The following is a 60,948-nucleotide window of genomic DNA, read 5'->3' as shown; positions in this document are numbered from 1 at the left end:
CCAAAATCAAATGACCAATCTCAATCATGATTGTTAATCATGTAAACGTTAACTAATATGAAATTTTAAGCGTATTATCTCTGCTTAGGGACGACTTTTAAATCAATTTTTGACTGTCATAGTATTTTTAGAAATCTGTTAGAAAATCTAGTGACAATCAGATAGTTCTCAATTTTTTCCATCGGATTTCATCTGATGTTAGACTGCGATTATACATCAGGTTTTCACCATGGCGAATTTGTAAATAATTCACACATTTAAATCGACTTTTAGAATGTAGCGAAATTACCGTCGCGAATTCAAATGTCGACAGCAAGATAGCTTAAATTCCCATTTCACCGATAGTTTTCTTTTTTGACATCATCTATTTCCATGTGTATGTAGTACGCTATATGCAAAATACTGAACAGTTGGTTTTGCCATTCTGCTGTTATTCTGGGTTAACAACGGAAACCGTAAGCTGTTGCTGTTAACCGCTTTCGTTCGGTTTTTGCAATTAATCTGATGCGCAACGCAAGCATCCAAAAGAATTATAGATATAACAGTTTAGTTCAATGCGGTAACACTATTATAGTTATCATTTTTTTTAAAGATCAAAAACAACTGTAATACACAAACGTAACTGTAATATAAGTATAGAAAAGAAGACGCATTGGTGACAGGTGTACAAACTTAAATAAATTTTATTTCATATTTAAAGAAATAAAGTTGGGTCAAACCAATGGTTTGTATTGTAGCACTTTTCCCTTCAACAAGTGAAAATTCTGCTTTTAAATACAGTCTATGTATACTTATCACACTATTAAAATTATTTTCATTCATATACAAAACTATTTCTAGGATTGCATATATTTAGGATGACGCATATATGCAGTCTTTGAAATAAAGCAAAAATTAATATAAAAAGGGGTTAACACAATGCTCGATTTTAAGGGTTAATTGTGTGAGGTAAGAAAAATAATTATATTTTTTAATTTCATGGAATTTACCGTTAGCTTTTTGCGTTTATAAAAATTTGGAAAAGCTTGCGGTTTCGGAAATATAAGGTGTCAAAAATTCAATTTTTACGAATTTCAAGAAGTGATAACTTGAGAGGGGGTGGAGATGGAAAAAAATTTTCTTCTAACAAAATGAACTTTTTGTTAATATCTAAAAGCTCCTAAAATTTCAAGCTTCTTAAGTCTGGGGTCTAGAAGAAAAACGACATCAAAAATTTGGAAAAAAGGGACTTTAGATAACGGTAAATTTGAACGGCCATTTTGTTTTTCTAAAGTTTAACTATAGCATACCGCGCAAGGGGAAGCAAGCCACTGCCTTTCTGCGTTTGCAAAATTTCAAAAGTGCTTATGGTTTCATTACAACAAATATTTAAAAAAGGCCATTTTTAGCGTTTTGGGGGGATATAACTTCTAGAGGGGGGGAGATAGGTAAAAATTTTGTTCTACGGAAATAAGTTTCTAGTGAAGATCTATTACGTATTAAATTTCAGCTTTCTATCTTCAAAGGTGTAGAAGTTTTGTAAACAAAAAAAGTGTCCACGGACGGACGGACGGACGGACGGACAGAGTGAAACTAATAAGCACTTTTTTCAAAAAAATTTTTGGAAAAGTGCTAAAAACGAAAAAAAAATTTTTAATTCTTGTGAATTATTGTATATTTTGGATTAAGTCTAGAGAAAATATTTTTCTTTGTGTTTTTTTTTTAAATGACATTTAAAATGATTATAAATAACAATTTAATGGCAAAATCTTTTAAAGACTAAAATTTATTTAGTGAATTTTTAATTTTAAATTATTTGACATTTCGGTTTTAATAATGAAAATCATTTTGTTTATTGAATTTTCATGTTCCAAATTTTGTTTTTGTAAATTTTCTTAAGTTTTTACAGTCCCTTTTTATAAATTATTTTCTTTCAAAATCATTTTAGATTATGTGGTATTTTTGGTATAGTTAATAATAATATTTAAGTCTATAAACAGTAATTTTAAATTGTTTTTTAAATAGCGCGTAACTTGTAAAAATATTTTATGAAATTTTAATATGATGATTAAAATACAATGTCGACTTATAGAAGAATTAGATGGAACCTATTAAACAATTAGTGGAACTACTGATATTTATGATACATACCTACCTCATGTATACATAAATACATATGTATATGTATATAAAATTTGGTTAAACAAATGGATGAGGCAAGAAAATTAATACAGTAACTGAAATGTTTGAAATTGCTGTCATCTAAAGTCAAGCTGTAAAGAAAATTTTTAAAAAGAATTCCACCAGATAAAACATAGCAAAAAGTGAGATATTAATTGGATTCATATTTTTATTTCATTTATACATATTTTATTTTAGGCTAACACTGTAATAATAAGATTTTAATTTTAGGAAAAAAACATACGAATTCAATGCTAATATACATAACATATGCACCTACATATGGTACTCGTATAATAAAAGAAGTAATTTTCTAAATAATATGATATAAAATCTCGATGGTATTTACTCACCTTCAAAATGATGTAGACTTGAACGTAAAGTCATTTTATAAAATTATATGTTTTTATTCCCATTTGCTTATATATACATATATATATGTATGTATGCTCTTGTTGAATCAGACACAAAATTCAAATCCACACAACGTCACATGTTGAACTTTCAATATTCCATGCGTAATTAAAATAATAGTTAATTTTTAATTGTTCAACTGTACACGGATTTCAATCTGTATACGATTGAAGTTATAATCTATATAAATAAAAGTACATGTTACATACGGATGCATAAAGAGATAAACTATGATGATACGAGAAATGAGCGTCCTTTAATGCATTTATTTGAATTTGTATTTTAATTGTGAACACTTTAAGTATCATAAATAATTTTCGAATTGTTTGACACCAAAATTTCCATTCATTTTTATAAATTTTTATTATTGTTTGTCATTATTTTATGGGAGACTCGCTGTTCATATGCACATAGTTACACATTTGCATATAACTATAATAGAGAAAATATTCAAATAACAAAATATGAAAATTGAAATTGTAATTTTTTTTTTATAATTTTTTTAATTAGAAAGAGTACGAGAAAGTATTAAATAAAATTACAAGATAGGTATGCACATACTCATAAAATAGCTATAGGAGAACGAATTTCAACGTTCAAAACTTATCATGGTAATTTATTCGTGGGTTTCAGTAAACACTATATATTTAAATACTTCACGCAATAACTGTTCCATTTTTAAATTAGGGTAGAACTTCAATATACACCTGCCAATATAGTTGGGAATTATGAATGTTTTAACAAAATTACAAATTCATATTTTTTCATATTAAAAATAACATTTCTGTTTCATTTTTTGAGCTCATATATGAATATGAAACTCATTCAAGTCACTCGAATATTTCGGAAAGGAAAAATTTGTGCGTTAGATCCAATGTTTGCCCATTGATCTGAATTTTAAATTAAGCGCAAATTCCTCTTATCTTTCTTTCGTAAAATATTTGGAATTCATTTTTGTTATCCTTTATGATTTTTGTATTTTAAAATAATAACAAAAATATTGAAATTTTAAATGCTACTTTAATTATTTTCCAATTATATTGTAATGTGTTTTCCAAAGAAACAAAAAAAAAATTCTAATCAAAAATTCTAATGAACTGAAAATTATTTCGATTCTGTGGTTTCCGTTCTCCTATACTCACTATAATTTTCCGTGTATAAAAATTTTTCTATTTTCATATTGCATATTTTTCTCTAATACTTACATATTTTGTTTATTTATTAAATACCGTGCATTGCTTCTCAATATACTATAATATTTAAGGTTATTATTTCCCTGCATATTTTAGTCTAAATAGTAAATATGTCCCTGCATAGTAATTAGTAATTTTCAATAAAATATTTTTTTTGTTTCATTTTATTTCTAAAGGATATTTAAAACAAAATAATTCCAATAGTTAGATTTCCTTTTTTTTCTCTCTATATACATGAAAAATATTTGTTTGCATATTTTAAGGATAAAAGGACAATAATGTGTGCACATATCTAGGAATTTTGTAATTTTAATTTTATTAAAAAAAAATAACAAAATAAAATTTCGCTTTATATTGTTTACTTTGTTTTATACTGAGGTTTAATTTGAGGTGAAAATTGCTTATTAAGTACGAGTATAATTAAGGTGTGTGTGTGTGTTTAATATAATAATATATTTTGTAATTTTTATTCTGAATAAAATAGCGAAAATATAAAATATAAATACACATAAAGGTATCCAGGATATACAATAAAACGAAATTTTTGGTCAATTTTGTTAATTAGTAATTGTTGTGTGGTATTTTAAAATTTTCAAGTCCCTTATATAATTTTGTACCATAATGTAATCAGTTTTTTAGTTATTTATTTTACTATTTTTTGGTTTTTTATCATTATTATTATGTTTATAATATTTAATGTAATTTCATATTTTGGTTATTTTATTTAAATAGCAATTAGAATAAGACCCAAAGGTGATCATTTAATTATATTGGAAATTTTGTTTTTATTTTTATTTATGGTATAAATCGAATTATAAAAATTATTGTTTTCTAAAAGGATACAATTTTCTATAACAATTATATTATATTTATAATATTATAATTGTACGTATACATAAAAATATTTAAAACAAAAAAAAAATTTAACAAGATTAACAAAATTATTACATTAAATTTTGTTAATCTAAAATTTTCAAATATTGGGAAAATCTTGTATCCTTTTTTTACCAATTTTATTTTAGAGCCTAATAAGCTGAATGAAAATATTAAAAAAGTTTAAACTAGTAAATATCAATCTGGTACATACGGAAATTGATTCCGGATAGTATCTGAACTATGTAAAATTTCAATTGTTATAAAATTTGCTATAAATAAAAATTGGTCAAGTCTCTCTTTAAATTGCACGTTTCTGTGAAATATATAATTAAATCAAAAGAGCTAAGCTGTAAAAAGTGATAAAAACCCATTTAAACACTATTTTGTAAAAAAGTTTTTGAACCTATGGTTTGAAAACAATAATTTGTAATTTTTTAATATTAAATTTTAAAAATAATAACAACTATAATATTTGTAGCTCATAATATGAAAATTAATATCAGTTTCAATCTCATTAAAATACTGATTATATTTTGTATTGTAGTCGAGTATTTATATAATATAGAAAGATTGTGGAAAAATGGTTAATATAAATATAATTTTATTACGCACAAAAAGTTATTTAAATTTGGCTAAAGGTACTTGTAAATCACAAATACTAAATACCAATTACGTTTACCTAGTTAATTTTTAAAAATAATTAAATTAACAATAATCTTATGAATAAATAAATTGAAGAACAAAACTGAAAGTAAGAAATAACATTTTCCTTAGAATACCATGGTTTTTTAATTAAATATTTTAAAACTTCATGTGGAATGTTATTCTATCACTTCTAATTCAGCTAGAAAACGCATTCAAAGCTTTATATAAGATTTTAAGTACCTATAAAGTTTTCGAATTCTAAATTATTTTCATTTCTAGTTAAAATTTATTTTACAGTTTTGTATTTTTGATTACCAAAACTTTTGAAAAAACAAAGCTAAAACTTTTCTTTTATACTTTATTCTCATAGTAAACTTAATATATATACATATATAAAAAATTGTAGAAAAGAAAAATAACATTTTTTTTCATTACTGTCTTTCATATCAGCCAGAGTTATATAAAAATATCCTTATTTACAATTCCTTTTTAAATACATCCTTTAACTATATAAACTTAATCCTAATGTCCTTTCATCTGCTCTTAAATTTTATGACATGATATGAAGAAAAAGAAAATAACAAAAAATGAAAAAATCATATCATGTCATATTTTTATTTACAACTTTTACATTACTGTATTATATGTATATAATATGTATAAATATTATACTCATATTTTATCTATTATGTATGTATATATTTGTATATATTGTACGTGTTTACAGAATAAGTCATTTAAATTAGTATTCATAAATTTCAAAATTGTGACTTTGTCCATAAAACATTTCACAAATAAAATGTTAGCATAAATACATATATATATATATATATATATATATATATATATATATATATATATATATATATATATATATATATATATATGTACATACATATGTATATACTAGTGTCCATATATGTACAATATTTTTCTGATATTTAATGTATGAAAAATGAACATTCTGAATAACAATAACATCACCATATTTTATAATAATAAAAAGGACCATAGAGAAAATTTTCTATATGGAACCATAAATCCTATGATATAGGGTAACCTATAATAATAAAAAAAAAATAAATAAAATCTTAAATATTACAATAGCATATATGAGTTGTCTCCTATTTATTTATGGGCCCTATAGAAACCCATATAAAAGAATAATAAAAATAACAAAAAAAAACTAAAATATTATTATTCCTTCATGTCATACATATAAAATAACTACTTATCTACACCCTATACTTGCATGTAAAAAGAAATAGATTGCTTGTACTTCTCTCTTCCTCTCTCTGTTTCTCTCTCTCAATATGACAGTCAGTTGTCATTTCTTTTACTGTTCCTGTTGATATATACACAAAAAATTTTTTATTTATTTCAGATTTTCTTCAGTATTGAAATGATCTCGCAATGCACAAAATGTTTACTTAAAAAAATTCTTGAAAAAGAAACAGAAAAAACTAGAATGAAAAAAAAAGAAAGAAAGAGAAGAACAATATTATTATTTCTTTTCTCTTCTTTCTCTTTCTTTCTTCTATACATCTTTAATAAAATGAAAAATCAAATGACATTTTCCTTGACATTTTCTGCATTTTCATTTCCTGTGCTTGACATTAATGTCATAAATTTCTTTTTTGATTTTCCTTTATTTTTTTTTTATTTTTATTATTATTATTATTATTATTATTTATTCTTCTTATTTTTATTTGCTTGTGAAAGGATATTTTATGTAATAATATAATAATATTTTCGCCATTTTCATACTTCCGGAATTTTAAAATTTTTACAAAATTTTATATATAGTATTTTTTATGCATATAAACATGTGTGTGTGAAAGTATATAAAAATTTTGTATTAATAAACATGAATTTATTATTTTTGCATGTATATTTGTTTGTATATAGGCATATGGATTTAAATTTTATATAAATAAAATAAAAGAAATAAATTTTATATGTATATAGGACAATAAATTGTTAATGTTCATGTGAATGTGAAAAGATGTACAGAAAACATATACATACGTATATATAAAAAAGGACTTTAATTTTAGGCAACAAGAATGATTCAAATTAGATTTCTTTTTTTTTATATTTGCTAGAATTTTAAATTTTTTGAGTTATAAAGTTTTGAATTATTCAGTTCTTATTAAAAATAAATCAAGAGCAAATTAATATGGTTTGTAACCAAGCACATTTCGCGTTAATAATTTTATAAATTGAAGATATTGATCTTCGTTATTATTAACAAAACTCACATCATTCTCTTACCGTAATATTTGATCATGTAGCATACTTTTAGCAAAAATTATAAAAGCATTAGCAAAAAAATGAATCTAAGAATTTGAATAATTATTTTATAATATTTAGAATGAGATAATTTGAGTAAAAAATTTAAGATTAAAATGAAAAAAAAATTCTATTTTTAAGAAGTTAATTGAGAAAGTATGGTGAACTTAAACATTAAGGTCTAACAATTAATAAAAGTTTTAAAATTGACAGAACCTATTTAGTTTAATAAAAACTGAACTAAATATGTTTGTGTTGTTTACATTTACATAAAAGTCCTAAAAGAATTAAAAAAAATTAAACAAACATAATTGAAATTTTTTTTCGATTACAAAAATTTTCGAAATAATAAAAAATTTTATATTCTAAGAAGAATAACAAAAGAAAAATTTACAATTTACTTCTACATGTACATAAACATAACGTATATTACAAATATAAATCTACAAATGTTTTACAATATTGCTTTAATTTAAATATTAAGGATATACTGAATACACATAGTATATTAATGTCATGAAATGTATTGAAAACTTTAGCCTATTCTTTAAATGTTCCTAATTTCGTTTTTTTTTGTATTTCTTAGTCCATTTGATTTTACATATTATAAAAAGCAATATGACGTAACTATGAACTTAAAATTATGCAAACATTTGATTTGATATTCTGACATAGTATATATACATAAAAATCCTATATATTCTGACATATGTGTATACATTGTATATTTTATACATATATGCCAAACATATTCACGTAATAATGTTTAAAACTTATAAATTATTCAATCAATAATATTCAATCAAACACAATATATTTTACATAAAAATATTTATGTTTTAGGTCTTATTGAAGTGTTTGAACCTAAAAGTATGCAATACCAATGAACATTCTAGTCTATTTATAAGATGTATTATATGAAAAGTATCTACCGAAAGATGGAACCATATCAGGAAGCATATGAAATCTTTCTCGTGTATCTGAATATTATACCAAAATTTCTTACGTTTAAACTTAAAATTGCTTTAATTTTTAATGAAATTTTATTTTTTTTATAATTTAATTTTTTTAATTTTACAATCACTTTAGTAATTAAATAATTTATTTTTGGTCAATGTGCATAATACGTACAATATAAGATTTAAAGCAATTTCTAAATTCATTCTGAAAAAAAAATCATTCTTAAAATCTTCCATTTTTTGATGATTAATCTTTTTAAGGAATTTCTTAAATAAAAACGAAGTGAAATCAAGTAATCAATTTATCATAATAAAAAAGAAGGTCCTTTTAATCCTTTTATATTTTATTCTATTATTTATAAATTTTCTTACTTACAATTTGTTTTATTCTTACATTTTTTTTTTTACCCTCATAAATATAATCTACCATCATAATAACTATAATCAATTTTCATAACACCAGAGTGTTAGATGGCATCCATCAGTGTTATTTTTGGGGTCCGGCTTTTGTTTTGTGCTTTTGTTTTTTTAAATTTATAAGTGTGTTGTTATAAGTGATATGATTGATGACCTAATGTCAAGTCCTTGAACATTCATTTTATGAATGTGTTCAACCCTCAGAATGCCATGATATTTTATTTATACGTGTAAGTAATGTGTTTTTTTTTCTTATCGTTTTTTTTTACAATTTTTATTGTTGTAATCATGATTTTATCCTTATAATTTTTTTTCTCTTCTAACCTTCTTATTATATTTTCATTCCTATTTCATATAGGTTAAAATTTTTCATTTTTTGAATATGTGTATGTACACATATAGAAATCATTTTTCTTAGTCGAAATTGCTCAAGAAAATCATCATTATTTTCAAATGTATTTTTCGATCTTAAAAGAAATTTTTATAAAAATTTTTTGTTTTTTTTTTTCATATGTAATAATATTTTTTTGCCCATTGAACATGAATTAATCTTTAATATACCAGGAGACTACTCTTCCTGTTGGTTGAAATAACTAACTCACATGATTGCTAAGCTCTTTGGAATACGGTGTTCAAGTATTTCTTTTAAATCAATTCGTACTTCGTAGCGTTATACCTGTGGCGACTAAGTTTTTCTGAAACAAACTTTATTCAGGAAATCGATATTCACATGAAACGTGTGTAAAGAACAAAATGGTTTTTGCCTGCAAAAAGAACAAAATTTCACAAATTTTCTCAATTTAATTTTATCAAAAAAGTTTTCTCACCCCTGAACAACTTGTTTTCTCTCATTGAGCATTTGAATATGAGCATTTCGTAATTCACCTTTTTTTCACAAAATAGTTGCTCAAACCTCTCGTTCTGCATCCGACTCTTTCGAAAATAACCCTGTTCATGAATATTAATAAATATTAATTGTTTTTCATTTTCACTTCTCATTTATTTTAACATGCTTTCTAGTCTAATTACTTTAACAGCAACTTTCAAATGACTTTAATATTTCTCTATTATTACAAATGTAAGAGACCAAACCAAAGTAATCGTTATTATAATTTTAAATTTTACTTATATGACTAAATTTAAAATTAAAATCAAATGTTAATGCAAACACAAATAAAATGACAGATAACAAAATACACATAACAACAAAATTAAGTTGTTTAGCGAGCATTTCAGTATTGTCATTCTCTATAAAAATATTTGACAAAAATTTAAAAATGCTTTCACAGCATGTTTATGCTACTAAATATTTATGATCACAGCACATTGAATAAATTTTGCCACCCACTCACCTTATTTGTACATAATGATCTGTTTGGTTTTGTCATTATTATTTATATTATGTGCCTATATGAGGTTTAAAATGCTAACAATTATTTGAATACAAAATGTTTTAACAAAATACACGTAAGGTACACTATATCCATACATATGTACGTTAGGTGCATACATAAATAGTTTACATAATATTATTATCAAACATGATCAATATATGTATGAATGAATTTGATAGTTGTATGCGGGTGCGTGTATGAAAATTTTGTAGGTAAAGAACCAAAACACCAAATACCAAATCTAATTTTTATTGTTTTAGGAAATTTAAGATTTGTTACTTATATTATTTATTTATAAACGTTTTAACATTAAATGTGCATACAAAATAGCAATTTTGTGACAGGCTGTTATTGATGCCCAAATTATATTATGTACATATTTGAATTTAGTAGGCGTGTAAGGTCATTACGACATTTATTTTCATATTTAACTGTAAAATTATCGCAATACCCAAACGAGTATCAACAAGTTCATTGTGAATTTCAACGAAATCGTTTCGAATTTGTCTCGAGTCTTAACAAGCTTGTTTCGAGTCTCACGAGTCTGTTTTGCGGAGCAGAGAGGACAAATGAGATGCAATATCATACAATACTAAAATATTTTGGTTAAATTACTAGTGAAATTTTATTTTATAGTAATGTGGAACGAGCGCTCTCTAAGGAGGAGGAAGTAGTGCTTAAACATAAGATTTTACGTAAGAAGAACGCCAAGCATCATTGAGACATAAAATTAAGAATTCAGTGATTATTTAGAAAACTGTCACTTTCGTACAATAAAATCTATGTGATACACAATTATTAGAGAGCCCTAAAATTGTTAGGCAATATTTCCTTTTTTTTAAATAATTTTTCAGTTATTTCGATTTAATTTCAAACCACTGAAAAACAAAACACAAAATAGCTAATACAAAATCTATGTAGATCTATTTAATGTTATTTAAGCATTTTAAAGCGATTTAATAGTCTGAACGCGCTCCAAAAGAATTTTTATTGTATAGATATTAGATTATGTATGTAATCAGTATTATAACCATTTGAACGTATGCATGTTACTATATTATACTTATGCGCATTTACACTAGCAATATGTCAATACATGTACAAATAAATATTTTATTATGTTTTGATATTATTGCTTTGTTTTTTTCATTTGAATTTATTGAAAAGAATTTTATGAATCAAATGGTGATTTGTGGTGACAGGTTTATGATCAAAAATGTCGAAATGTGATTATTGCTCAATGAACTATCGGAATTGTCAACTTTAGTTTTATATATTTGTGTATTATGTGAATTAGTATACCGTTCATGGATGTATGGTTTAGTTACAGTTGTACACGTTCATGTACATATTATGTATTTGGACATAGTTACATTTATATACAGTTTTATATTACATATAACACAGTATCCATGCATATCTCCACATTTATGTACATATTTGTTTTCCGACCGTGTTGCTATACAATAAGAGAAGTACTGCCATTGCATCAAATTTCTTATGTGAAGCTTAAAACGGAAATATATTTGGCGGGGAAACATAAACAACCTATTTTTCGGAGATCTCGTTCTGTACTTCTGTTGGTTTTTCTGAAAACTCCTGTATCTCAAACTTCTCTGAGTCAAGACTTCTTCAAGTTTCTCCAAGATTTTCTTGAATTTTTATATGTGTAGACTCCTTTTGACAATATTAGCGGTCATAATTTGTTCACATTAATTTTTTTTTCGAATTTTAATACTTTGAGTTTTTTATTCCCTGTATGTCTACTCTTGGATGCGCTAGTTTGTTATCCATTTAAAGTAGCCTATAAAAACACAAAAAAAATCGAAAACAATGTGGGTATTTAGAAAAAAAATTACGAGTTACAATGAAGTAAAAATAAAGAAAATAAAAATATAAAACAATAAAAATAAATTTTTATTTTTTATAGTGGTATATTTAATGGGCATTTTATTTTGGATCAGGGTCATTTAAAATTTATATTTTGTTTCATTTATTTTGGTTTTCATATAATTTCACTTAAATGTCTATATATAGAGAGTAGCATTAAACTTGTACATAGAAAGCGTTATTATAGTAACCTTTTTCATTATGTTTATTATTGCTTTCTCTCTCTATACATATAGGAAATTTCATGAAAATTAGTTGAATTGAGGAGGGTAGAGTACACATTGTTGTAATATGGATTTGTAAGAAGAAGAATAACACAAAAAAAAAAAAAAACAAAAATTTTCTAACCACTATTACCGGGGATGTTTTCTCAATATTTTTAAGCGATAAATATTTTTTAATGTCTTTTTTATTTTTTGTTTTTGTTTTTTATTTCAATTTTTCCCGTTAATTTATGTTTCCAAATGGTAGTTTATTACAATATTTTCTTGTACAATTTATTGTTCTTTATTGCCATTTTCAGCTTTTAAGTTAATTGTTAAATTTATGAGGTTTTTTAGCATTTACATTCACAAACATACATATTAATAATTATATATACCCAAGTTTAAGTTACTTAATACGTACATAATACGTTCATCGATTGAATAAACTGGCGTACCTAAATAAATTTTTCTATTATTGTAAAATATTCTTACAAACATACAAACCTATCTACATACTGACTACATAAAAAATTGCTTAAGAGTGTAAATTTATAATTCAATAAAATTTATTACAAGTTAATTAGAAATTTAATTTTTATAATACTTTACTAAAACATATTTATTATTTGTAATAAATTATGAAGGAAACAATATTGCAGTTATAATTAAAATAAAAATGATGAAATTTTCCTCAAATATTTTAAGTTATTAAATACATACATATATATATTCTCCCTGCGAGCAGGAACCTGTGGATGGTCTACTGCCCGATATCGGGTATAATGGGTAAGGTTACGCAGATTATTTAGTCGTTGTTAGGCAGTTATTATACCATTAAAGCAGTTATTATGCCATTTACTATAGACGACGGAAATTTAGTTTCCATCCGTTTTCCTTGAACAATTATTTAGCCCTTCCTACTTATTTGCTATGCTGCAATTTGTTGGTGGCCTATGTACAGTGCTAGGGAATTACAAAAGATTCTATAGTTCGACGTGAGAAGGATCTAAGGACGTCGGTTCTCTACGGGAAAAAAATTTCAATGTAGTCGCAAAATTAAAGAGGAATAGAAACAAATTGCAAAAATTATTAGTTTAAAAAATACCTTTTAATAGTTATTAGTTTTATTAGTGATCCAGCTATATGAATTAAGTTAATTCTAATAAACAATAAATTCAATTAAATAAAATTGATCAAAGCAAAACTTGCTTTGCATATTTTTATTAAATTTTTTCAATTACATAATTTTAAATTTTATTATGCATATAAAGTACACAATTATTTTTTGATTATAAAATTCACTAAAACATTTTTATATAATCAAAACAATATACTCGTATACATAGAGAGCAATAAAAACAAATGGTTTTTTAAAATCTTTTTATTAATTAATTTCTTTTAATTAAAATTACAAACAAGCTATCAATGAAACAATAAAAAGATAATAAAACGATCGCATTAAAATTTAAAAAACAATTTGAAAATCAATGGTTTATTAAAAAGTAATAAAATCATATCAGTGATTTTCAAGCCTTGAATTAACAATTAATTTGTCATTATTTATTTTACTCGTTTTCTTTATATATTCCTAATCGTTTCAATTAAATATTCCGAATTTGTTTTGTTTCTTTCCCATAAATTTATTATTATTTAAATGTTTATTTTTAAAATATACACATATGCACATAATTATTCGTATTTGTATAAGTAATAAAAATAAATTTTATTTTAATTCAATCAAAAACTGATTATAATTTAAAATCAAAATTTCATTGATTTCGAAAGCAATAACATTCAAAAAATATAAAAAATGTAAAATATATATACGAATTCAAATTGAATGGAAAATATAAATATCAAATATAAATTAATTTAATAATATATTTAATGATTTTTTAATGTTGCTGTTGTTATCGAAATAACAATGATAATGATAATTTCAAATGATTATTGTTATATAAAAATGATTTCATCTATCAACTATAAGAAAAATTCGTAAGATCTCTTAATCCCAGTTTGGCGTAGTACTTAATTAGCATCACAAAAAAAAATTAAAAAAAGTCATTTTAAGTTTCACGTCCGTCGTCGGTTTATCCATCCGCCCTTTCGTCCGTCTGTCCGTGTATCCGCGGAAATTTTGTACACAAATAGATCTCTAATAAAACGTAATTTCTGTGGAAGAAAATGTTTACCTATCTTCTCTCTCTAAAAGTTATAGTCTTTCAAAAATTCTAAAAATGCCGTTGAAAATAAATGTTACGTACCTCTCTTTCTCTTTTCTTTTTTCAAATTTTTTATATCGTTTCTCTTTTATACGGTTCTTAAGTTTATCTTTCTCGCTATCATGTAGACATACTTCTATAAAGAATAATTAATTAGGGAAAATTATGACCGAAAATGAACAGCAAAACACATATTTAATTTCTGCTGCACTATTTTGAGAAAATTCAATTATAAAAGGCGAGTAAAATCGAGCATGCCATGCAATATTTTTATTTCTTTTATAAATATAAAATAAGGTATTAAAATAAATGATCATTAAAAGTTAAAAAAAAAATATTTCTGTTGTTCAATTCACGTTTTTTTTTATTGACTTCATTTATAGATAATCACTTAAACGTTTCTTTGTTTTTTGTTTTATTTTTACTGTCAAAATTATTCAAATACCCGAATATGTTCATATTGAAAATTACTTTGAAAGATTAAGAGGGCATAAAAAATAAAGTGAAATTCCACTTTAAAGTTTCTACACACTGGCCATTTTATAGACAAAAGATAAAATTTAAAAAAAGGAAATTAAATAAAAAAGTAAGTAATAAAAATATCAAATTAAAATTCACCTTAAATAAAAATGTTTTTATTCTTGTTGTTTTATATTAATTGAGTATAATATTTATGGTGCTCCCATATTATATGGGTATAATTACACTCAAACATATACAACGAATGTAGATTGAATTATGCATTTAAAGATTAAATTACAGCTATTTTTGATTATAAAACAATCATCAAAGAGATGACAATTAAAATAAAAATAAAAAAATAAAACTATTATAAAATTCAAGCGTAAATTTTAAAAGGAAATCATAAAAATCAAATAAAATTTCAAAATATGAATAGAAATTTGAAAAAGAAATAAAAAACAAACAAAAAAGAAAAATTATTGTACACATCGGCCATATTATTGTCATCGAAAAATGTTATTTACGTACACACAGGTACAAATACCAATATGTAAGTCAACACATTTTAATAATGACGCTATAAAATTTTTGACACAGTACTCATTTTGACTAATTTATTTGACATGAAAAACAAAAATCTCAACAAACACAAAACAGTATATTTAATAAAATTTCTATAAAAAAAAAAAAAAAAAACAAAATTTTCATATGTATTTCACTTACAAATGTTTGTTTTCTACTTGCGCCATCATTTTATCACCTTTCAATAAATTTAAACAAAAAATATTATAACGCACACCCAACAAACAACTGCTGAAAAAGCAATAAAAATTATGTCAAAATATTTATGAGAAATAAAAAAAATAGTGTTATTTTTGCTTGTGCTCGTTATATTATTTCATTTTGTACTCTTAAGTCATGGCTGTAATTTTAAATACAAAATGTCAAACCACCCATTATAAGTTCTTAAAAAAAGAAAAATTTCATTTTGTAAAATATATTTTTTTATTTTTTTTTTTTCGTAATGCTTTAATCATACATAATAAATATCGTACTGCCATCCATTTTGATGGTACGAGTACTACTTTGATGACAAGTCATGAATTTTCAATAAAAATTCTTATCTTTTGTTTATTTTATGAGACGCGATATGAAACGAAAATTGGACAACACGATTTGAATACGCAAAAAAGAATTTTGTTAAAAAGAAAAAAAATCAAAGTAATAAACAAAATTTTGATGAATTTAAAAAAAAAATTAAATTTGAATAAAATAAAAAATCACTTTTTTATAGTCTAAGAAATAGAGTAAATTTTTTAAATGATCTCAGATGTTGAGATAGTGCCCCATTTCATAAAGTAACGGAAGTTTTTATTAACAGAATTCCGTTTTTAGGAAAGTTCAAACTCATTAAGTACAAATAACGATCAATCACCTTCGATACATTTGTTTTATGCCGGCGACAAAAGAAATATTAATCTTTAAACACAAACTTAAACACTCTTACTTAATTTAATATTTAATCAAAATTTAATAGAACTGTTCAGCAAAAAAATAAAATCATTTCCGGTTATGGTTACACAGTTTTGACATTTTGTATTGAGTTGTAAATATTTGCCTATAAAACTAAACAGCGTTACTGCAAGAAAAATAATAAATAATTGTTACTCACAAAACAAAAAACGGTAACATAATTGTATTAAAAACATAAATTTAAATTGATAGCTAATTTTTAAAATTTATGTAAGTATAAATTCTACATCACCTCCAGCAATATCATTATAAAATCAGCTATTCACTATAACTTGAGCAAATCGTAAAAAAAAAAAAACAAAATAAGATAACCTGAGTTACACGCGTTGAATTTATCGCTACCATATTTCGCTAACTACTGTTTAAGTGCATGTAAAGTTTTATTCTATATGTTTGCTTTTTATATTTTTTACGTGCGCGTAAACTATAAATGTGATTAAAATACCTTACACTATACAAATTGAATATGAGTACGTGTATTTTTTTTATCTGATATTTTAGTTGTAATAAATAATTGGTTTTGAATGATTCTTTTTTTTTAATTCGCTTTTTTTTTAATGCCTGCCTATGTTATGTTGAATCTATATGACCTATAACGTCTTAAATCTTTTGTTTAAAAGAAATATTTGTATAATAACCATTTTTCTATTTTAATTAAATTTATTGTAGTGTATAACAAATTTGACATGAAGTTTATAATTGATTCTATATAAAATATTGAATACTTAATTCATCAAAAATATGTAAAAAGAAATTTTAAAAATGTCACTAATTTTTATAGTGTTAATATAAAATTTCAATTAAATACAATTATAAATTAACTTTTAAATTATATAATTGAAAATATATTAAATATCCATTAAATATAATTAAAATTACCTGTAATTTTAATATTTTTTTCAAATTTTAAAATCTTTAACTTTATACAATAAAACAACTGAAATATTAGAGCTTAATTTAATAATTTAGCCAAATTACTACATTAATTTCAAATACTCAGACAACACTAATTTCAAATAACATGAAATATTTACTTTAAACAAATGAGAACTTTAGCAATTTAGCAAACTGTAGTATTACATAATATAAATATGCAGTAAAAAACTACAAAATTTGTAACGTATACTTCTCATTGAAGTTCTTACCGTTTTTAAAATATCTAAAGTCGTCGGACTTTAGTAACGGAAATTTTCTAAACGCGATAAATGGATCCTGCATCAATTACATGTGACGTATATACATACGTATTACCATATTATTTTACGTATATACACATTAAAATTTAAATTATTTCATTATTGCCTGCGTACTTGTGATAAATCAGACCTACAAATAAATAACCATATTAATGACAGACACATGTATAAATAAAATTTAAGAATAGCTTAATATTTTACTGTAAAATCCTCATAAAGTGTGTAATATGTTTACATTTAAATATTTATATACTTATGAAGATAAATAAAAAAAAAATTGATGTGCTTAAGGAATTCCAAATGAAGTCATTTTTACCACCCAAAAATTTATTAGAAAAAAAAATAATTGACATAAAATGCTTTTTTAAAATCTTATTTTTAATTTTTATTTAACGACAGCTGTCATTTTATGTTTTGTCATTGTTATTGAATGAATGATTTGTGTAATACTTATGGCATGTCAAAAGGGGTTAATGAATGAATAAATGAATGGAATTTTAATATTTAACATGAAAACAGAAAAGTATGGAAATATAAAATTTTAATTAATTATTTTTATTTGCAACTTTTCTATATTTAAGAAAAAAATAATTGAAGAAAAATGAATTTTTAAAAAAAATTTTTTTTTTTTTGCAATATTCAAATTATTTTACATTATTATTTTACAGGAAATGTCAAACTAATCGATTCGGTGTGAAATGAAAATAAAAGTTTTTTTTTGATCTTCTGAATAATAAATTTTTTACTATAAAAATGCACATTGTGTCGTACGAGCGAATTTTTTTGCATGTCGGAAGAATCCGAAAAAATTACATGTGTTGTTTCCGAATTTTTTTACACTTTTTAATTTATTTATGAAACTTTGACGGTGCTTACACTACTTTCAATACCTGAAAACACTACGTTATATTTCGATTTCATGAATGATTTACACAGATTTAATTCTAAGTTTCATTCTCCTTATTTCTTTGCAGTTCCTTTTTATATGGAGTTAGTTATGCGAATCCTGTCAGATCCTGGGTAATTATAACAATAAATTTTAAGTTTTTATTTTTAAAATAACAATTTTACCTTACGTAATAATTTGATAAGAAATTTTAATAGGAGACAACAACTACATCCGGTTCTATCAATTACCCAAGGGCATATCATCTATTTTATAAATGACGATTTTACGCTAAAACACTTAATATAATTAGGTCATTTGGGTAAACAAAACAATATCAAAATGCTTCTACGAGTATCTTAAACATCAAAAAATTAGGTCTCTTTTTTAACTTTATCTCTACCGGAATGAATTTTAAGTAGTTTTAATACTTTATATTCAATTTTTTACATTATCTTATTATGTAATGTTCTATTGTATTTGAATTATCTTGCTTATTCTTCCTGTAAAATTTTCAAAATCATCATATTATATCTGAACCAAATAATCAAAAAAACATCAGAGTTTAGCTCTTTATTTTTTAAGTGTAAATTTAAAAGAAACAAAAAATATAAAAGAAATTTTCGCTTTATGAAACTCTCAATAACTTAATGATGATAGGGCGTTTAATCCTTTCCTTTTGAATTTCTATTATTATGTATGTATAATGTTAATGTAGACATGTGTAATAATAACCTGAGAAAAAAAGGAAGTTCTTATCTTAATATCCTTATTATATTTTAAGAACGAAATTGACAGGGATTTTAGATGTTGTATACAGCTAAAGTTTTATTGAACAAAAGAAGGAAAAAACAAATTTTATCATCAACATTGATTTTTTTTTTTTTTTGTTTTTTCAGAACTTCCTACCTCTTAACTAATTCTATTTTCTTATGTTCTCCTTTTTTTTACAGATTTATACTTTTAGAGAAATCACTACACTATTGTACTATTTCTAATGGGAAGTAAAGAACACAACAACTTAAGATGGAACACAAAAAAATGACTACATCATCAGGACATCATGAGAATCTTTAATGAAAGCTGAATAGAACACAACACTACAGAGAACAAGAAACTAGTTTAAAATGGTTGTTGAATGTAGTACTTAGTACTTTTGTGTTCCAAAGAAGAACTATAGAAAAACATTTTTCCCTCCCATTTACTTTAATTATGTATGAAATGATTTTACTTGTAAAAGATCAACTGGATTTAAATATGTTAAAAACATCGTGGAAATCAAAATGTGAAGGATAGTCAAAAATTTTATTCTCATAAAATATTATTATAATTTTGAAAAATTCAGTGTGATGGTTCAAAGCATAAGGTAAAAAATCTAATATTAGCCAATATTTATTTTCAGTCAACAAACAAAATAAGAATACAAGGAAAAAGTAATACATCTTGCTACAGTAAATTGTTCAGATCAGTTTTGATTACTTAAATGCGCTCACCAGAAAAGAAATAGTTACTTGGAAATAAATATGATGGATGCTAGCCTCCTCCTGTACCTTATTATTGCCTATATTTCTTGGAAAATTAATTTTTATGTATATATGTAGCAGGATAAGTGTCTGTTGGATGGTGCTTTGACATTTTGCCTCAATCGCCCATGGCAAATTTGAGAGTGCGATATCTGATTTTCAACAAAAAACCCAAGGATTTTAGAGAAATGCTGCAAAAGTGTGTGGTTAATTATAAATTCCAGTAAGAGCACCTTGGTTGCCTTCACAAGACGTAGGAACAGGGAGCGATTACCGAATGCCATTCTATTTGATGAGCGAACTGTGTACTGGAGGGAGGTTAAGTATTTGAAAGTAAGTATTCGATACTTTTAATTTATAATACCCTATTGTATATAATGAGAAAATGTTCAGCTTTCGATTAAAATTCAGTAGAAAAAATGAAAAACATTTAAAAGAGAATATACTTTAATTAAAAATATACTTTAATCGCAATTATAAGGAAATCAGAAAACACATAAATTATTATTAGTTAGGCTTTTTATTAAATTTCGATAGCAGTAATTAAGTGAACTTGTCACGTGGCTTCTACCATTAAGACAAACTGGGTTTCTTATGAAAAATCCAAAGAAAAATGTATTGCAATAGATATAGTTAGATATAGGTAGATATAGATTATAGTAGATTACAATAGATATAGTTAGATATAGGTGTTGAACATTTGATACATTTTTTTCGAATAATTAATTTTTCTTCTTTGCTTTTTTAGTTGTCTGTCTCGGGGAGATTAAAAGATTTAACATACAAATCTCTTTGAAGTCGACAATCGGACAACTATTGTGGCTTTATCAAACAATATTGAATATGTACTTGGTGATATTTCGGTCGAAATGTACGAATAAGTGGTTCACATTTGGATTTTGCTTGCAATATAGTCGTGACGTGGTCAACATTTTGAGTAACAGTACATATCAAAGAAATATTTGATTTATCGATTTGAATAAAAATTACATACAAGTTTACCATTTTTCTTGGCATGGTTATTCAGCCTTTGGCTTTTAAATTTATACATATTCATGCACATGTGTATATGTATTAGTTTCTTCAAACTTCCAGACCCCTCTCCTTTAATTTTAACTTCTTCTCAATTTTATTAAGGTTTCTTTTTTCGTTCTTATCCCCTTTTTTTTTTGTTTTTGTACATTATTGGCAACAATGTCATGATGGTAAAAAGGAACACAACCTATAATATTTGCAAAAACAAAATTGATTTGAGCATATGATAACATTAAATTCTGATACTATGTGCTTTGGGTAATAGTGGGCGGAAAATCATTAAATTTTTTTAACAAAATAAAATTCGATGAAGGAAAATGAAAGTTTAAAAAAAATATTATGTATATGAATTGTAAAACCTTGTCGGTTTCGTGTTATTACAGTTATTATTATTATCAGGACCAAAATATAAGCATAAGTATACAAGAAACATTGCATGATATCATATTTAACACGACATTATATTGAAAAACATGTTAACTTCCTGTTTCCCTTTTCAAAGTAAATAAATTTTTTTATATACGTACATGCATATAAGCATATATGTGGGAATCAATAAACTATGTGTGTTGCAAAATATTGTTATCACTTTTGTTGCTTTATAATTAGCTCGAAAGTATATCTATTTGTAGCACATGCAAAACGTTTGAATTAAACACCAAAAAAAATCAAAATTACATGAAAAGGTGTTATTAATATACCACAGCGATTTGGTTTCTAGCATATCAATAAAAAAATTATATGTTATTTTATAACATAATGTATAATTAACCAGAAAATCATATAATTTTAAATTTTACCACACTTATACACAATAAGGACACATTAACAAAATTTGTATTTTTAACGTTATTTTAGTATTTTTAACGTTAATTTTATTTTTAACGTTATTGTAGGAATGGTATATTAAAAAAGCTATTGGGAACTAGAAACTTCATTCGTAAAATTAAAATGCAGGTATAATACAATTATAACTCCATGAAATTGAACATTTGGTGCCATTTGTTATTTTTTCTAGTTCATATAACACCGAAATCCAATATCCTGAATTCTTCATTGACATTGTTCCAGAAAAAACCTTCCTTCTACTCTTTTCCAATTTTTGCAAAGATTCAAAAATTATTGTGAGAGTTGACAAAGACAAATGATGTTGATCTGCTCGAAGACATGAAACTTGTTTCAAGAAATCAACTTTGATATTTACTTAAAATCTTGGGGTAATTACAACTGCGATCAGTCTAAAAGTAGAAAAAAAGTCACTTTATTATTATTATTATAATTTTTTTATTGTTAATTTATTGAAATTGTATTTTTAATTATAATTAATACATATTACATTAAAAAACGTGTTGCATAATATTATAATAATGTTTTATTAATGCAATACAGATAATACACAGTGTAATACTGCGTATATTCTATAAAGCAATCTATAGTGTGTTATTTGAAACATGTAGCTTGGCTTTAATCGTTACTAAAACGTTTTAAATTGTATACATAAATTAAAAATGTTGCAAAGTTAAAAAACGAGAATAGGAAAAGTTGGCTGTGTTAACTCTGTGATACTAGTACGAATGAATGATGTTAACTGTGATATACTTTAAACAAATCGTAATATGATACACTTTTAAAGGATTATGGCGGATACCATAAGACATAATGAAATCTCAATGATTCTATCAAAAGCCATTTGTGAAAGTTGCGTAAATTTAACTGATTTATCATTTTTTGAGTAATCGCTGAGTGCCCATGAATTGATGAACGGACACGGCAAAATCGACTCAAAATTCGATTTTATTGCTGAGGTAGAATATATGTATATCCGCACACTTTAGACATGCCCGTACCATCTTAGCGTTACAAACGAAAAACTTTATTTATAATACCCTGCGAGCCTAAATTCGTGCTAGTACAGAAATTATATTTCAAAGATTAATGAGATTAAAAATTACTACTTTTAGTAAAAAGTTTAAACTTTGGATCAAACATACGGAATAAACAATAACCTTTAGCTTACAGTAAATCTCTTTAAAATATTATGATTTAATAAAAAAAAATTTTTAACCTATAAATTTTATTTATTTTTGTGCTTGCTTTTACTTTTTATAGACCTAGTAATTTTATTAACTAAATTCTTTACATACATTATAATGGTAATTTACTAGAACTATTAAAGCATTCCCCTCCTTTTCTCATTTGGTTCTTATATAAAATAATTATACTCATTAAAAATTCTCGTCCAAACAAAGAACATTCTTACATTGGGATTTGTGTGTTTGTAAAGTACACCTAGTTCTGTTTTTATTTCAATATTTTTCTAACAAAAATTCAGCTAGGGTTGTGTACAAGCTTTCGCTTAGTACTTTGTAATAGTTTATTTATTGTAGTATTCATGTTGTAGGATCGTTCGTATTGTAATTTTTAGAATTAATTTTTTAGTTTAACGTAAATTGTGGTACATACCCAAATCAAAAATTGCTATATTCCAAATTGAAATTTTCAAATAACAACTCCTAATTATAGATGATTTCTGTGATCTACGACTTCTTCCTGTAAAATATTCAATAAAAGTGAAATAAATAGATTGTATGTTCGTATCCGTATTTTTCTTGCTGCTACAACTCTTTCCAAGTAACAAATTTGTAAGCAGTTCGAGAAACTTGCGAGAATAGTCAAATTTAATATGAATTTTGCGAATATCAATTAATCATATAGCTGTACAATAACCTTAAACAAACGCTTAAATAATAAGAAGTAATATGTATATAATAAATAGGTACTAGGTGTACCAATTTTCAAAACCTGACATATTAAATATTAAAAAACATGTGCTTTTTTTATGCAAGTGTTATCTTCGCTATTATAACAATGCAAAGTAAAAAAAACTTTGATTTCGAACAATCAGAATATTTTTGCAATTTTAAATTTAGTTGACATACACTCGTTCATAGTTAAAGACATTTTGTCATAAATTTTTATTCTTACATTTATCACTAATATTTTTATAATGTGGGATACATTTTTTTATATACTTGGCATTTGTACATTTGTGCATTACTTATATAGCCAATTATGGTCGCCGATTTTAATTTGTCTTTCACATCTTAAAGATCTGCTATTGCCAATGCTCAAAAAATCTTTGACAGAAAAGTATGGGAATTGGGCGGGTAAGTTTTTAACTTTCTTATTTTATTTTAGAGTTTGTAATTAATTCTCAAAAAAAAAAATTTATAAAGATTTTCAAATGCGTAAAAAAAACTTTCAATAAAATCCAAAGCACTTAAAATGTCAAAATTCTGAAGTAATAAGGCATAAACAAACAATTATCAAAAATAAAATAATTAATTTGCTTATTACAATGCTTACATGTAAAAACAACTGGAGAAAAAGTAAAAACTGTAAACAAAAAGCATAAAATGCAATTTAACATAAGTTGAGCTTTGCGAATTCAATACAATAAATGACAACATCATGCATGACAATAAGAGAATAGCACGCGACACATTTTTAACATCTTTTCTAAAAAGGTTATCATTTTATTGAACTTTCACAAAATACACATATTGAGAAAAAGTTCAATATTTTAGTTAAACTATTGAAAAACTAAATATTGTAGAAATTGTAAATAATAATATTTAATTTTTTTTTGCAGTTGTCACTGGATCTACTGATGGAATGGGCAAATCTTATGCTAAACATTTGGCTTTAAAAGGATTTAATATAGTATTGATATCCAGAAGTGAAGAAAAGCTGAAAGCAGTCAAAAAAGAAATAGGTATTCTTTATTTATTCAACTTGATTTATATTTTTAAAGTATAAGCAGTTGTAGCATACCCCATGCTAAAAATAATTTTTATTGAAATTTAAGCATATGAACTGAGTTATTATTCAAAAATTTTATTGATTTTAAGTTAAATTTTAGTGATAAAAAAGTAATAATGTAGTAGTGACCGATAAACCTGTCATGATTTTGACTAAGACTTCTCGAAACTTACTAAACATGTACCCCGATTTACACAGAGGAGCGTAAACAAAGGGAATGTAATCATAAGGAAGTGTGGAGTAGTCAAAGTTCGGTGGTTGTTATTTTGGAGTACCTATTAGGTATGGAATAAACATTTCTGCTTACATGCGTTCTTCCCCAAATTCATGTTTGTTTAGGAAAAAAAATTGTACTATCTTTGCATAACTGAGCCATTCTCAACCAGTTCAGAAATATATATAACTTTTACTTACACGTGTGTTGTTTTATCATACCATCAAGCTTTCAAGTTCTGTGTTACATCTTAGAAGTCTATTTAAGATCAAATCAATTAAAATAAATTTAATAAATTATAATTCGATTATATAAAATTGCTGTATTAGTTAAAAACATGTACGAAAGTATCTAATTCTCGTTTTTTTTATATTTAAACTGGTTTTTATGTGCACACATACACGAACATTTTGTGTATTGCAATGCACAAAAGAATGTTGACGTAAGGGGAAGTTAACAAGTTTTTCTATTCATAATGTTATTTTATTTTATGTACATGTATATTTTATACCGCATGCATTGCAATACAAATGCACATAAATGTTATTAATTAAAAAATTGATTATAAATTATGAGTATAAGGGTCGGCTGCAGGAATATGTGCAATAGTTTCGTGCAAAAGACAATAAATCAACCAATTTAAGAATGTTCGAAAGTAAAGTTTCGGTATTGAATTATTTTTATTTTAGAAATAAACATATAATCTGCTTTGAATAGTTTCGTGAACAAAATTAGTAAACTTTTTTTTAAAACTACAGCAGTTGCATTAAACTAGCACGGTCTCTGTACATATTACTAAAACAAGTTTTGCTTTAAATTCAATTAAAAAAAAAAATCAACAATTATTTTATTTACGAAGAAAACAAGGTCATCCACCTTGACCAACAAAGTAATAGTGTCTAAAATTCATACTTTGCGTGCTTTTATATACATATGTATATTTATGTATGCACATATAAGCCTATAACATATAGGGTGCTTTTCATTATTTATATTGAACTTCATGATTTTTTAAAAGTGCGATTATAATGTTATTCGTTTTTCATTATGAAGAAGAACGATCATGGGGCAACTGAAAAATATACGGAACATAGTAGTGTTTAATAGTAAGAAAATAATTTTTAAACCACTATGCAAAACATTTAATTTTTGTTTTCAGAAAGTGAAGCTGGAGTAGAAGTAAGGTATATAGTTGCTGATTTTACTCAAAATTTTGAAATTTATGATAAAATAGCAAAACAACTTGAAGATATACCAGTTGGAATTTTAGGTATAACAGTTTTTAAAACCTTCACAATATATGTCCAGAATTTTAAAATAAAAAATTTCAAATAAATTCATAAACTAATTTTCAACTTCGAATATTTTTAGCAAATAATGTTGGATTGTCTCGAAGTACACCCGGTTCATTTGATGAACATTCAGAAAAATTGATATGGGACATGATTCTAGTTAATGTGACGGCAACAATGCTTATGACAAAAATTGTATTACCTGGAATGAAACAGCGTGGGAAAGGTGCTATAGTTAATATCAGTTCATTGTCCGTTTTTGCACCTCTTATACATAATGCAGGAGTTTATGCTGCGTGCAAGGTACCGTAAATTAAAATTTTTTTTTCTTTTCTTAACATGATTAATAAAAATATTTCAATTTTCAAGAAATGTGTATCATCTGTGACGAAAGTATTACAATGGGAATTAATGGAGTATAAAAATATTGATGTTCAATTAATTGAACCCTCTTTTGTTGACACAAATATGGTTAGTTTTTCACAAGATATCAAAAATCATTCATTAACATGTAGTTCTGATGAATGGGCTAAGAGTGTCATTGATTTATTAGGCAGAACTAATACAACAAAAGGACATTTTAAACATGCTCTAACGTCGTTCATTTTCTCTCCTATGCCTGAAACTCTTCGAATGTTATTAATTTATTGGCATGCCCAGTCATTTGACTATAAAAAATCTTAGAAAAGTAATTTTTATGTAAAAGATAATTTTTTTTTGTTAAACAAAGTGCGAAATATAAATGATATATTGTTGGTAAGGATATTGCGGAAGTTTGTTTTTAAAATTAAGAGATCGACTTTTGGGAATTTAAATTTTTGAGAACAAGATTTTCTAGCTATTTTGATTGTATTCGAACGTTTTTATAATAATAAAAGTGAAAGCAGACCAAAAAGAAAGGAATTTGAGTACATTTTAGACGTAATGTAGGTAACGTACATTTTCTTGTTCGAACCTGTAATACCAATCTTTTAACTTCTCATCTGCGCACGTGTTGTGAATACGAAATTTAAATATAATTTGAATATTCTTATTTCATTGTTAAGTTTTTTGATGCGTGTAACATTACCCACTTCAAAGAGTATTTAATAAATTGTTTAAATTGTATAAGAAATATTAAATATTTACTCAGCTGTATTAGTTTCCACAATTACACGCATAACTTTAATTCATTAATATTTATTCTAAATTCTATACTCGTAATGAAAACAGTGCAAAATTAAATAAAACTTTAATTTCAAGGCATTCATTGAAAACATTTTTTAAAATTGAGCTCAGTTAAAAAAGATTCGTACAAAGTAAAGCACATTTTATTCAATATTTTTATTTTTAAATATTTCTAATAGAATATTAATGTGTGTTATTTTAAAAACAAAAAAAAAACAAGTAATTAGAAATTAGAAGTTCTAGCATAATGTGGAGTATATTTTTTTGCATACTTGGCATCTACACATTTGTAAGATATTTATACAGTCAACTAAGGTCGCCTATATTAATACTATTTTCATATTTGAGAGATTTGTTATTACCAATTGCAAAGAAATCTTTAACAGAAAAATATGGAAATTGGGCAGGTAAGTTAACATGCTTGTGATTTAAGGAAAAAAAAATAAATTATTAATAAAAAATACAAAATTCGCGTTAACATTGATTAAATATTGTTTTTTTTTTTTAGTTATTACTGGATCAACTGATGGAATGGGCAAATCTTATGCTAAACATTTGGCTTTAAAAGGATTTAATATAGTGCTCATATCGAGAAGTGAAGAAAAATTGAAAGCAGTTCAAAATGAAATTGGTAATAGTAATATTTTATGTTTAAAACAAAAGATTATTTTAGAAAATACAATTGTATACATTAGCTATTTATAAAGGTTAAGCTATTGCGAATGGATTGACAATTCTGGTTTTGCATATGAACATGCTCCTCAAAATTTCTTTTTTCCTGAATTTTCATCTATCAGGTAGTTTCTGACAAATTTTGGGATTGAATTCATAAAAAACTTCCGGAAATAATAATTAGGTATCTAGCGAAATTGGATTGTCGTTTTTTATGACTTTTTACAATGCATGAATAGAGAATACAACGGAAATCAAAGCATACTTCTTTTCAGTAAAATTATTTATATATTAGCTAAATTATTATCTTCGTCGGAAAATTGGGTAGTAGTTGCTCATAGAAATTCCGTTACAAGTTCCATTACAAGCTTTATGATAAGCTATAAAAATTCAATAAAAGTTAATACCATTTTATGAAATCTATTATCACCAATTACGAACTTGCATTGCTTTACTTGTGTAGTTTTGTTGAAACTGGTTTTTAATTGTACATTCTTTGATGGAATGCTAAGCATTATAGATGAAATTTTATACAAGTGGAAAATAATAAATTACTTTTTTGAGAAATGAATCAAAACATATTCTGCTTTGTATATTCTCTAAGAACTTGTTAGTGGAGCAAGATTTTAAGTTTTGTTCCAAATCTTCAGCTTTGGAGAAATTGATGTTGTTCATTTTACTTGATTTAAATTTTTGTTTTACAAATAAATGAAGCAAAATTAATGTTATAAATTTAAAATTAAAAACAAGGTTATGACTTTGACCTGTAGAATAAGTACTTTACTAAAACTTTAAGATTAATTTTTAGTATATGGAACTAGAAAAAAACTTATAAATTCGTTGCATTACAGAGTAAATGATATATCATCTCTTATTTTCAGAAAGTGAAGCTGGAGTAGAAGTAAGATATATAGTTGCCGATTTTACTCAAAATTTTGAAATTTATGATAAAATAGCAAAACAACTTGAAGATATACCAGTTGGAATTTTAGGTATAACAGTTTTTAAAACCTTCACAATATATGTTCAGAATTTTAAAATAAAAAACTTCAAATAAATTTATAAACTAATTTTGAACTTCGAATATTTTTAGCAAATAATGTTGGATTGTCTCGAAGTATACCCGGTTCATTTGATGAGCATTCAGAAAAATTGATATGGGATATGATTTTAGTTAATATAACCGCAACAATGCTAATGACAAAAATTGTATTACCTGGAATGAAACAGCGTGGAAAAGGTGCTATAGTTAATATCAGCTCTATATGTGTTTTAGTACCTCTTATACATAATGCAGGAGTTTATGCTGCATGCAAGGTATCTGAAATCAATTATTGAATTTAATGAACAATACGATTTAATGAAAATATTTTTTAGAAATGTGTATCATCTATGACGAAAATATTACAATGGGAATTAATGGATTATAAAAATATTGATGTTCAATTAATTGAACCTTGTTTTGTTGATACAAATATGATTAATTTTTCACAAGATATCAAAAATCATTCTGTTACATGCAGTTCTGATGAATGGGCTAAAAATGTTATTGCTTTACTGGGTAGAACTAATACAACAAATGGACATTTTAAACATGCTCTTGTGGCATTCATTATGTCATCGATACCTGAGACTCTTAGAACATTATTAATTTATAGGCATGCTCAGTCATTTGATTATAAAAAATCTTAGAATTATAATTTTTAATTTTTAGAAAATAAATTTCTGAAAAAATGTTTAGAATACATATTAAATTTGGTAAATAAAGGATGTGTTGTGAAGGGGTATTCTATTTAAAAAATGATTTGCTATAAGAAAAAATGATTTGAAATAGTGTTCTAGGTTTTTCAGTTAATACAAAGACGGTTAAAACGATTCTTATATATAAATATATTCCATATTTAAAAAAATTATAACTTTAAAAGAGATTCGACTGCCGAACTTCTCTGTCTAACACATATAAACCTTTTATATACTAATCAAATTAAGAAAAATATGGAATTTCTGTTGATGTTGAAAATCGGCGACTTCTCGAGAGGGAATTTCGTAACGGTTTCGTTCAGTAACAATGTTAATAAGTGAAAGTAGGTGCCAACTATTTTATTCAAATCTTAAAATATTATAAATAAAAATAATAATTATTTCGTTATCTGTTTTCGTTAATTACAGACATAAGTGTAACGTACAAGAATCTTATTCTAAAAATATATTTAAATATTGAAATAATTTTATTTTATAAAGAATATAATGAATTTTTGACATCAATACGTAGCACGCAATGTATTTTATATATCATAATACATATATACTGAAATATATGTAATTTAATAATTGAGTATCTTTCATAATGTACGAACATATGTATAAGCCTTCCTAAAATCATATACAACCAAATAATAATCAAATTTCCTTAGAGTCTTAGACAATCATTTTATTAAATTATTAACGCCTGATGAACCAATTAAAGTATTCCAATATTATAAATTCATTAATATTGTATCCTATTACCAATACAATACTGAATGTATACCACATAATAGGTAAGCACACAATAAATTCATTAATAATATATTATATCTACGTATATAGGTAAATTTACTTATAGTATAGTATAAAGAGGAAAAATTTATCTACTCATAATATGCAATTTATACGTAATTTAATATGTAAGTATATTACCAAGAAATATCATAGTAAATAAATAATAAATTTTTGCAAAAAAAGTTAATTTTACTGAAAATTCTCTTAACATATTTACATACATACATATGCTTGTACATGCTCTAACAATTTATTTGATCCTATTTACCATATAACGTAAAAGAAAAGAAACCAAATTAATATTACACACAAAATTCTATTAAGAAATCTCATATATCGAACGAAATCTCTACCGCCCAGTTATAAATGCCATTATCCTGAAAAATATTAAAATTACTATTAAATATACATTCATATATATGGCAAAAGAAGGATGGAAACAGTCTAATGAAACCCTATTTACATTTATGTATACATATATATTATACATATATATATATATATATATATATATATATATATATAATCTCCCCGAAAAAAGCAAAATGAAAATTATTTGTTACAAAAAAAAAATTAAATAATAAAAAACATAAAAATGAGAATATAAGAACAAGAAATGAAAAAGGATATCGTCCTTAAGCATTTCACAAAATATAGAGCATAAGAAATGTGTATGATCTTTGTATATTCACACACACATTATATGTTGTTGTAAGTCCAAAAATATGTTCAAAATAAGCGTATATACTGTGTATGTGAATAAAACATTCTGAAAACAAGCATATTTTACCTAGGTTAATAGGTACTATATGGTTAATTTATGTGTTTTTATATTTTGCGTTTTATATACACAAAATATATATAACATAGATATATTTATATATATATATATGCTTTGAAAATATTATAATATTTACATTCCATTTAAGGGTTAATACATCGTTGCGCACCGCGGCTATCTACGATCGAAGAAATAACATAGGCGACGTCTCTCTGGCAAATGAAAATAGCAAGCTTCATACGCTTTGGTTGATAGCTACAGCAAGCTAATCACTTCGCTTAATTAACAGGACATCAATCGAAAGCGAGGCATGGACTCAAATGGAAAATGCGATTCAGAGGATTTGTTGATTCCTTATGCTTCCACCAGGAATGAACATAAGGGATCGGCCATTTCGTAAGTGAACCACTATATTACAAACAAATAGTAGTATAATTTGAAAAATTAACTATAAAATATATCGTAAATCACTCTATAAAGTGTTAAGCACTTTTAATCCGGTAAATGGCTCTTGTTTTTATATAAGATATAAACTAAAAATTCTCAATATTTAAGTTTAATATCATATATTATGGCTATATAAGATTTTTTTGCTCCATGACACGGTTTTGATCTAAAAAAGCATCACATTTCGAAATGTTTAGGTGTTCGGAACGTCATATACCACATAATGCAACCAAATCTTGTGTATAATTTTGTTGGACTTCTATACAGTAATACATAATATGTACCTACAAATTATCATATACTTATGTATGCATATGTGAGCACACCACAAAAATAAAATAAAAATTTGATACTCTTAATAAGTATACATATTTATATTATTATGAACATATTTTTGGACTTAACTACATAACTATGTATGCATATTCTTTTTTAGCTCTATGCTACTATAATAGTACTCGTATATATTATAACCTCAAACCTTTAAAGGATAATAATTTAACATTCTTTACCATCTTGGCCTTAAGTCCAATTGAAATTTATATTTTTTTTTATATGGCAAAATATTTATAAACGTAAATATGTTTGGGTGTATATTATATAAGCTTAATATTTATTTACCGTTTTTTTTTAATATAACATGGGTACCCACTTACATAGGTAGGTATTGTGTTGTATTCTTATACACAGGAAAAGAAGAGTAAAGAGAAAAAATGTATAGACAATAAAAGTAAAATAAAAATAAATTTAAGAGATTTTTAATTTAAGATTTTAGAGTATAATGTGCATTTTATTTTTGTTTTAACACACAAAAAAGAGCTTACTTGCTTTATTACTTAACTAGAGATTAGAAATATGAATTTGCGGAATTCATTAAAAATTTGATTTTTCATAAATTTATTTGGTTTGCCAGTTTCGCTTTTCAGAAATGCTAAAAAGAGTTTTATATTAAGATCAAATTTTATTTATTTTAAGAAAAGTTCCTCTGTGGACATGTATCTTATATATTCTTATATGTACTCTGCACTGAATCTATCATATATGTAAAGTAAGCATTTGTAGCACCAGAAAACAACGGCTCCATTAAAAAATTTAAAAAACGCTAAAGGAGGCGAGGCACTTTTTGGTAAAGCACCGTGTATGGTGCCGAACAAGTCAGAATCGGGTCTGTATAATTCGGATAGTTTAAGATACGAGTACTCTTCAAATATAATTTCATGCAGCAATATTTCTATGTGCTCACATACATACGTTTAAGACCTTTAAACTCACTATAGTTCTTATAATTATGTTTTTGTAAAGAATTAACTTTTCTAATTCTTATATAACAAATGTATTTAGAAAAATAAAAATTAAACAAGAGAACAAACATTATAATTTCTTTACCGTAAGAGTTTCTAAGGAAACTAAAAACATTTAGTATTTCTAAAATATCTTATACATTACAAGTGTATGATAAGGAAGGAAGTAAAGGAAATCCTTATAGTTCTTATCTTTTGGTTTTCTTATTTTCATATTTCTTCAATATTTTCTTATGCTTCTTTTCATTTTTCTTTTTTTTTGTACCTTTTTCCGAATCATATAAAACGAAGATAAAATATAGAGTCCTTTAACTATAAAGTTAATAACATACTGAAAGGATAATAAAATAGAATATTTGAAACCTTCTTAAAAATAGTTTTTGAATAGTTTTTACTTTTTACGTTTTTTTTAGTTTTCCTTCATGGTATTCAAATATATATAGAGAATAAACAGAAAAAACCAGACTGGTATCATTATTATATGAAATGTTATGTTTATACTCTTTTGCTCTTGCTACTGTTTGTAGTTAGTCTTGTGGAACTTTGTCCAATATCTTCATTAAGCTCCAAAAATATAAATATCTGAATGATTAGGTTTCGATTTGACCCATTCTATTTTCACACAAAAATATTATTTGTCACTAATGACGACCAAACTCATGTCATTAGTGTCAATCATAAATTTATTTAATTTTCGAAGGTTTTCAGCAATCCAATCTTATTTGTTGCGATTGCACTGTAAAAGTTCCCAAAATATTATTATTAAATGTTTACAAATAATTTAATTGTAATCTACATGTAAATAAAGTACCCGTGCCACTGCTTTCCACATTGTTTAGTCACGAAAGCAGGTTATGGAAAATGACGCAATATTGTTTCTGTTCATCATCATTTTCACCTGTCTATCGTTCGTCTAGGCACTTTTATAAATTCTTTATTAAAAATTGCTATAAAAAGGTTCAAAGCAAAACAGAGTTTTACAAATTAGCACATTTCTCCTTCACTACCAAATAAAGCAATTTTAGATTAGTTAGATTTAAACCTTTTTAAGTTTTAACCAATTCTTTAAGGTTATGAAATAGTTTATAGTTTCGAGATAAAAACTAAATTTAATACAGAATTTGAATGAGGGCTAAAGGGGTGAGATGAAAAATTATGCTACGTTAAAATAATATTTCATAGCTGAGATACTTTTAAAGTCTGTCCGCTAACGTTGAAAAATTTAGGTAGATACACGAAATTTCAACATTAAAAGAAGTTTTTCAAATGAAATATTTTTTTCAAATTTTCCGAATAAGTGTTAAAACATAATATACTTACATACATACAAAATTATTTACACAATTTTATTTTAAATTTAATATGACAAAGCTCATGTGTTTCAAGTGACATTATTCACAAACACAAACAGTTGCAGTGAATTTATAATAGTTTTTTGTTTTGACAATGAAAACAGAACTTTTCTAGCAGATATTTGTTATAACAGGCAGAAAAAGGGAAATATATTGTAAACCATTTCAAAAAATAAATGGAACGCATGCTTTGGTATAACGTCGACGGCTGCAATGGAGATCTTAAACTTGCCTCCAATGTATTCCGATATTACGGACTCGGTTGTGCAGAGCACCACTAGTCTTGGTGATCAGGAATGTGGTGGACTAGCAGAACATCCCGCCGTGAGGTAGACCAAATTTGGCCTACTCTGTTATGTCTTTCGACAAAAACTTCAAGGTGGTATTTTCCTGTAAGAATGCCTGGGTAAAAGAAAGGTCAGGAAGGGGGAGATCGAATGACATGTAGACGGACCCAAAACTGAAGATGAGGTTGGATCAGGCGCCTTTGGGTTTAGACCCAGGTTTTGCTTTGAACCTTTGTATACGTTAAATTATTCGTAGGGGATACAAAACCATTTATATATTCACGAATAGTCAAGCGACGAGTCGGACAGTCTACTCTTACCAAATCAATGAACGAATTATTTGTAAGTGTAAAATTCGGCCTTACCGAACATATTCTATTTTAGTTGCCATTTATTTGACTTGACATCATTAGATTGCTTTAAAAAGATTATAGTCGTTTCGTTATTGCATACAGTTTTTTTTCAAGTTTTAATTAACGATAACCTTTACAATTTTACATTTCATTTTTAATGAGTTACATCAGATTTTGTTTTCATAACCGTACTTTTTTACTTACTACAAGTAGAATGTATTATAAATTTTCTATTCCCTTTTTAACACAAATAATTAATGATCTAAGTATGGGAATGTCATAGAAGTATATTCAGTTTCAGCACCTTGAATTCTTAGTCAAAGTAACCATGCTTGTCCGTTAGGTAAGATTTCTTAACGGTAACTCGAAAATCAGTTCAATCAAGCTCACCAAATTCTTACAAATGATTTATAGTATTAAATGCCAGATATCAATTTAAATTCGATACGAACTACCAATGATTTTAAATAACTGTAAACAAACTTTTGCCGCATTCAAAGGGGTTTCACAATAAAGTTCATAATTTTTATAAAAATTGATTAATACTGTACGAGCTCTTTGGATAACATGACTAACAAATACGACTATAACAATTCTCTTGCCACTTCAAGAAGCACTTATTCACACGTGTGTCGGAGAGTTGACAAGGTCAACTATTTCTATAATTGTTTTAACTTTAAAATAATACTTAAAGTTTAATAAATAAAATTTCATGCAAAATTATGACTTTTTAAAAAAAAAACAAAATTTAATTAATCGATTTGATTTTTTTTCTTCTCTCTGTACTTTTTATAGTTTTAAAGAAAATTAGTTTCATCGAATCAAATAGTCAAGATAAACATGAAATAAAAGAAGAAACGTGATATTTTTCAATGAAGAAAACTAGTAAATATTTGGAAGGATAATAAAAAGAATTGAAATTTTCTCAAATCTCCACATAAAGAAGTGAAAAACAAATAAACAAATAAAGAGCATATATTAAAGTGAACAGACATTACAAGTCCTAAAGGGAAATTTATTATTCAGTATAATAACTAAACTAAGGAAATAACAAAAAGGATAATAAACGTAAGTTACAAAAAAAATTATATAAGTCTGAAAGTTATTGTCAAAAAGGAAGCTATTAATACCATTTGTGGTGGTCATTTAGTAAAGATTTGTTGTATATAACATTTTTCCATATATATATCTAATACAAGTACAAATGAACAAGTGTGTATGTGTGTAGATAAAAAAATTTCTAAAATAAAAGACATATTTTTTTTTGTATTTTATTTCTATTTGTAACAATTGGTACTTTTTAAGGGCGATAATGTCCGATGAAAATACCAAAAATATTGTTATTTGTGAGTAATTTAATTTGATTAAAAGAAGATATAAGTCAATAAATTTTCGTACATGGTTTTATATGCTGACGATAAATATATTTTTAATCTGAAAGAAAATTCAATAGAATAAAAAAAAAAATTTTAATTTTTATTTTTAAAATATGAAAAGTTTTAATAGTAAAATTAAAAATATTTTTGCAATAACAGATTAAGAATATATTTGCAGGAATGTTGAGATGACTTTATCATTTAATTTTTGAAAGGCCATTTTTATTTTGCTTAAGCAGATTTCCTGCTGAATCATGTATAACAGTAAGATTTGATTTAAGCTGAAATAAGATAGATAGCTGAGAAATTTCTTCCTTCTGCTACCTTAGAAAAATTTGAAACACTTGGAATTTGCTGTTTAGGAGAAAACTTTTACTTAAAATCTAAAAAAGAACAGATGTTTTTTTTGTTTGAATTAAAGAAATAAGAATATCAGATTCTTATGCTTGTGTTATTCCGAATTTTTTAAGTAAAGCATGTGTAATACTGCCCGCGGATATCACAATATCGTCAAGCGAGCTCAAAGTCTCTTCAATCTCAACTATCTCTGCCTAAACGACATTCGGCAAGCGGAAGAAGAGTTTAACATGCAATCGCTCGAAGTAAACTCCCGTGTAAAAATGGATGGACTCGCCCCGATATTAATACTAAATATTGTCATAAACCAATAAAAATAACTACATATTTATGGTTGAACATGCTATAATAATGTTTTTATAGCATGTTCAACCATAAATATGTAGTTATTTTTATTGGTTTATGACAATATTTAGCATTAATTATGGCGTTATAACGGATTAGGTTTCTTTTCACCATATATTGTAATCAATTAAAAGTTTAAGTAAATAAATTAAATTTGTAACGATACCATACCATATTTGAAGTTATTGTTTTGGTATAGTTTAACTACAACTTCAGTGTATTATACTCGTAATGTGACATTTATATAATTTTTCATTAAATTGTTTATTTTACTTATTATTTATTTGTTATATAATTTTTTGCCTGTCAACTATATTTATTTGTTTTATAATTTCTTATAATTTCAGTCCTACAAAATCAATTCACTTTATTCGATTAAACAATCAAATTGGAAATTTTACCTAGTAATTTTATGATTATCTATTTTAGTTATTAAACAAATGTTTTAAGGATAATATGATAAAATTATTTTCTATTTGTAAATTTATTATTATTTGGATTACATCTGTTAAATGTGATTCTGGATATCAAATTCTATTAGATATTGAAAGACGTCAAACAAATTTATATACACAAGAACATAGTCATTTTTTTACAGAATATTTTAAAGAAATTAATTTACTGCAAGTATTTAATTTGGAACGTGAAAATTATATCAAAATAGGAAATTTTTATGCAGTTGATTTTATAAGAGAACTTTTACCAAAAGTTTTTCCCGATATGGATTTTCCAGTATTACGAAAATCATTAAAATTAACACATGAAGAAAAAATATTTGATCACACAGAGAGATTTGCATGGAATGGTAAAATATTTAATATGAGACCAGGACAATGTAATTGTACAGAAACCTTCACAAATCGTCAAAAAATATTAAAAAAAGCTGAAACATTTGATAAAAGAATGGGCTCTATTGTTATTGCTAATGAATTATCAATTATTAATGAATATTTAATTGGTATACCAAGGATACCATTTCAAAATCCTAGTGCAAATTTTGTTGTTAATATATCAGAAGAATATCAAGTTGAAAATTATGAACTTTTAAAGAAAATATTTTTAAAATTATGGAATCTTTATGGTATTTTACGCTTAGTTATTATATTCAATGGAGGAAACAATAAAGTATATCTATATTCATATATACATATACATAAATATTATTTAGGTCAGAAAAGTTTATTCAAGTTTCTCTTTCAGAAAGTTGTCTATTCAGATCCTTTATCATTAAATGAGAATGGAAATTATGGAAAAATTATTTTTGAAGATTTCGGAAACAATTCACAAAGTTTTAAAATTACTAATCCAAAATATCCGATCACTTTTAATGGATATCCTTTGAAAGTTTTCTTCTTCGAAAGATATCCTTCGGCAATGTATTGGAATACATATTATCCTATGGCATTTTTAAAATCATATCAAAGCGATGCTAAGGAATATTCAACTTGTAAGTATCTTATAACATAGGTATACTTGTATATATACAGAGTGTAAGTGATTTTTTAATTTATTGCATCATAATAGAGTGATTTTACTTGGATTTTAATTGCAAAACAAAACATTTGTGACGTTGAAAGAAAATTTTGTAAAATTTTGAGTTATGGGAGGAGGGAAGATAGGAGGTGCTTCATTACACCTCCTCCTTTAAGAACGTTCAGCTTTGGATTTGGACGAATCTGAGGCGGTTTTTGTCAAATAACCATTATTTCGTATTATAGAACGTTCTCCAATATTGTTTTATTAGATAAAAATTTTTTTTTAAAAATTTATGTAATATTTCCGAACATTCTTTGAACATGAATCTTAAAAAATATATGTAATTATTAGGTTTTGCCAAGGGTAAATAAGATGTAAATAAAATGTTGTTGTATCGCTATTAGACACCCTGTAAATTCATATTGAATAAATATTTAAAGGATATAAGTAATTTGATTTTATTACAATAAAGATTGTTCCGGATTACATTTATATGAACTACAAAACCATAAGGTTGAATATTTTCTTCAAGGATATACGGATGTTGTGCAGTATACCTACTTAAATTTTTGAATTAATTTTCTTTTTATATGTTTATTTTATATTTCTTTCTCTTTTCTTTTTTTTTTTCATTATTCAGTCTTTGGTGGTTTTGATGGTATTGTTATGGGAAATATTGCAAAACTTTTAAATTTTACAATCATAACAAAATATCCTACGGCCAATGAAAATAATACAAAATATGGTGTATTGGCTAAAAATGGTACAATATTAGGATCTGCTGGCCATGTAATGTATTCAAGAGTTACAATTGGTGGTAATGGTCATTTTATACAAAGTTATAGAACAATTGCAATAACATTTTTAAATCCAATTTATTATGATTTAATTTGTATAATAACACCGAAAGCAAAACCATTACCAAAATATATGGCAGTTATAAATTGTTTTAGTGCAATATCATGGACAACTATTTGTACATCTTACATTGTTTTCGGAATATTATGGTATATTTGTAAAAATATTAATTATAAAATATTATTAGATGAAAACAATTTATTTAAGGATAAAATTATTATTCAAAATAATCAAAGAAATAAATTAATTTTTAATATTATTGATATGTGGCTGCTATTAACAAGTTATTCAATTAATATTCAGAAATCAAAAGGATTTGAAAGGTTTCTTTTAGTTGGTTGTATGCTATCCAGTATATTATTCAATAGTACATTTCAAGGATATTTATCAAAATCTTTTTTTAAAATTACATACGAAAAGGATATAAAAACATTAAAAGAATTAAATAATGCAAATCTTAAAATTGCAATTCCATCAGAAGCTTTCGGTGATTTATTTGGTAATAAAAATTCATTGAAAGGACTTTTAGCAGAACTGGATAAAAAAGTTATTATTAAGGATGATGAGCAACGATATGATGCAATGAATTATAGGAATGTGGCATTTGTTGAAAGAAAAAGTGATTTTGATGTTATAAAGGTGGGTATATTTATTTGTTTTTATTGTATATCTTAGACTTTTTTCAATTTAGAAATTACAAATTTTAGAAAGCTTTTTTAAACACATACCACTTTTGTTTCAGGAAGAATTTGAATATCCGAATGGTACAACATTTTTAAATTTGGTTGATGAATGTCCTCGAATTACCTTTTTATCATTTATTGTTCGACGTGGCTGGGCATATGAAGAGAAATTCAACCGAATTTTGGGACTCATAGACTCCGGTGGTAAATTGATTACAATTTACCAAATCATTGAATCAAATATTAAAAACATCTTACATATTAAAAACTTTTCACAGGTTTTCGTAACAAATGGTTTAGTTGGTCTAAACGTGCTATATTGTTAAAATGGCGTCTTAAAAATCTTAAAATAATGGTTGCAAATTATCGTGAAAAATCTTTTACTGTAGATGATATCAAAATTGCAATTTTAGTGCATATAATTGGAAATATTATATCTTTAATAGTTTTTATTTTGGAAAATGCATTTAATTTGCTTATAAAATTTAACATAATTAAGCGGAAAAATTAAATATTTTTTTAAAAGATATTAAATAAACTTAATTTTGTGTGAAAAATTTATATTAATTTTTCAGTGATATGTATTTAAAGGATAACAATTCTAATACGAAAATAGAAAATGCCACAATATTACCAAAAATAAATATGTAGTAAGCCATTTGAATGTCATAATAACAAAATGGTTTCCTATATGATACAAAATGTGATCTGTTAATTTCTTTTAATTTAATTTTGTAATATTTTGCTTCTTTTATCCATTTTAACCATATTGATCTTAATCCACTTGAGTTAATGAGACCAAGCATACGATTGAATTTTTCTGTTAATGACCATCCCTTTCGGACAATATATGTTAATGAAAATGATCTTGGACATTCTGGTATTAAATGTAATCGAAATGTTCCATCTGGCCGTTCATATTTGTGCTATAATATTGAGAATTAATTTAAAAATTAATATTTTTTTTTTATAATTGATTGAGCATACATATATACTAAATATTACCTTATGAATTTCAAATAAGGTTTTTCTATCTAAGTAACAAATTCTACCTTCATCAATTGCTTGTCTAAATTGAGTAGCATTACGTTTTAAAATCATTTTATGTTGAAAACGATGATATGAACTTGTAGATAAATCAGAATGATCAGAGAATATTATACCAATTGATGGTGATAAAAATGCAATTCTTAATCCTGTTCTATCTAATTCATCCAATGTCATTATATCTTTACGATAAATTATTGTTTTATATGATTTAACTAAAAATCCTTGAAAAACACCATTTAATATTATTGCCAGTGATAAACAACCCATTAAAAAATATTTTTCAAGATATGATCCAATTTTTGGTCCTTTAATTGGACAATTAAACATTAATAACCACATATTAAATATTAATGGCCAATTTGATAATTCACTTGGTGATTTCTTATTATAATTTTTTGAAAATTTTCGAAAATAAATCCATAAAATACCAAAAATAAAATTCATTAGTATTATAAAAGCCCATGTCTGTGGTTGAAAACATGTAAAAACTGCCATGGACTGTGGTATAATATCGGCTTTTGGTGCAATAACACAAAATTTATCTGTTAATAATCCAGTCAAATATTCAATTTCATTTGTATTATAATCCATTATAAAATGTGTATTCATTGTAATATCAGCTTCAGAATACATAACACGTCCAATTGTACCAATAAAACTTTGATTTTTTAATTTATATCCAAAATCATAAACAGATTTTATAATATAAGTAACATTTAGAATATCCGATAATGTTGTATATAGGATTCCATCAAAATCTCCTGCACCTTAAAAATTACATACATGCATATATTAAAAACACAAAAAGTAGTGTACAATTTTATGTTTTATACACATACCAAAATCAGCTCCTCTTCCATTATAATTTTTTAAATAATGTTCTGGGTATTCATTTTCTAAAAGTTCAATTCTTTTAACAGAGGATATTCTAATAGGTATGGCATTGAATGTTTTTGGATAATTTTTTAAAAATATTTCACATAACTTTGAAGTATTTGATTTATTCATACTAATATTAGTGAAGTGCAGCTTATTTGCCACTTCAAATGGCGTATAATAATAAATTTTCTGAAAATAAAGACATTAACAATATATTAGAATGGAGTTAGGGTGATTTCCATATATTTACTTACCCTTATATTTCCATGAATCATAATTAATATTACGGCTCTAAGAATACCAGCACGAATCCATAATTTTTCAAAAAGTTTTTTAGTAAAAAGATTATTTTCAAAATCTTTCAGTAGATTATTTGTTATTAAAATTATATAATAACCATCAGAATGTTTAAATGGTTGCCTTAAAATTCCTTTTAAATAATTCAAAATAATATCAAAATTCTCCACAATAATAAAAATTCCAATATTTCTTTTTAGTATATTAAGATTTTTTATATTATGCGAAAGTCTATTATTTCTTTTATTTTTCATAAATTTTTTCCCGATTAAGCTTTTATTTATAAATGAATTTCCATTCCAATCATAATAATCAGAAAACTGTTCGATTTCTTCTTGAAAATTCATTCTATAATTATTCATTAAAATTGAAAATTGCTTGTAGCTAAAAATCCATTTTGTTATTGAATCTATTATTCGCGAATTTAGACTACTTGGTAATCTTGTTGAATTTTCATAAATTCTTACAATTTGAATATAATTTAAATTATTGAAATAACATGGATACAAAATTTTATGAAGATCTTTTGTAATTGTCATTGGCAAGGAATTTAAAAAGTTAGATTTCGTTGGCATAATAAAAACGCAGATTAAAATTATTAAAAAAATCATAATTAAGAATTGCGAATCATTTTACTTTCCACTTAAAGACAAAATAAATTCCGTGACTATAATTTTTTAGTGCAATGAGTTTGTTAATCAATTATTTGTTTAATGTTTCAATAGTTTATATTTACTTAACTTTTCTTTATTGTTTAATTATTTATTTTAGTATTAATTGGTCGAAATATTAATGAGAATAATAATGAAAACAATAGGTTATACCTTTCAAATATACTTAAAAAATGATTGCGTTGTATTAGAGGGCACTTAACACTATAAATTAGCGTAAAAGCTAATTTTTAAATAATTAATGCACGTAACTACTCCGCTAATTTTTCATGATAGGGTGGTGTATAGCTACATATATAAACTAACAAAACTATTATATTGTACAAATATTTTAGAAATATATGTATTGTTAAAGATTTAAATAATTACACTAATTTCATATAAACGTTAATTTCAAGTAATTTTATTTATATGTTCCCATTCTTATATTTGATTCAATGCAAATTGTAGCATCCTCTAATTATTAATTCAACAATTTTTCTTTAAATATATCAACATATTTAATTAATATTTCAGAACAAATTTATATAGTATAATTAATAAGTTTTTCAAAGAAATTGCAACAAAAATTAATAAAATACTTGTATTTCAGAATAAACTTAATATTATGCTAATTTAAAATACATTTACTTTAATATTATAATTTCTACTTAATTAAAATTATCTGTAAAACTCTCTAAACTATATTGTGTGTACATGTTATATCAATTCTAATGGCAAACCATCTTTAACATTATAATTATCTTTTATACACACAGGAAGTTTTTCTTCATATTATTAAATTATTGTTAATAATAAACACAAATAATAAAATAAAAGTAATTATAATTATAATTTTTCCTTATTTAAATTCAATACTAGTTTGATATCGAGTATGAAAGCGATGTAATCATTTCAATTTAATCTTAAATTCAAATGGGGACCCAATCTAATGTGTGGACAGAATGCTGAAGGAAATATCATGAAATTTAATAACATATTAGTAAAATATATAGGGATAAAATGATTATATGTGTACATATTATATAATATTTTACCAGATTCTATATTACTAGATCTTAACCAGTCACCAGTCGATTTAAATTAAAAATATTTTAAGTTAAATTATAGTAATAGTAAATTTTCGAACATTTTTAACATAATGTTATTAATTTTAGACCTCATACCTGTACAGAAAAGATAAAATAGAAATTATAAATATAAATTTTACAACATATAAGATTTAATAAAAAATCCAACCTTGTATTTAAATAGTAAGTTAATTTTCTTTTCAATAAAAAAACGAAACACTGAATTCTATTTTGGATGCCGCTAAATAATTATAACTGTCATATCATGAATTGTGAATTGCATTATTATGCAATTTTATAATTTTTTACGCTCTTAATTTTTTCCTTTTGCAAACATTTAAATAAATTTTATTCTACCTTTCTCCTTTTTCATAGTACCTATTAGGTAATTATTTTTATTGAGTTTTTTTCCCTACATCTTAAAATTTTTTATTCTAGAGGTATCTATGCATTAATGCTTGTATGTGAGTATAGCTATTTACATAATTGTAATACATATTTAAAGTCTAATGTGTTGCTGTTTCACTTAACATTTTCTAATTATAATGTTGCTTTTACAATCTTTTAATTTCTAGATGTTAGGTATATGTATGTAGTTTAACATATTTTTCGTGCCAGAGTAGTAACAATATCATAATCTTCTATTCAAATACTGGATACATACTTTACAAAAATTGTTGATATATGTATTTTTATAATGGAAATTCCCTCTGGCCTACAAAAATATGTTTAGAAGGCTGCTTATGTGTAGAAGGCTCTTGATTTATGAAGACTCTTGAAGAAGCTTATTTATACGAATTTGACTGCGCTGACCGATTGCGAGTTCTTCATTCTTTTTCATTTCATTTTATTTTTTTTTTTAATTTATTTGATGTTGCATCCTATTGGTTTCTTTAAAGTTGTGGAAGTTTTTGTCTTATTTTTAAATGAAAAATATTTGACTTAAAATTGAACCAACTCTGGTACACTTAGACTGACAATATAATAATGGAGCTGCCAGCATTAATGATTTTAACTCATCATATTCACAATATTAACAGTACTATATTTGCAGCGCCACTAGTGGACGGCCCAAATGAAATGCAAACAGCACTGTGATTCAATATAACTTTTTAGAAAAGTAAAAGGAACATTAACACGACTTTTTATTAACTCAACATATTAAAGTAAAACGAACATTAACACAAAATATTATTAACTCAAATAATTTCATTAAAATTAAAACTTAAATATTATTTAATACCCTTAATCCATATCTGATATCTTTATATTACAATTACTATGTAAATATACCTTAAGGCTATGCGAATATTCAAATTAAAAATCAATTTTAATGCAATTTCCAAGTTATTTCCCCCATTATCAATTTTAAGTTAAGTATCATAACCTAATATTATGTTTAGCTTTATATGTGGCATATCAAATCAACTTGTCTCATCACATGTCATCATGCAAAAATATAAAAAAGGGAATAATAAACATTTATTAAAAATATGCTGAAACCAGATAATTTTCTTCATAATCGTTTGTTTCTTATGCTTTCATTCAGTAAAGAATTATACTTGTAGTAAGCAACATGTATGAGCCTGGAAATTTTATATTCATACATATGTATAACGTATATAAGTTTTTTTAACTTTATTCTTATACGGTCGATTAACTTATCTAGAAGTTATTTTTATTTTTTATTTTTAAATAAAACAATTATTGCGGCTTTTCTTGTTTATACTTACAAGTTTGATATGAACATTTTATAAAAAATTATTGGCTTTACACGCACTAGATATACTACTAGTCAATTATGTACAATCGGGCACATATAACAATTGCTTATGTATGAACATCAACAATATACGAGTACAATATATAAAAATATCTTCTTGTACAGTTCAGGCAGATGGTTTAAATTTTTTCAAGTGAAAACATAACATAAATTTTATAAAAACAAGTAAAAACGTTTCAGTCGGTATAAACCGATTGAATTATACCCTGCACCTTTCGTTATTGTGTAGCAATTACTCGAACCTGTGAGATCATTCTATAGAAACTTCACGGACATGTCTGACCTATGATTGGACATCCGACTGCCAAGTTTCATCAATCTGACCTTATAATTTTTCAAAATATTTAAAATTGGCTTTTGGAGTTGTATGGTAAGTACCTAAACCTGTCAAGCAATTCCATCAAAACTTCACAAATATATCTGATCTATAATCGGACAAACAACTGCCAAGTTTCATGAATCTGACTTTATTATTTTTCCAAATATTAAGAATAAGCTTTTAGACTTGTATGGGATCTAATCGAACCTGTTAAGCAATTCAACCACAACTTCAGAAATATGTCTGACCCATAATTGGACACATGACTGCCAAGTTTCATGAATCTGACTTTATTATTTTTCCAAATATTAAGAATAAGCTTTTAGACTTGTATGGGAGCTACTCGAATCTGTCAAGCAATCGCACCAAAACTTTAGAAATATGTCTGACCCATAATTGGACACACGACTGCCAAGTCTCATGAATTTGACTTTATTATTTTTCCAAATATTTAAAATAAGCTTTTGGGGTTGTATTGCAAGTACCCGAACCTGTCAAGCAATTCCACTAAAACTTCACAAATATATCTGATCTATAATCGTACACACAACTGCCAAGTTTCATGAATCTGACTTTATTACTTTTCCAAATATTTAAAATTAGCTTATGGAGTTGTATGGCAGGTACCCGAACCTGTCAAGCAATTCCTCCAAAACTTCGGAAATATATTTGACCTATAATTGGACACATGACTGCCAAGTTTCATGAATCTGACTTTATTATTTTGGCGAATATAAAAAATTTGCTGTTGGAGTTGTATGGCAGCCACCCGAACCGGTGCAGCTATCCCATTATAATTTTTAGAGCATGTGTAGAATATAATTGGACACATTTATACAAAATTTTATATTTATAGCTTTATTAGTTTTTGAAATATTTAAAATAAACTCTTGGAGTTATATGGCAGCTACCCGAACCCGTTGTCCGACTTAATCCAATAACAATAGGGTTCGTCCTTGGCACAAAAGAAAAAGCTTGTGAAAGTTTGGTGTCGATTGCATTATTCGTTTTTGAGTTATCGTGCGATCGGACGGACGGACGGACGGACATGTCTAAATCGACTCAGAATTTTACGCTGAGCAAGAATATATATATATGTCCATACCGCAGATGACTCCTTCAAGTAGTTACAAACTCCATACCAAAGTTAATATACCCTTCACGAAGTGCAGGGTATAAAAAGTAAATATTGCAAACTGAGAAAGGAAATTCACGCCGATAAACTAATCGAAAAGAACCAAAAATATCTATGTCAATGAAAATGAAAAACGCATTTCGATTAATTTTCAATTGATATTTTTCTTGAAAGATATAAATTACTCTCCACTGATCTGAGAAGGTGCCTGAGTTTATAATGACCCAACAAAATATATGTATACGCATTTTGTAGTCTATACAGCTGGTTTTTGTTCCTATCATTTCCTTCTATATTTTCCATTATATAGTCTACTAAAAACTCCTTTGTTTATCAACACCATAAAATATAATTTCAGTCCTCCAATGGCACTCTACTCTTTTATCATAAAACTTATAAGTAGATAAAATTAAGTTAAAATTTAAAGTTGAAAACCGAAGCGATCTTCGTATAATATTTCTTGATCAGTTGAACTGTTAAAAATCTTTAAAAATAATTTTTTTTATTAAAATACTTTAACAAACATTGTATAGTGAAAAAACACCTTAAAAATTGCATTGTTGCACTTATTTAATGCAATCAAATAAAACTATACAATTGCGTGATGGCACTTGTGCGTTAATCATTTTTTACTTTTTTTGCTACGTTATTCTTATGTTTTTTCTTATTGTCATTCACTATGGCTCTTTTCTTTAGAAAATTTTATTTAAAAAAAAAAAAAATAGTAAAATATGAATTTTCTTTTAAAAGAATGTTTCTCTCTTAATTTTTAATAAATTTTAATTAGCAAAACTTAATATTATGCTTGCATGTAGAACATAAACAACAGGTTTTAAATTATATTGAAAATATACATAGGAAAAAAATATGTAAAAAAATATGTAATCGCGATGTATTAAAAAATGTAACGAATGTTATTATTCAACTGCATTATAAATATTACAAGTGAACAGGGTTTTTCGACAACAATGTTGAAAGAATATTCAACATTGAATAAGTTCAAGAATATGAAAAAATATTGTATGAGGTAGTAGAATGCAACTCTAAATCAAAAATTATAGTTGCGCATATTTAAATTAGTAATTGTATTTTTATGGTAATAAATATGGTTTAATAAAGTAATGCATTAAACTTTACAAATTATCAACTGCTTGTGCAATTTAAACAGCAATTGCATGTGTAAATTAACCGAATTTCGGAAAAAGGCCATCATAAATGAAATGACACTTTGCGGTATTTTATTAAAATGAAAAAATGACTGCGTTATGGTATGGTTACAACTGTAAAAAATTTCAAGCAAAATAACACTTAATGTAATACAAAGACCAACATCTAAAACCAAGATTATATTCACGTCTTCTTTCAATTTTTGAAAGTTCGTTATTCCGTCCATTTTAAAATTCTTTCAATTTAGTATATAGTCTTACACGCATTTATGTATAATAACCAATAATTATTTCTTATTTAATTTACAATTAACTATGCGTATAAAAGAAAATACACTGCACACACCTATTTCTTTAGTTTTTGCATAGCAAATTTTTAAGATCTAAGATTATGATACCCTATAAAAAGTGCATGTAACATTTGCATATACCTACATATAAAATCATGTAACATTTTATAATTAGAATGTAAAGTTCATGTTCAACGGTTGATTTAAATAATGTAAGCATATATAAAAGTGGAATTAATGAATTTCTAATTTTGATTATCATTTCTAATTTGCATATAAAATAATTAGAGATTTTAAACATTATGCATGTGAGTCTGATATAATAAATAAAAGAAGTTTTTAATAATAGACTTGAAGCATAAGTTTAAATTAAAATTTAAAGAATTTAAATTACATTATATTATAAATTAATTAAAATAAACCATACATATATACGAGCAATTATGACCTTTTGTTCACGTATACACTTTTTATTGGAAAAACATTAGATTCTTGCCTGCTATATTATGTTGAGGAAGCTGAGAATTTGCGTGATAAATGCAATATTATTTCTTGTGCGGTCTTGTATTCGCGCATATAAAGTTAAATTATTGAATTATTTATTGTATATAATATATGTAGTTTTCTATATGTTCTAGAAATTATTATTAAAATTTACATAGTGAGTTTTAAAATTGTATTACATAATTAAACACAGATTGAAGCAGAAATAACAAAAAAAATTGTAGCAGGAATATATGCAGTTAAGAAGATATTATTTACAATAATTAAAGAAAATTTAATTTTAAAAGCCTGGCTGCCATAACATGAAATTTTTGAATAAATAAAAATAGATTGTATTAAATTTAATTATATTTTAATTATATAATATACCAACAAACTATTTGTATATACATATTATATTTAACATAATATAATATAATATGTTAATTAAACCAATACATGCATGATTTAATTATTTATTTATTTCATGTTTAGCTCAAAAATTCTACAAAATATTGCAAACATTATTAAATTAAAGATTTTTTTATTGATTTGTCGCAGCACCCTGGCTACTCAGAGATTTCCTTTTGCTGTGGATCAACGCTTCACACTCAACGAGAAGGTGCATCGAAGTTTCCTCTATTTTCCCAGAGAGGCCATTTGCGGGGTCCTCGCCTTCCATGCTCCATCTTCTCATTTGACCATAAGTCGGCACCGCCCGGTTAGGAGACCCGTAAGCATTCTTACTTGGTTCCTACACACTCCTAGTGCTTTTATAATTGACGAAGACATAAAGGTAATGATAGAGACCAAACAAATTAATTTAACGATATCTTAAATATTTTTACCACAATGTGTCTGACTAAGAATAATATACTTAAAATAAATTGTTATTTTAGGGTACATAAACTCATTTAAATATAATTTTAATAATCATGTGCAATATTATTGTCATTCAACTTTCATTCATTTGAATTTTTTAAAGCAACTTTATTTTTGATATAAAATTCTAAAAATTTTTTTATATTAAATTATTCCCATTTAAATAAATATATAAAACCATATTGCATATACATATATACATACATATGTATGTCCATATTCATACATATAAGATGTAAAAATGACTTTACCTCCTTAATGTTTTCACAAAATCCCCAGATTTTCTTAAAATTTATTTATCCGATGCTATTATCTTTACATTATATTTTGTTTTTTTTTTAATATTATTTTTACTGCGATAAATTTATGATCATTAAATTATTTTAAAACATCGTATTTTTCAGCTTTTTTAATTTAAATAAATATAAAATTTTCAAAAATTCTTATACTTTAAAATGAAATTTATTTGTGAGGCAAAAAAAAACAACAGCAACAACAAAATATTTATTTTTATAACAAAAACTAAATAGTCAAGCAATATCATTATTATTACCACACTATTATAATGATCACTATTGTGACTATATGATTATAACAATCACTAATATAACATTATGGTCATATAGAAGATTTATTTGATTTATAGTGGGATTTTCAAAGTCACAATCTATTTATTTTGATTTTAAACTTTTTTTCTTATACATAGCAACGTACATATATATTTTATGTCATTTTATTAAAATACAAAGTGACATTGTCAAAATATTTTTAAGTTAATCTTTGAAAATGTTTAATGTCAAAATGAAAAATGGAAACAAATTTTCTATTTAACACAATAAATCAATGAAAAATTAAATATTTTTAAAAATATTAAAAAAAAACAAGAAATTTGTGAAAATTAGCCTAGAAAACAATTACTACATCTCATAACAACTATGTATATGTGTGTTTATGTAATATGATCAAGGACTTAATGGATTCTGTGAATATAGTTAATTTTGGGTTACGGAAATAATTGGGAATACATATTTGAGACTTGTAGCGAGTTTTTACAGAATTTGTAAGTTTTTAACCTATAATTATATTTTCAATTTATATTTTTATCACCTTAGAAGCAAGCTAGAAGCAAAATATTCTAATCGATTGAAACTTTTAATTAGTTCATAAGTTTGAAATTGTAAAACAAAAATTGGTGTTTTTGCAATTTTAATTTTTATTTTTCCAATTTCCAGATCGATAACGTCGAGTATTCAATATTATATGAAAATCTTATAGTATATGGTTATCAACTTTTCTAATAGATGCCATTAAAAATTTAATTAAAGTATTAGATTTATTTTTTAAATAAAAAAAATTAAATTAACCAAAATAAAAAGAATTAAAACTATTAAATAAATTTAATACATAAAATTTTTTTGAACTTTTGGTAGCGCCACTTAATTATCATGATGTATTTTTATGTCAATTACGATTGACTTCTATAATTCTACTACAAAATATAATTAAACTTTGAACCTTTCTTTAAAACATTATATTGTAGTAAAATTTCATTGCTAAGGCAACACCAAATGCATATCTTATTTATCCTCTTAAAATATATGCGTTTACACTTTAAAGTCATATATTATAGAGAATGTACTATAGCATTAGAAGATACTAAAAATAGAAAATTTATAGCAAAAAAAATAAAAATTTCCCAAAGGAAAAAAAAATATTTAATATCTACTGAAATTAAAAAACAAAAAAAAAATTAAAAAAAAATTCTTTTCCAAAATTTATTTGACATTTTGAAAATTTATTATTGTGATTAACAGCTAGAAAATATTTATGTTTTAAAAATATTTAAATCTTTTTAATACTTTACAGTACTTTATAATATAATAAAATACCAAAAATTTTTAAATTGGGACAATATTTTTAAGTCATTTAGACATGAACGAATATAAATCCTTTGGATATTGAGTGATAATAGTGTTGATGATGTTAATGTGCTAATGGTGTAATAATGCAATAATGATGATGATCTCAAAATATTGATGATTTGAAAATATTTTATTTTGGCAGTTTTCTGTTATAAAAATAATTTCCTATAATTTGTTTACAATAATATGCTGTTTTGTTTTTATCTTTACTTTGATTATTTGCCATCTCTAATAATTTGAAAATCACAAATAACAATAAACATCAAATTTTAAAATAAACTTTAATTTCAATATTACAGTTACAAGAAGTTGGATGAGCAGTGCTGGAAACAGTTATCTGAGTATATACACAGAAGGCTGACACAGCGCTAAACTTTAAAAATAAAATGTTGACAGTTTTTTTCATTATAAAAATCACTGATTCAACTATTTGTATAATATAGTTCTGTATATCCACAATTACTCCTCAATTCAATTTTAACATTTACCCGTGTAAATAAAAAATATATTTGGTAACAATCAGTTTTAAACCTGTTTGAACATTTATATAAATTTCTATTTTATATAGAATAAAAAAATTATTTTTCATACAAAAAATATTTTCGACGTTACGGTTACCTTTAAGAAATTCGTTGAGAATTTGATATGATTAGTAATGGAAAATTTAAAATTTTCTTTTTAGAAAATATTTTTTTAATTTATCAACTCTATTTTATCCACCAACAAATTTACGCGATTAAATAAAATGAAAAACAAGAATTTTATTTATTTTACGATCATATTAATCTTAATAAATCTAGCCAATAAAAATAAAAATTTAATTTTAATTAAGTGGTATGATAAAAATTGTTTCAACACTGCATAAAAATAATTTTTCTTCACCATATCATTTTGTATTTTAATTTTTTTTGTGTTTAAATTGTTTCTTCATTTTGTTATTATTATTTTAATGATGACATGATAATGACCAAAAAATATACTCATGGCAATACAATTACGGTGAATATAAATTTTTAAACGAATGAACCTATTTATTATACAGGGTGATTTAGTAATGTGTACAATATTATATATCATCGTTTAGGGCAACAAAAATGATTTTATAATCCGAACAAAATAGAAGCTTTATACAAATAGTTTTTAAAACGGGTTAGAAAAAAACCTGAAATCAACATTGTTTTTGTATTTTATGTTTTATCGGAATATTATGCATTCTAATTTTGGGAATGATGACAGGGAAAGATCGCCCAGCTAGTCAGTAGAAGAAATGCGGGACGAAAGCACTAGGTTCGCTCGTGTGAACATCTACCACGCCAGAACATTTTTGACTGTTCTGATAAGTATGTTCACTAAAGAACATTTGAGCATAACCATCACCCTGAATCACTCTGAATATGTATAAACCGTAAAATATAAATGTGTGACAAGGAAAAATGTCACGCGTTTTTTTTTATTTTTATTATTTAAACATTTTCTTATTTTTTTTTCGGTAAAAATGATTTCTTTTTAATATGACATTAAATTGATATCTTAGTTGTGTTTCGTGACAGAAAGCTATAATGTGGGATTTTAATAATGTTATTTTGAAAAAGAAAAATAAACTTAAATATTATTAAAATGTGCGATTTATACTTTTATAATATTTTATTTTCTTTTTTTTAAATAAAAAGAAACATAATATTATATGGGCCCAGTAAAAGCTTTAAAAACATAAATTTGAAAATTTTATGAATACAACAAAATATATGTAAGAATTTAAAAAAAAATATTGGAGAAATTTAGTGGAAATGAAAGGAATAAGAATTATAAATTTAATATACATAAAATATAATATGTACATATAATTCGAAGTAATTTTAATTCAGAAGAAATTAAGGCCTCACATATTATTGTACCTTAATTTTCTTATTATTCTTTACATTATCAAGCAGCGCGGTCCAAACCACAGAAGTTCCTATAACTTTAATACAAAATTTTTAAATAACCGAAAAATAAAGAATAAAATTTTATTTTTTTAAATTTCAATTAGCCAAGTTTTGTTACGTATTTTTACAGATTTGGTATATATATGTATAAATTGATTATACCAAAATAATAATTACCTTAAATAATAACCTAAATACAAAAATATTAATTCAAATATTTCTCAAAAAAAAAATTGTATACTTTCAACCGTTAAATTATTAACCGGTCATACAAATCGATAAACCTTAATCAATTTTCAATGCGCGCACTCTAACAATTTTGAAGTAAACGCTTTAATATGTTGACGGTTAAGATTATAAACAAAATTTTCATTTTATTTTTACTCAACTATAACTTATTCAATTGTAACCGCAACATTGCAAAATGATTTCAAATCATTTTGGTAAATTTTTATAAAAAATATTTTTAAAATTACACTACATTTTTGTACGTTCTTAATCAATTCTCCAATTTCAATTATTTACCTGTCTTTTAAAAATTTATTTCAAAAAAAAAAGCTGGAGCTACAACAATAGTCACGATTTTGAACCTAATATTAGTGACGGTGATTCAACTACGATAATAATATCAATTTTTCATTTTCTTAATTCTGCATTGCAAATTTTACTCTCTTCTCCCCTTTTTCGCTCAAGGTATTCTCGTTGCCATATTTCTTAACTTACAGTTATACATTTCTTTTATATTATGGTTGTGCTCAAATTACACAGGTTAATTATAAAAGTATATTTTTTGTATAAAGCTGTTTTTTTTACTATGTCTATACTCTTTTTTTACTGCAAAGTAATTGTCTTGTAAAAATTGTTACGCGTATTATTACCTACTCAAGTCTACATTTATTCTATTAATAGTAATAACAACATCTGCTATTCTCATTAAAATTATTTGCTATATAAAGTATAATTTAAATTTTAAAAGAAGAAAATTGAATTCAATAAATTTTTCAAATCGACATTAATAATAAAATAAATTATATATCATAAACGCTTGAGCATTAAATTAAATTATAACATAGTATAACTCGTTTTTCTTTATAAGTACAGCAAGATGAACAAATATAAATAAGTATATAAACACAAGCGCGAACGTAATAAGCGGAATCAAATTAGAAAAATGTAAGAAGAAAAACTGAAAGAAAATTGTAACTGATTGACACCTTTTGAGCGAAACGATTTATAAAAGAAAAATATAAGACAGAGAGCAAATTTATAATATGAAACTTCGTAAACGTGTCGCGGCATGTCATTACACCAAAATAAGTCCGCATTTATATTTTATGTACACTCTTATAGGAATTATTATTTATAAATTATATTTTACGCTCAACATAATACTTTATTAAAAGAAAAAGTATACTTAATATTGAATTGAAATACGAGAAAACCATTTTTAAAAAACAATAAAGTTGGGTCAAACCAATGGTTTGTATTGTAGCACTTTTCCCTTCAACAAGTGAAAATTCTGCTTTTAAATACAGTCTATGTATACCTATCACACTATAAAAATTATTTTCATTCATATACAAAACTATTACTAGGATTGCATATATTTAGGATGACGCATATATGCAGTCTTTGAAATAAAGCAAAAATTAACATAAAAAGGGGTTAACATAATGCTCGATTTTAAGGGTTAATTGTGTGAGTTAAGAAAAATAATTATATTTTTTAGTGTCACGAAATTTACCGTTAGCTTTTTGCGTTTATAAAAATTTGGAAAAGCTTGCGGTTTCGGAAGTATAGGGTGTCAAAAATTCAAATTTTACGATTTTCAAGAGGTGATAACTTGAGAGGGGGTGGAGATGGAAAAAAAATTTCTTCTAACGAAATGAACTATTTGTTAATGTCTAAAAGCCCCTAAAATTTCAAAGTTCTAGAATATAGGATCTAGAAGAAAAACGACATCAAAAATTTGGAAAAAAAGGACTTTAGATAACGGTAAATTTCAACGGCCATTTTGTTTTTCTAAAGTTTAACTATAGTATACCGCGCTAGGGGAAGCAAGCCGCTGCCTTTCTGCGTTTGCAAAATTTCAAAAATACTTATGGTTTCATTGCAACAAATATTTAAAAAAGGCCATTTTTAGGGTTTTGGGGGGGTATAACTTCTAGAGGGGGGGAGATAGGTAAAAATTTTGTTCTACGAAAATAAGTTTCTAGTAAAGATCTATGTATATATAAAATTTCAGCTTTCTATCTTCAAGGGTGTAGAAGTTTTGTAAACAGACACACGGACAGACGGACGGACGGACAGAGTGAAACTAATAAGCACTTTTTTCAAAAATTTTTTTGGAAAAGTGCTAAAAAATAGAGATTAAAATTAATTTTATATTCACGAGCATGTTCAGCAAAGAGAGATAATATCTTATTTATCAACCAAGATTGAAACCAACAAAATTAAAGGGCTGAGATTGAGCACAATGAATAATACGCACCTTCAACTAAGCAACAATCAAATTATGGACGTGCCCAAATTCAACTACTTGGGCAGCACGACAGACGATGAAGGATTGAAACAACACATAGGCCAAATATTGTCGAAAGCAAGGGTGGCATTTGACTTGTTATGTCCTGTTATGGAAATCGTTTCGCTTGACAAACAGCATCAAGATCAGAGTATGCAAAGCCTGTTTAAAATCGGTACTACTATGCAGCTGTGAAACATGGTTGGTGGTCACAGTGTATATCAATAAGGCACACGTATATATATACAGATGCTTATGAATAATATGTAGAATATTCTGGTCCCGAATTACGGGCAATCACAGATCAGAAGCCTGTAAACGTGGCTATAAAAGAAAGAAAGTGGAGATGGCTGAGGAACACGTTACGGATGTCGAATAATAAGATAGCCAGGCGGGTGTTAGTTTGGAATCCACAGGGTAAAAGCAAGGTGGGTACACTTTGTAACACGAACTACGCGAAGGAGGTCGAATCATTTTGAAAATGTAAATAAAATGCCTAGCCCGAAATAGAGGATTTACTGAAGAAACCCAGCACAGAATTTAAAAAAATTATTCCTTGTCCTTGCTCAACGTATGAGAACATCCAAAAATACAATAAACAATTAAAAAAAAAATCATTCGTGCTGTGCTGCATGAAAAATTTAATAAATAAAAAAAAAAAAGAAAATTTGAAACATAACCTGCATAACTTATATAGAATTTATGTAATTTTGCATATACAAACTAATTTATTCAGATGATGTTGGCACTATTTTAGTGTAATTTTAACATAAATCTGTTCATAAGCGCCTACATAAATAATTTATTTTTATTTTTAAATATTTCTTAATTTTCCTTTTAACTGTATTAATTTTGCTTTTAATTTTCTGTTTTTTTTTTGTTCGGTTAAGTTTCTGTGCCTTACAGAATCACATAAATTTTCCCGCCCAAGTTTGAAACTGGTTTATAATTTTATTACCATTGCAGATTATTTTCTGCCTATATTTTACATATAGGTAAGCGTATGTCTAATTTGTAATATATGCATATATGTGTACCTAATAATATTTTAAATTAATTCATAATGTCTTCTGGCGATTCTACAGTCTATCTATGATATACATAGATATGCATTCATAATACAAAAACGTATTTATCCGTTTTGCACGACACGATTGTAACGATTTAAATGCGCCAAAATAAAAAAAGAAACAAAAATAGTTTTTGATTTTTTTCATTTCTTATTCTCTTTTGACAGATTTATAAAAAAAAAACAAATGCAAGAGTACAAAAAAAGTTGCTTTTCACTGTGATTTATTACTGTACATAAAATGTATGTTTATTCAATTTTTGAATATTTTAACGCATATTATGAGAGATTAACAAAAAGTGAAACGAAAATATTGAAAATTATGACTTGAAAATAAAAAAAATTAATTTATGAGATTTTTATTTTCAACAAGTTTTCGTTGAATGTTGCAAAGTTAAACAAATCCGTCTGTAGTCGCTAAGGATGATTAAGTGCATGGTTTGTTCTTGTTCTTTTTATTTTTTGCTATATTTTTAATATTATAAATGCGATGACAGGTGGTGTTTTAATTTATTAGAAAAAATATAGCACAATTTATATTGTTTGTTTTCAGAAACTAAACGGATAATTGAATTTTATTTCACTAAAACTATTTTATTTTACAATTACATATATTTATTTAGAAATTGTAAAAAAAAGCACTTAAATGTCTAAACCACAGGTGGGAAACCTGTGGCCTCCGACGTTTCTTGATTTTTTGGTTTATTAATATATTTTTATTAAAAAAGCTACATTTATGGATAATGAAACTTATGCGGCCTCCTTAGTTATTGTTATCTTATATTTGGCCTTCACAGGTAAAAAGACTCCCTACCTCCGATTATATATTATGCATTTACATATTTAGACACAGTGAAACAATTAATGACAGCAGAAACAATTTATTCGAAAATAATATTACATACATAAGTGTGTTTAAAAATATAATTCCTATGACTTCAAAGTATAAATTAAAAACATCTACATATTTACTACGGAATTTCAGAAATCACCTTGTATTTAAGCAAGATCATAATATTATACTATTTAAAAAATAACATCATATTTATGTAATTTATGTATTTTCTTTTATGAAATCAATCAAGTGTTGGTGTATTACTTTATTGCTTATCGAAATCATTTAAATCTTAATTATATAGTATTCATGGTACAAAATAATTTTGAATAATTTTTACCCCACATTTATTATTGATGATATTCTTAAAAAATAAATTTAAAATGATGTAAATGAATAATTTATGAAATATAAATATGAGCATAATGTACGGAAACCTGTTAAAAATTTTAGTTTGCATACATACAATTATATTAAGTATGCCTACATAATGTACAACGAATATATAATATGAAATCGTATTTAAAAGATTTTAACGGTACGAAACCTGAATTTACAATGTTGCAAATTAAATTAAAAAATGATAAAATTGGTAATAAATCGAATAAAGTAATTTTTGTGAACATTTGTCTTATTAATTTGTAAAATGATATGATTAATAACTGTAAATTAATTATGAAAAAAATAATATTATAATTTATTTAATTTAACAGGTATTTAGCTCTCACAATGTTGTAATAAACAAAATATATAAAAATCATATTAGGCATAATCAATAAGTGTTTAAAAGAGTAAAACTAAAAGTGATTTTTTACATTTAAAAATTTGACATAAAATGAGAATATTTACACAGATTGAAGTATTTATTTCAAAACAATTGAGTTTTGATATTTATTAAAGAAAAAATGTTCCTTTCTCACTGTTCCCCCAATTACTAAATATGCTATATCATTCAATAATGCAACTCAAGAAAAATATTTTTGTACCACTCACACATCCATTTACATGTTTAATCTTTAAAATTATGTGAGTACGTTGTCAAATTGAATTTAATATTTTAAAAATATATTTTTTAATTCCATCGTAAAAGTTATATTTATGTCGTGTAATATTTTGACATTAAATCTAACACTTTGAAATTTTTTATTATAATATTTATCTGTCATAATATTACTTTTTTTTTTAACTTTCTAATAATTATTTTGAACTCACTTAAAAGTTACCACCTCTATAAAGTTCCTTTAAAATAATAATAAAGCCAGAACTACATTTACGATGACTAAAAGTTTTTAACCTAAATGTCAAAGATAATATCAAGATCAGTGACAAAATAAAAATTTCAATGTAAATAGATTAAAATTTGACATTTAAGTTGACAATCTGAAATGATTAAAAATTATATATGTAATATTTTTTTTATCTCTTTTTCTTTGTTGAAATGTATACAAATTTATGGTATTATATTGTCTCTTTTCAGAGTATTGAAAATAAAACTGATTGGTAAGAATTATATACAAAACTGAAATATGTTGTATTTGTAGCATATTTGAAGAGCAAAAATTAAAAAAAAACAACAAATTAAGATCAAATTCATTCAATCTTTAAATAAGAAGTAACAAATTTTTAAAAGAAGTACAAGAAAAAAAAAGATTAAAAGTAAAAATTGACAAGATTAAGTGGGCAGCAGCAGCAGCAGCACATTCAACATATTTTGCTCAATTTGTAAGTTATTTTTATTTTTCTTCTTCTTACCTATGATTATTTTTGTTTTCTCCTCTCTTATTTCTTAAATCTTTTGACAAGCTGTTACAGCTGTGACAACATGTAATACATTTGGATGTTAATGTTACCAATAAAAAAGAAACGTTATTGTATAGTAAGTACGGCCTCAATAAGTTTTTGTGATTATTATTAAATTTTTTCGTATCTTATTTTTGTTTTGAATAACATTTTTCTCACTGAATAGCACATGTGAGTTTGCATGTGTAATATGTTATATGTATGAATTTGTTTTACATGTTATC

General features: G+C 25.0%; 3 protein-coding genes and 1 long non-coding RNA gene across 5 annotated transcripts; 2 read left to right on the top strand and 2 right to left on the bottom strand.

Annotated features, from left to right (window-relative positions):
- Positions 1-9,393: 9,393 nt before the first annotated feature.
- Positions 9,394-16,983, bottom strand: LOC129616145 (uncharacterized). The gene is made up of 5 exons (XR_008697518.1): positions 16,803-16,983; positions 15,854-15,940; positions 11,747-12,154; positions 9,784-9,904; positions 9,394-9,720 (listed from the first exon to the last, which is right to left on the bottom strand). It is a non-coding gene; the product is annotated as an uncharacterized LOC129616145 (long non-coding RNA).
- Positions 16,984-24,247: 7,264 nt separating this feature from the next.
- LOC129615202 (hydroxysteroid dehydrogenase-like protein 1) lies at positions 24,248-27,396 on the top strand. 2 transcript variants are annotated; one of them, XM_055530304.1, is made up of 5 exons: positions 24,248-24,470; positions 24,956-25,078; positions 26,499-26,609; positions 26,711-26,934; positions 27,001-27,396. In XM_055530304.1, exons 1-5 carry the CDS (start codon positions 24,311-24,313, stop codon positions 27,313-27,315), a joined length of 933 nt encoding a protein of 310 aa, XP_055386279.1. In that variant the 5' UTR covers positions 24,248-24,310; the 3' UTR covers positions 27,316-27,396. The 2 variants fall into 2 exon arrangements, with proteins under 2 accessions (XP_055386279.1, XP_055386286.1); XM_055530311.1 differs by lacking the exons at positions 24,248-24,470; positions 24,956-25,078 and adding an exon at positions 26,298-26,445.
- A 491-nt stretch (positions 27,397-27,887) lies between these two features.
- Positions 27,888-30,251, top strand: LOC129615219 (hydroxysteroid dehydrogenase-like protein 1). Its single transcript, XM_055530323.1, has 5 exons — positions 27,888-28,205; positions 28,307-28,429; positions 29,352-29,462; positions 29,564-29,787; positions 29,848-30,251. Exons 1-5 carry the CDS (start codon positions 28,046-28,048, stop codon positions 30,160-30,162), a joined length of 933 nt encoding a protein of 310 aa, XP_055386298.1. The 5' UTR covers positions 27,888-28,045; the 3' UTR covers positions 30,163-30,251.
- Positions 30,252-41,293: 11,042 nt separating this feature from the next.
- Positions 41,294-42,831, bottom strand: LOC129616420 (uncharacterized). The gene is made up of 6 exons (XM_055532040.1): positions 42,811-42,831; positions 42,517-42,745; positions 42,106-42,444; positions 41,633-41,856; positions 41,374-41,553; positions 41,294-41,314 (listed from the first exon to the last, which is right to left on the bottom strand). Exons 1-6 carry the CDS (start codon positions 42,829-42,831, stop codon positions 41,294-41,296), a joined length of 1,014 nt encoding a protein of 337 aa, XP_055388015.1.
- Between the last annotated feature and the right edge of the window lie 18,117 nt (positions 42,832-60,948).

The sequence above is a fragment of the Condylostylus longicornis genome, unplaced genomic scaffold (genome assembly GCF_029603195.1).
Source record: "Condylostylus longicornis isolate FDR11 unplaced genomic scaffold, ASM2960319v2 ptg000005l, whole genome shotgun sequence".
NCBI lineage: Eukaryota > Metazoa > Arthropoda > Insecta > Diptera > Dolichopodidae > Condylostylus > Condylostylus longicornis.
This window is presented reverse-complemented; position numbering and strand designations above follow the sequence as displayed.

Coding starts and splice junctions, on each gene's coding strand:
- LOC129616420 (XM_055532040.1), bottom strand. CDS start 42,831: ATGATTCATGGAAATATAAGG. Junction 42,746..42,810: donor TGATTCATGGAAATATAAGG/GTAAGTAAATAT, acceptor CTTTATTTTCAG/AAAATTTATTATTATACGCC. Junction 41,857..42,105: donor ACTAATGAATTTTATTTTTG/GTATTTTATGGA, acceptor TTTATCGTAAAG/ATATAATGACATTGGATGAA.
- LOC129615202 (XM_055530304.1), top strand. CDS start 24,311: ATGTGGGATACATTTTTTTATATACTTGGCATTTGTACATTTGTGCAT. Junction 25,079..26,498: donor AGCAGTCAAAAAAGAAATAG/GTATTCTTTATT, acceptor TTTTGTTTTCAG/AAAGTGAAGCTGGAGTAGAA. Junction 26,610..26,710: donor TATACCAGTTGGAATTTTAG/GTATAACAGTTT, acceptor GAATATTTTTAG/CAAATAATGTTGGATTGTCT.
- LOC129615219 (XM_055530323.1), top strand. CDS start 28,046: ATGTGGAGTATATTTTTTTGCATACTTGGCATCTACACATTTGTAAGA. Junction 28,206..28,306: donor AAAATATGGAAATTGGGCAG/GTAAGTTAACAT, acceptor TTTTTTTTTTAG/TTATTACTGGATCAACTGAT. Junction 28,430..29,351: donor AGCAGTTCAAAATGAAATTG/GTAATAGTAATA, acceptor TCTTATTTTCAG/AAAGTGAAGCTGGAGTAGAA.